The sequence below is a fragment of the Impatiens glandulifera genome, chromosome 1 (genome assembly GCF_907164915.1).
Source record: "Impatiens glandulifera chromosome 1, dImpGla2.1, whole genome shotgun sequence".
In the NCBI taxonomy this organism is placed as follows: Eukaryota; Viridiplantae; Streptophyta; class Magnoliopsida; order Ericales; family Balsaminaceae; genus Impatiens; species Impatiens glandulifera.
The window spans coordinates 130,335,350-130,407,438 of NC_061862.1; the positions used below are offsets into that span (position 1 = coordinate 130,335,350).

The window sequence follows — 72,089 nt, forward strand, 5'->3', positions numbered from 1 at the left end:
TATGTAAGGGCAATGAACAAACAAAGGAGAACAAGATCATGGTTTCCACTCAACAGTTCGACAGTTTCAAAATGCGTCCTAGAGAAATGATGAATGGATTTGACACAAGGTTCAACAAAGTTGTTTCCACTCTATCTATTCTTGGAAAAACTTATAGCAACAGAGAGATTGCTATCAAGTTCATGAGTGCTTTGCCAAGGGAATGGGACATAAAGACAATGGCTATGAGGGAATCCAAAGACCTCAACAAGATCTCGCTCTTCGATCTGTTTGTTGATCTCAAGGCTTATGAGTTCAAGTTGAACTCAAAGATTGAAGAAGATCAACCCTCATCCATCATAATTGCCAAAGCTTTTGTGACTGTTGAAGAGCATCGGCTGCTCCTGATGTGAAGACAGTTGTCCAGCAGCTCAATAGCGATGCTATGTCTCTCTTCGTAAAGAAGTTTGGCGACTTCGTGAAGAAGAGCAACTCTAACTCAAGCTCTTCAAACTCAAATGACAATAAGAAATCCAAAGCTAATGTTATGTGTTTTAACTGTGGTATTTTAGGTCATTACCAGTCGGAATGTCGGAAGCCGAAGCGTGATGAGAAGAAGAAGGACGAAGAAAAGGAGTTGAAGGCTTGTGTGGAAGGGGACGGAAAGAACAGACGAAACTATAATGACTTCTACTCTTCATCTAGCGATAGTGATGAAGACGAGGTTGCTTGCTTCATGGAAAGAGAAGAAGAAGAAACTCAGGAAACTGAGGAATTTGACTTCTCTTCTGAAAAATTTTCAAGGGAACAACTGGTAGCTGCACTAGATGACATGGTCATAGAGTACAGAAAACTAGCAGAATCCTTAAATGAAATAAAGTCTTCATCTAAAGTGTCTCAACCTGATTTGTCTCAAACTGTAGAATTAAAAACTCTTGAAAATGAAAAGATCGAGATCTCATCTGAGAATGAGATGCTCAATGAACATATTCAAACTTTTTCTTCTAAAAACAAAAGGTTAAACTATAATGTTAGTGCTTGGACAAGGTCTGGAGAAGCTGTCAATATCATATTAGTCTATTGAAGCCTGCTAGATCTAAATCCGGTTTAGAATTTGATAGCGATGACCCAAACCATACAAAAAGATAAACTCAGAAACTGACAAGCTTAAGCCAATAAGTTTTGTCAAAGGGAGTTTAACTGACATCGAACCTGATCCAATTCATTAAGAGTTAACTTTGAAAAATGAAATAACTTATGTTCCGCCGACTGTTAGTTGGATGAAAAATAAGTTAGATGCAGCCAGCAAGTCTGGCAATCTAAAACTTGACTCAAAATCAAGTAGTTTTAAAATAAAACCATCTTCAAAAGCTAAGGGTTTAGAGGCTAGCAATAAGGCGTCTGCTAAGTCAAAATCATATGCACTAATTACAACACAAAATGGGAAATTCATTAAAATAATTCAAATATGGATTCCTAAGGGACTAATTGATCGAGAACCCAATTGAATATGGGTACCAAAATTTGTAAATATTTTCTTGTGTAGGTGATACAGGAAAGCGGCAGGAAGGAAGCATGGAGTATACTCTTTTGAGTATATACTCTAGAAGATCAAGAATGGCTCTTGCCATTCCCAAGGACTAAGTGTTTTATGTTTTAAAAATACTTTTGGTCTTAAGGACCTCAAAACATTGATTTATTCATTTTGTACATGCATAAATTGAGAAGGAAAATTTATTGCGAAAATAAAGATGCACACAGACAAAATGCTTTAATCGGTCTATTAAACGAGGTCGTCTAAGAAGAAAAAGCATGTACTTAGACGTATTTTTACTTACACACTCTATGCATCTAAGTCAGCGTGTGTTGGTTAATAATATGCGCGGTTAGACGCTGACGTCTAATAGACCGTTAAATGTTTATGAGACAAGAGCAATTGGAAGCTCACGTCTAACAAAACACACGTCTAATACGTGTTGTTCATGCGTAATTAGACGTCAACATCTAATAGATGTTAGACGTATATAAGACACGTGATTAGACGCATGCGTCTAATAGAACCATGCGTCTAATAGATGTTTAGATCTCATAGATTGGAGAAGTAAGAAAAACGTATAACTACGTGTGTATTAGACCAATCAAGGACAGTTGTCCCACATGACGTGTCATCTAATTTTCCCGCTCAAACATAAAAACAGTCATCGTCAAATAACATGAAGACACGTGTCTTTCAAGTTAAAAGAGAATGAATTATATACCCCCAAAATTAATTATGACTCTTTGGAAAGGACGTCTAATATTAATTAATGAGTCCTACCCTTTAGAAAAGTGACGGTTAAGCCATGCGACTCTTGGAAATCTATTTAAGGACATATTGCATGAGATCGAAAAGTTTTTCTCTCAAATCTCTCAAGAACCCTAGATTTCTTCAAACCTATCTTTAAAAACTCTTGTTCATCTTGTGTCTATTCATCTTCTTTTCAAAATGGGCAACAAGAGAATCACCCTCGGACACTTTACTTTGTAGGTGGATTTTCCTTCTGTGTATACATTCGATCAACAGGAGGTGGTCGACATGTTCAGATCTCTGGAATACTCTGGTCTTGGGAAGTCCGGGAGTTCATTAAATCGACAACTATGGTTGGCGATTCTATCACAACAATGGTGAACAACGCGACTATTTCTTTTAACGAGGCGTCCTATGCGGAGTTCTTCGAACTTCCATCGGAGGGCCATACGTTCAACCTGAATCTCCCATCATAAATCACTACGGAAATGAAGACTGTTTTCTCAGACTACGGTTCCGAAATCAGATTAAATGGGAGTAAGAAGGTTCTTAAACCCCATTTTATCTTGTTAAATGATGTTGTTGCTAAAGCTCTTCAAGGAAGGGCGGGATCGTTTCATCTCTATAGTTAGGATCGTTTTGACTATATGACGGCTATTTCCAAGGGTATCTAGGTTAAATGGGCTTCAACGCTATTCTTGAACCTGTGTGCGACGATTGATCCCAAGAATAAGGAGAGTGTGAGCTTTGCTGCCCAACTTAGCCGTTTGCTGGAACACTTAGAGGTCCCCATGGGGGATTCCGAGCCGATTAACTCTTGCCGAGTGTTCAACGTCTTTATAGTCGCCAATACTCTCGTTCGAATGAAGAACTCCAAGGAGTCTCTATCTGGAGTGTCGAGCCAACAAACGGGTGGAAGATCCGTCACTCGTTCTAAACAACCTACGACTTCTATTCTTTTGACGGGAGCCAAAAGAACCAGAACCATGAACGAATCAGATGCTAGTTCTACTAGCCAGAAAAGTTCTTCGAAGAAGGACTCTGGAATAATTAATTCCATAGTAAAGTAAGGTCCATCCACACTTGCTGCTATTCTGATGTCTCCCATATCTCCTCCTGCGAGCCAGTTGAGAAAACCAGCAAAATCCTCCGTTTCAAGAGGAGAAAAATCAAAGGCGCCCAAGGTGTCTACATCTGTGAAAGCCTCGTCCATGGTAACCCCTACTCAATCTTAGGCCGAAGTGCCTAAGTTTAATGTTCCTGTGTTGGAACAAGTTATGTATGTTTCTGTTCCATCGATAGAACATGCTGCCGGGCCAACTGTTGAGCCAGTTGGTCCAATTATTGAAAATCTTGACAGGGTTCCATCTCTTGTTCGTCAACCCGATTCAGTAGTTGTTGAAGCTACAATGTTTATCGAAATAGAGCAGGGTGTTGTTCTTACCCCTTCTGCTGGTGCCGTATGCGATCAGGCTCTTTTTGTGCCAAATGAAGAGCCTCTTGTACCCAAACAAGTTCAAGAAGTGTCCAAAGTGACAGGAAAGATTGTCCAGTCTGAAGCTTCGTCTGGGCTCTTTGCAAAGCCCCTTACTCCTCATGAGGTAATGAGAGCCACCAGAAAAGTTGTTGGTATAACAATCGGAGAACTAAGGCCTGCTCCAAAACCCGTTGAGGTTATTAGAAAAGGCAAGGCGATTGCAACAAATTCGAATGAGGAGATTTCGGAGGCAATGTGAATTGTTAACTTAATGATGGATCAGGACGACACTAAAGCTGCTAAGAAGATCAAGATCTTCGATACTTGGGTTATGAACAGAATGTCTCATAGATATGATTAGGTCATCAAAGGAAAAGGTATAAGCGTGCAATGGTTGAAGCTGGTCAACATTGAAAAGAGAGTCCTAAAATGGGCTAAAACTTCAGAAGTCTATGAAGCTCTAAAGAGAAAGGAACCGGTTGAAGCCAATTTGAGAGGTCGGGCTCTTTTTCCGATCCTCCAAGCTAGAAAAGCCAACTTAAATCCTTTGGAAAGGAATGCTGAAGCAGAGGAGAAGGCTCTGAAGAGACTTGATGAAATCATGTAGGATTATATCTCTATCGTTCTTAGGTACGTTCATGAAGTAGACTGCTCAGGAGTAAGTCCTTTTGGAAACTCTTCAGATGAAGATGATCCGATGCAACTTTCTAATGATGTTGATTTAATTCTTCCGGAAGATGAGCAAGCCGTTGCTCATCTCATTGAACTGGGAAGCCTTTCTGTTGAAGAAAACGCCTTTTGGCTCAACCCAAAATTAAATAGACTAAGGAACCAATTCAACCCGATCCGATCATCGAAGAAGAAGAGATCAATATCGAACTAGTTCAAATGATTGCAACCCAAGAAGAAGAAGAGCTGGAATCCCCTGTTCTTTAATCAGAGGCATCTCCAGAAAAGGAGGCTGAAGCTAGTCAGCCCACTGAAGCACGTTCTGAGGGGGAACCCTCAAAAGACAAGGAATCTGATAAGAGTTCTTCCTCTAAGGGGGAACAAAACAATAATGATACGACTTCCGAAAGTTCTAAAGATTCTCCTCGACCAACTCCGATAATTACAGCCGCAAACATTCATGATGATGTTGTTGATCTTCCTCTTCACTCCGACGGTACGTCTGAACAGATTCACAAGGTGTGTGAAGATATTCTGGGTGATGAAGAAAAGTCTAAAAGTGCTTCTGAGAAGGATGAACCAGAGCAGTCCCTGCAGGTTCACACTCATATCAGTCCCATTCGGACCGCTCTTGCCGATTCTCAAGAAATTTCATCAAATGAAGGAACATCCGCGGGTGGTGTAAAGCTTCTGAAGTCTATAACAGAAATGATGAGCACCCTTCAGAGGACTGTTGTGGACTTGCAATCCAAAATGATGAAAATCGAAAAGAATCAGAAATCAAACAAGAAGGAATTTGCCTCCCTTGTTGAAACTCATAAAGAAATGGAGCAAACCATGAAGAGGAACATGTATGAGATTAACATCCTCAACAAAACCTACACCAAATTCGAGAAGAATCTTTTCAAACGACAGTCCGATATGTATGATTGCGAAAGGGAAATCACCATGGAACTTCATCAAGAAGTTATGGATGGAGTAAGTTTGCTTCAAATTCAAATGGTTGAGATACAGGGTCATATGAGTAGAGATGATGTTAAACGATTGGAACAAGCTGATTCCTTCGCAAGACAAATTTAGGCCGTTGAAGATGCTGAAGTTGTTGTCAATAAAGAAATGAATCTCATTTCCAATGAATATGGTAATGTTAAAAAGGGGGAAGGAAGTTCCAAGAGGAGGAGGAAGCTCTAGAGGCGGTGGTAGTAGTAGAGGTGGTATTTCAACCGGCGCCAGATCGAAGAGAAAACCAACTGATGAAAGAAGTTGCAGGCCAACCAAAATAGGTGGAGGTCGCAGCGGTGATCGTGGTGGTGGAAGCGGCGGAAAAGGTGGTCGTGGTGGCCGTCCTCTCCCTCCATTTCAAAACCTTCTAAGTGGTGAAGGATTCAACTATCCAATCGTGAAAAGGGAAGATCAATAATCTCTCCTCCTCTAAATATCTTATGTTGGTTTGTGAACTTTTTTTAAAAAAAAACTTGGTTTTTGAAATATTGGTTTCTGGAACCTATTTCTGTAGTTTGCGAACAAGTATAATTCTTTCTTTAATTGGATGGGTGTTTATCTAATTAAGTATGCAAAGTTTTAACATCATCATAAAAAAGGGGGAAAATGTTGGGTCAAATTATTTTAACTAAGGGTCAAACTATTCTGACTAACGTGTTTTGATGAAGAACTTGTGTAAAACTTATATAAAACGGAAACTAAGTCGTCTAATTGTTTTTGTGCAGGTGCATCAAAACATGCTAAGTTTATCTTAGCTTGAATCTTGTTCATTAGACGTATTAGTTATCAGACGTAGTTAGACGTACAGTCTAACAGATACATAGTTAGACGTGCAGTCTAACAGATACGTAAACAGACGTGCAGTCTAACAGACGTAGTTAGACGTGCAGTCTTACAAATACGTAGTCAGACGTGCAGTCTAACAGACGTAGTTAGACGTGCAGTCTAACAGATACGTAGTTAGACGTGCAGTCTAACAGATACGTAGTTAGACGTGCAGTCTAACAGACATAGTTAGACGTACAATCTAACCGATACGAAGTTAGACGTGCAGTCTAACAGGCGTAGTTAGACATGCAGTCTAACAGAAGTAGTTAGACGTGCAGTCTAATAGACGTAGTTGGATGTGCAGTCTAACGGATACGTAGTTGGACGTGCAGTCTAACAGATACGTAATTGGACGTGTAGTCTAACGGATACGTAGTTGGATGTACAGTCTAACAGATACGTAGTTAGACGAGCAGTCTAATAGACGTAGTTAGACGTACAGTCTAACAGACGTAGTTAGACGTGCAGTCTAACAGACGTAGTTAGACGTGCAGTCTAACAGATGAAAGTTAGACGTAGGGAGTCTAACTTCTTCAGATTAGTCTGAAGGGACACTTAGTTAGACGTGTCGTCTAACTCTATTAGACTTGGTGGTCTAATGGATCCTGCTATTAGACGGGGGCGTCTAACTTCATTAGACTTGGCAGTCTAATGAATCACGTCTAATGCTTCACTTCAGAAGTTGCTTGAAGTTAGCATTCGTCTACCCACGATCAACTAGCTGTACGCTACTCCTGCTCCACTAATCCTTGCAGATCAGTACGATAGCCAGTTGCATCCAATGAACTAATGCCACGTAAGCAAATATTCTTCCCACTACTTGTTTCTTCCAGGACAATTCTAGAAGAATATTCGATGCACTACCAGATTGGTACGACCACGATCTTTGTGCACAGTGTCTGTTGTACCCGTGTAATATGGAGGCTTTCCAATGGGTGTCTGCCACGTGTCACTGGAGAAGATTTGACCGTTCGTACCTGTTCTCTATTTAAATATCCTCAAGGACAATGGACGAAGAGATACAGACAAATACACGAACGAATAAACAAGTTAGCTAATCACAAAGTCTGTCGAACTTACAATCGATCTTACTAAGTGCTTTCTTGCTTACTGTGTTTTACATCAAGAGAGAGATAGAATCAAAGTATTGTCTAGCTGAGTGATATTTTTCAATATACTGTAAGTTGAACAGAGTCTGTTCTGTTCAACGGTGAGCTAACTTTGAAACTGTATTTGATTCTAAGAAAAGTATAGTGAATCCTTCTGGTAGTTGGAAGAAGGGGTGACGTAGTAGAGTTTTGCTCCAAACATCCATAAACATCTCTTTGTGTCATTTACATTCTGTTATCTCCTTCTTCATCGGTTCTTAGCTTCAAACCTGAGCAAATGTTTCCGCACTTGAATCGCTTCAAGAGTTTGCAAGGGTTTGTGAAGAATAGAAAGTGATATTAATCCCTAACAGGATTTCTATCAAACCGTTTTCCAAAAGTTGTCATCCATAGTTAGACCCCTCTATCTCTATTGGTGCCACCATCCTTTCACTTTCATATCTTTTCTGAAAATTATACGCAAGTCACTCCATGGTTTGACTAATAATCCATGTTGATAGTATTGAACCATTTTTAATTCATTCTATTTTTATTTTGTTTGAATTGAACTCTATTTCAACATGTGCAAATTTACTCTTTGTTGGTTTTAATTCTATTTGAACTTCTTTAGATTTGGTTAAGTTTAAATGGTTGTTATTCAACTAATTGATATGCATATTTTTTTATTTTTTTTAACGAGTGTTAAGTTTTATTTAATTTATTAGTAATATAAAATTATAATTTAGTATAAACTATTTTATAGGTATTAAATGGTTCGACTACATCCTATACGGTTAACATTTATTAATGTATAGAGGGAGTAGCAGAAATGTTTATAGATGCAGAAATAGAAGACATGTTGAAGACAACAACCAAACATATTTGGAGAGAGCCAACCATCGCACTTAAACAAAAAGGATTTTTATTGGTAGAAGATATCTTGTTTGACAATATGCGTTATCTTTGTCAAACCAACTTTTGTTTTAATAGAGCACCAAAGCAATACATTGATATTTTCATTGTGTATTAAAATTCATAGTTTTAATGGTTAGAGACCAAATTCTATCAGCGGATCAAACAGCTAATCATTCAAAATTAAGAAAAGACAAATACAAATATTATACAAATTATAAATTAAGTTTATAAATTAAAAACTAATTTTTTAGTTAGACTGGTTTTATACCAAAGTAACCAGAAATTATTATTCACAGTTTCTCAACAAAATTCAGACTGAGTTCCAACTTTAGATCCATATAAGTTTCCAAACAGGTCTTTTTGTAATGCTTGCTCATCAAATCCTAATAAACCTTTACTAATAAATGTGATATATTTAATACATTGGAGATCACAGTAAATAATATATAATCAATTAGTGGATCTCAATATAATATATAATTAATTCAATATATTGAGGATCTTAATATGATAATTTTGTATATATATATTTTATATCTTTGGAATGAGAAAGACAATGTATTGTATTCTTTCATGGTATCAGAGCTTAGGTTTTTTTTTTTCTGCTGCGCCCTAGCCTAACGGTCCATTTACTCTTGTACGTTCATCTTCTTTTCAATCACTTTTCTTTTCCGATGACGAGTAACAAACAAGGATTTCACCCAGCCCTTGCCGTTTCCAACATCAAGAATCATGTCTCTATTGCTCTTGAGTTGTAAAACGTTCAATACACGACATGGGCAGAGTTGTTCAAGATCCATGCTCGTTCTCATCGGGTCCTTCATCACATCATCTCGTCGGTCCCTGTTCTACCGCTGCCATCGACGGATGAAGAGAAAGATATGTGGCTAACTCTCGATGCCAATGTCCTTCAGTGGATCTATGCCACAATCTCACAACATCTTCTTCACACGATCTTGGAACCAGACTCTACAGCCGAGCAAGCCTAGACACGGCTATGTGGGATTTTTCAAGATAACCGTCATTCTCGTGCGGTTTCCCTCGAGCAAGAGTTTTCCACCACTATCATGGCAGATTTTCCTGGGGTCTCGGCTTATTGTCAAAGTCTCAAAGTCCTAGCCGATTAGTTGAAGGGCGTCGGTAGCCCGGTTTCGAACGACCGCCTCGTATTGCAGTTGGTCGCGGGCCTGGGATGAATGGGTCACAACGTATGTCATCGGGTGGATCTCGGCAGAAACTAAAGAAGAAGGGCTCTCGTAATGGGGGTCGATCAGGGCAGTCCCAGTACCAAGTCCAAACTCAGCCTCCTTCTCCCTAGCCGCAATAATGGGCTGGTCATTCAGGACCACCATCATTGCCTTGGTAGTGGCCATGGGTTTCTCCCCATGCCCGTATCCAACTGCTCAATGGAATAGACCTCTTTCCAGCTCTCGTCCGCCGACACCACAACAACAGTCGGGTCTCCGTGCCCCGCGTCCATAAGCATACATGGCTTAGTCTCCACCAACTCCGACAGATATTAAAGCGGCCATGTATACTCTTGGTATTACGTCTCCTAATCTGGCATGGTATATGGACACTGGTGCGACGTCCCACGTGACATCTCAACTAGGTACTCTCTCGTCTTATTTCAATTCAGGCATTAAACATGATATTCTTGTAGGAAATGGTAATACGATTCCGGTTTTAGGTATTGGGCATACCACTATTTCTTCTTTGAATCCTAAACTTACCTTGAATAATGTTCTACATGCTCTTTCTCTTGTTAAAAATCTAGTTTTTGTTCGTAAATTCACTACGGATAATTTTGTGTCGGTTGAGTTTGATCCTTTTGGGTTTTCTGTTAAGGATTTTCGGACGGGGACGCGTCTAATAAGATGTGACAGTTGGGGAGATCTATATCCAGTCACAAATGGGAGACAGGTGTCGTCTTCTGTTTTTACTACTTTGTCGTCATCTTTTTGGCATAATCGCCTAGGTCATCCTGGAAACTCTAGTTTTGAATCTCTTAGATTAAATAAATTAATTCATTATAATAAACAACGTGTTTCTCATATTTGTCCTTCGTGTTCATTAGGAAAACTTGTCCGTTTACCGTTTAAGGCTTCTACTTCGACTTCTTTATTACCGTTTGACATTATTCATAGTGATGTATGGACGTCTCCTGTGTTAAGTTCTATGGGCCATAAATATTATGTTTTGTTTTTTGATAATTTTTCGTCTTTTTTGTGGACTTTCCCTTTATCTCATAAATCTCAAGTGTTTAGTGCTTTCTTACAATTTCGGACACTCGTCAAAACCCAATTTGAGAGAGATATAAAATCTTTTCAATGTGATAATGGAAGGGAATTTGATAATCATTCGTTTTGGGAATTTGCGTCCACGCTTCTCATGTCACTTCGTCTCAGAACGGAAAAGTTGAGAGACAGTTTCGTACTATCAATAATATGATTCGTACGTTATTCACTCATACCAAGATACCGACCTCATTTTGGCATCATGCTCTCGAAATGGTCACATACCTCCTAAATATTCTTCCGCGTAAACACATGACATACGTTACTCCGTTACAACGTTTATACCGCAAAGATCCAACATATGACCATTTACGTGTGTTTGAGTGTTTGTGTTACCCTTTATTTCCATCCACGACGATTCATAAACTTTTTCCACATTCTACCCCATGTGTCTTTCTTGGATACCCATCGAATCACCGAGGCTATAAGTGTTTTGACATATCAACTGATAAAATCATTATTTGTCGCTACGTCATCTTTGATGAGTCTCGTTTTCTTTTTATTGAAATTCAGTCACATCATCTCTCGTATGATTTTCTCGATGATCCTCCATCACCATATGTGATTCATCATCAATCTAAATTTTCATCTCCACCTCCACCTACTCCCCCTCCAACTCCAACTCTAACTTTAACTCCAACTCCAACTCCAACTCTAACTCCAACTCCAACTCCAACTCCAACTCTAACTCTAACTTTAACTCCAACTCTAACTTTAACTCCAACTCCAACTCCAACTCCAACTCCAACTCCAACTCCAACTCCAACTCCAACTCCAACTCCAACTCCAACTCCAACTCCAACTCCAACTCCAACTCCAACTCCAACTCCAACTCCAACTCCAACTCCAACTCCAACTCCAACTCCAACTCCAACTCCAACTCCAACTCCAACTCCAACTCCAACTCCAACTCCAACTCCAACTCCAACTCCAACTCCAACTCCAACTCCAACTCCAACTCCAACTCCAACTCCCATTCATCCTCCCTCTTCTCTTCGACCGGACACTCGAAGTCAACAGGGGTGTTTCGGCCCAAACATATTCTCAACCTTTTTTCTGCTGATTCTAAATCTCATTTACCTCGTAACCCTATAGTTTCTTTATAGGATCCGAACTGGAAATTAGCCATGCAGGAAGAGTTTAATGCTTTAATTGATAATAAGACATGGGAGTTGGTTTTCCGTCCAAGTGATGTTAATATTATTCCTTCTTTATGGGTCTTTACTCATAAAGACTTTGCTGATGGTTCTTTTGAGAGGCATAAAGCCCGTCTTGTAGGTGATGGAAAAACTCAACAGGTTGGCGTTGATTGTGGAGAGACTTTCAGTCCTGTTTTTAAACCGACCACTATTCAGTTGGTCATTAGTCTTGCCCTATCGAAGAAATGGTCAATTCATCAACTTGATGTAAAGAATGCTTTTCTCCATGGTACTCTTGATGATGTTGTATACATGCATAAACCTATTGGGTTCAGAGATTCCTCATTTCCTCATCATGTTTGTTGTTTGAAGAAATCATTGTATGGGTTGAAACAGGCTCCTCGAGTTTGGAACAAACGCTTTACGGATTTTGTGTCCACACTTGGTTTTTCCCAGACTGTTTCAGATCACTCATTGTTTGTGTTTCGTCAAGGTGAGCACATGGCATACTTGTTATTGTATATTGCTGATATAATATTGACGGCATCATCTAACTCTCTCCGCCGATTCTTCATCTCTAGCTTGAGTGCAGAATTTTCTATGAAAGATTTGGGTCCCTTGCATTATTTTTTGGGCATTTCAGTAAGATCTCATGCAAATGGTATGTTCCTCTCTCAACGAAAGTATGCGTCTGAGATTATAGACCGTGCAGGTATGTCATCTTGTAAGCCATCAACTACGCCGGTTGATACCACACCGAAACTTGGTCTTCAATATCTTCTCCTATGTCAGATTCTTCTTTATACCGCAGCCTACATGGTGCTCTATAATATTTGACGGTTTCTCGTCCTGATATCACGTATGCGGTGCAGCAGGTTTGTCTTTTTATGCATGATCCCCGAGAGGTACACATGGCGGTTCTAAAGAGAATTATTCGGTATATTCAAGGAACTCTTGATTTTGGCTTTTGGCCTTCATTTGTCTCCATCCTCTATTACATCTCTCTTGGCTTACATTGATGCTGACTGGGGTGGGTGTCCGGATACACGTCGTTCGACATCTGGCTACTGTGTTTTCTTAGGAGATAATCTAATCTCTTGGTCGGCTAAGCGCCAAACCACTTTGTCCCGTTCTAGTACTGAGGTTAAGTACCGAGCGGTTGCGAATGTGGTTTCAGAAACTTGTTGGCTACGGAATTTACTCCTAGAACTTCATTGCTCGGTTCCCACCGCTACTCTTATTTACTGTGACAATATGAGTACGATCTACCTCTCTAATAATCTCGTTCAGCACCAACGGACCAAGCACATTGAGATGGGACATTCACTTTGTTCGTGAGAAGCTCTCTCGCGGTCAGGTTCAAGTTCTTCATGTCCCATCTCGCTTTCAACTTGTGGATATCTTCAATTACATCGTCCAATCTCAGCATACATCGTCCACCTGCTTCGATTGCGGGGGTGTAATAAATGTAATATATTTAATATATTGGAGATCACAGTAAATAATATATAATCAATTAGTGGATCTCAATATAATATATAATCAATTCAAAAAAAATGAAGAGAAAAAAGTTTAATTAAAAACAAAAATTCTAAGGATACGAATATCTTATATAATTTTATTGCCATCAAATGAAAATGAAAGACTTATAACATGTTATCGATACAGTTTATCCCACAAAATTATAAGCATCAAAAAGTTGCTTACCTATTAATTAGTTAAGAACTCAATTGCATGTTTGCTTTAGAGTTCAGAAGTACTGCCCAAACAAGTGAGTTGTAATTTTAATAATACAAAAATATCAGTGGCCAATTATTTTCCCAAATAACGTGCTTAATATTAATACAAATATTACTTTAACAGACATACAAAATTATTTAGAAAATAATAGAAAACAACCCATCTGTAAAAATTATCTAAATTGATGAATTTACCTGAAGTTTTAGGATCTATCAACATTAGAATATGTGGCTCACTCAATAATGTTTGAAGCTAATTGGTGAATGTTTTTGGGTAAATATTCCAGCAATTACATGTGGATCTTTTACTTTGCAAACATAATAAATGTCATTTGCTCATTTCTTGAGGGTTCTCAATAGCAACAATGACCCTAGTAGCCATTAAAATCTTCTCTTATGTTTTACCAAGGTTGATTATGCAAAACCTGAAAAGAAAGTGAATTTTTTTTATCGTTTGAATATAAATTCCAGCCTTATCCTAATTTCAATGTAGAAAACAAGTGTTTTCTATAAAAATTTCAAGTCTGAATCCTATTATTTATAAAATCTAACATACTCTATTAGATGAACATTGTGTCTACTTAGGAGATTAGCTTACTAGAGAAATTAAGTTGTTCATTCAGTACTTAAAATTGAAGTTCAAACATTTGTTTGTTATTACCTTTCAATTTCCAAAATTCCATGCAATATTGGGATCTCTATCTTGTTCATTTAAATTTGAATACGGTGTTTGTTACATGGGAAACCCCATAATTGAATTGGGCAAATATACTCGTTGTGGCGAATTAATGAACAAGATAAATAGAAAAATCTATTTGAGAGATAAATAATAGTTAAATATGTATGTCTTCGATTGGAATCATGATAACTTCGAGTAAGATCATTTAACATAATAAGCCTTTGCGACATAAAAGAGCACCAGATTGAGAAGTAAGTGTGGATATCAAAGAAGAGGACTTAGCCCCCAAGCTAGAGGCCCTAGCATAGCTGGCTGCAGCTCCGGCTCCTGATGGTGTAAAGAAAGCCCCATTCAACAAGAGGTCTCCTTCAGATCTCCAGTTCCATTTCTTCCACACATGCTTATCATGATCAATTCTCTTTGTCACCTGAAAATTTTCAAAACCAAAAGGATCTATATCATGTACATATATTCCTTCCTCTAATCATGATCAGTAATATTTAAAGTCAAATAACTTAACCTCTTTAGCATTAGGGTTCAAAGGAGCAAGAAAGCGGTTCCCTTGACTGTTGATAGTAGGTTGAGCGCTGCCACCAATGGCATACATTTTCCAATGGGTGTAGTCATTGTTCACCACATGAAAATATCCATGTCTACACCTATACATATGATTATTCCATACATTTATCAATGGAAGACCTAATTTAAGTAACATGTATTGGGAGATTAACAACATATCTTAGCCCATTAGAAGCTTGTTTGATGTGGGGTTTATTGGAATTAATCAAACTATTTGAAAATTATAACATTGTTTGATGAGAAATTTGATTATTGATGTGGGATTATATGGACTAATCATCATATTACTTGAAAATAGTATTGTTTAATAAGAAGTGAGGTATATATTCGGATCAAATGACATAAATAGAAAGAAAAAATGTGGGTATTTTGATAATTTAATTAATAATTGAATAGTTTTAAAGAATAATTGATTGGTGATGATATGTTGTATTAATTGGATTTAATCTAAAGGATGCAAATCAAACAAGTTGGTTACTCTTTTTTTGAAAATTTTGTATCACAATTCAAACAAGATTTTTGTATTTGATTTGAAAAGGAGTGGTTTACATGTTTGTATATATAATTGAATATATATTTTCTAGGCTTGTTCTTTATAGCTAGGTTTTTGGATTATTTAAAAAAATTCTTAATTAATGTTGCTTTTGAAAAATGGGTTTTTTCATACAAATATTTAAATATATAATGATAAATATTTAAAAGGAAAAAAAAGTTTATTATTTTAGTTAATAAAGTGGGGATGTAATGGATTGAAAATGGTGATGAATGATGTTCAATTATATTGACTTTTTTATATAAAATATCAAATAAAATATGGCCTAATTATATTATTTTTGTCAATATAATCCACATGAAAAAATAATAAGAAAAGCAACAAATAATTGTTTTTATTGTCTATATATTATACCTTGGCATTCTTTGGATAAGTCCTTCTCCAAAATGGTTATAAGCAATGGTCACCTGCATAATCTTGTCCCTCGTGTAGGAATCACTATGACCTAATAGTATCACCTGCTGACCATGAATTGAAATAAATTCATATTCATATAGAAAAACAACAATTCAATTAAACAACCGAAACTGTCGACCGACCTCATTATGGTGAGTAAAATAATTGTTAGAAATCGTAATGGCGGTTGATCCCATAATAGCATCGATAAGTCCATCAGCACAATTCGAGAGAGAATTGTGATCAATCCAAACATGACTCGACCCAAAAATAGATATCCCATCACCATCCGCCATCGTCCTCCACCCATAATGGCTAGGCGAGTTACGAACCATGGTGTTGCCAGTCGGTTTACAATCATGTATATGAAGACCATGAATTATAACATTTGTAATGTATTGAATGGTTATACAAGCTCCATTGGCAATATGAACATTGAATCCCCTTCCATCTATTGTCTTGAAACTATTCATTATTAATTCTTGCTTAAGATTAATAACCATGTCGCGTTTAAATATAATCCATAAGGGTTTATCTTGGATCACAGCATGGCGAAGTGTTCCGGGTATAGGGTTAACCGGATCATCATCTTCTGAGTTTGTGACAATATAGTATTTTCCATCGCGACCACCCACAGAGTTGCGACCGAACCCTATGGCACAATCAGATAGACGTTTGCGATGGCGTTCCCAGTTGGGATCGCATCTCCAACAATCATCGATTGGATTACCTGTCCCGCATGAGAAGAATCCAAGCTTCCTTCTTTCGGTGCTATTGTGAATCATCCTATTATAATGTTAAATATAAATCAATAGTCTAACAATGTAGTCTAGTTGGTAGAATGTCATTCATGAGTTAAATCGTTATTCTTATAGTCTAATAGAGAATGTAAAATAGAAGTTTAGGCAATTCACAATTTTATTTTATATTTCAATGTTTTTACAAAATTATTATATATGCATGAATTCATGTTAGTAATTTATAAGCCATTTAGTTTAAAATTTTAACTACATTTTTCACACATATTAAGTTATAATAAATTCTTTTTTTAATAGAATATTTAATTTCACAGTTAATCGATTTACATGAAACATCTTTAAGAAAAAGAGGAGTTCCTTGAGTAATTAATTGATGCATGTGACACATTCTGACACATTAACATTAATTGTATCCAAGCTTCGGCAAGCCAAAATAATCAATTATTAGAGCTTGTTTGATATTGGGTTATTTAGATTTTTTTTTAAAAACAAGTGTTGTTTTTATGAAAAATAGGTTATTTGGGGTTTAATATTGGATTGAATTCTATAATATTTTTTTATATTTAAATTTTTAATTTTATAAAAGTGAAGTAAGAGTATTTTATTATTTAGATTGATTAAATTATTTAAAAGAAATAAGATTTGATATTTTTTTTTTGGGTAAAAAACATTAAAAACAAGCTCTTAAGGGATAGAACAAGCTCTTGGGTAAAGGGTTATCATTATATATTATAAACCTTCAAATCCTTCTAAAAAAACTATTTTTTTTTAAAATCTCTACCAAACAGATCTTAATTTTTTTTTAAAGGAAATAGAAGATTGTAAATTAAAGAAATGAGGTTGATTTTTTTTGTAAATTATTTGAAAATATTAAAACAAAAAAAAAAAGGCTGAGGTGAATCTTAGGTGAAAGGCAAGTTGATTAAATGCAGACAAAGCACAGAAAGGTCGGTGGTAAGTCGTACGGTGGAAAATGGATCACATTCTGGTAAAACTAACTGTCGGCAAGTATAAATGCATGTATGATCGCAAATGTGGTGTGTTTTCTATTTCAATGTGTCGGTGGGAATTGGGATGTAGCTAGCATTTGCTAAGGGACATCAATCTAGCAAAAATTAATGTAGATATGGGCTGTTACTTTTTTTTCTTTTTTAAACTTTACTTTCACATATAATCTTTATAGCAATGAAAAAAATAAAACAAGTAGTTACAACAAAGAATTCTTAGTACAAAGAAACATATATCAGGTCGTAGATCAAACGATTGAATAAGAGAAGTGTGTTAATCTCATTTGAATATCTCACTTTATGTTTGTTGATTATACTTCTTGTATAATCGAAGAAAATGCTATGAATTTTTAGGATTTTTCATTGAAGTGATCGTCACCTCGAAAATCAGTGACCATTTGCAAATGAGATCCTTTGTTACGGGATCTATTGTTTTATTCACTTCACATATATGAACAAAACAATAAAAAAAATTAAATATTACTGTTTTGTCCTTCCCTATAAAATGAAAACTTTAAATCTCAACAAAAAAAAAAAAAAAAAAAAATCACATCAATGACTATTTTGATGGTATATTGAAGTTAGGAATGACTAGATTTTTTTTTTTTATCTTAGTTTGCCTTTTAGAGCTGCCACTAGGAGCAAGATATTTTATATATATAATTGAAATGAATGGTAAGGTAATTAATTGCCTTTTAATCAACCTTTTAATCCTTATATTTGTCTGTTCATTTTATCAATGATTTATTATAAAATTTAATTGTTAAGAATTATTAAAAACTTGGAAATGAGAGACTTTTAGTTATGATTTCTTAAATAGTTTTTTATTTTAAAATAAATTATTATAAATTTATAGGTCTATAGAGAATTGGCTAATAGTTAGTCACTCAACCTGAAATTCATTTTTAATTTAAATTATGTTTCTAAAAAAATATATTTATTCTTTAAAATATAAGATCATGATCATATAATAAATGTGGACCAACTCAATTTTTTTGTTATTGGTCATTTAAATAAATTTGGCATGTATAAGTTATTACAAAATTAATTATTTAGATAAGAAGATATTAAATTTTAAATATAATAAAATAATTTATATATATATATATATATATATATATATATATATATATATATATTCAATGATAATTAAAATATTGCGACTCATTATAAATAAATGAGTATAAGAATGAATCTTCTAAAATAAATTTAAACAAAACAAATGTCATAAATATTATCGAATAATTAAAATTATTTTTGTAATTTATAAGATGCTAACCTGTTAAATTTGGTTAAAGTTTTAAACTAATTAAATTTTTACTATTTTAAGTTATAAAATAATAGAATTCAACTTACAATTTTATAAGCTTACATATATTTTCAATTCTATAACTTTTTTAAAGAATGATAAATTTTTATTCATATATTCAAAATAGTATTATTTAAATTTAAATGAACTCGTGTAATTTAATAACTAATATTTATTAAATAAACTATACACATAATAATGATGTTTTTAACTTATATATAGATGAGATGACAAGTTTGTTGAATCCTTTTATTTTACTCATTTTTATATAAATTGATTTTATTTTAATTTTAAAATATTTATTTTAATATTAATTATTTATGAGTATTTTTTTTAAAAAAAATTCTCAATTTTATAAATTTAAATATTATTATATAGCCTCTCAATTGTCTTGATCATATTAGTACCTAATATTTATAGAGAACCCTATAATAAATTTATAAGATAACATAAAATAAATTGTTTAACATTAATTAACTAATCAATTCTTTAATTAAAATGTAAATGACCTTATTATATATTTTGATTAAAATAATCTAAATGATTTAGTTTCTCATCATATTATTATTTATGATAATATGATTTGTACACACACAACATTAAATTATTCATATATCAAACAAGCCCTAAATATATACGGAGAAGTACAATTTATCCCAAGTGAGGTGCAGCCCCATACCATGACCCATCACATGCATGTAATAATTGATGTTATAATTTTTTCTAATTTATGAGAATTCACAATTCACTTTTTATAATTAATTAAGATTAATAATATATATATATATATATATTATTTTTTCAATAAAAATATACTTTTCATTCAATTAATGTACATATGGTAGAGTGACTCACATGTCCACCATTGAAGTAACCATTTCTGGATCTTGAACTGCTTGCTCATTCTGGGATTTAGCTTTATCTTCTAACCTGTAATTCATTTATCAAAAGAAGATAAAAAAAATTCAGAGATTGAATTTCAACTGTGACAATTGTCCAAACACTAATCATGCATATCCAACTGTCATGAATGTTCGGCATGAAAAACAAACATGGGTAATATTGAAAGAAGTTTTTTTTACCGACCCATCTGCCATTGTTGAGTTCTTCGAGCTAACCAACTGAGATAGCATCAAAAGTAGAATGGTCGAGAATGCTGCAAAATATTGTGTCCTACATATCACCATTGTTGCTTCTCTATGAAACTCTTAGTGAGAGGGCATGAAAATGGAAGGATATTTGAAAGAGGAAGAAAAGTGTTTTTTTATAAGAGGAGCTAGGGAAGGATAAGGGGTGATAAGACTTTTTACCATTATTGAGAAGATTGAAAATGTAATTTTATTTAATTATTTTTTTATTATTTCAACCTCATGTGAGAGGGCACAGGATAAATGGGCACAAAAGATCCCATTTGTTCATTAAACCACAGTTGGGTTAGTTTGACTAGTTAAATTGGATGCGTGTTCAAACCTAATTAAATATCATTTTTACTTTTTTTTTTCTCATTAATCAAATCGTTTAACATTCAACACAATATTAAAATATATTTTATTTTAAATTATTTTTTATTTTATTAGTATATATATTAATACTTTTAAATCTTTTTATTAAAACAAATTCATTCATAATTTTTTAAATATCACAAATCATTACTTTTTAAATAACTCAAATTTTATAAAAAAAAAATCTGAATCCAAACAAGCCTATTAAAGTACTCCTTTTAGTTCCATTTTTTTTACCTTCACTAATTAACATTTGTCTCCTTCTCATTGTTTCCCTTTACTATTTAATATCCAAGTAGGCACAACTTTAGTCAAATATGTTTGCCTCTTTATAAAAATAAAAAAATATAACTTATTAATGAAAAATTCATTTTAGTAGTTGGTGTATGTTCCTAAAAATTTATTTACTTCGGTTGATGATCAAATGTCGATTTGATTTGTTCTGTTTTATGATCGGTTAAAAATTTAATATATACATATATGATAGTAAACTAAATCACTAACATTCCTCTATAGAGTTTGTTTCATGTTGAATTTTTTAGATTTTGTTTAAAATGTATTTGATAAAATAATATAAGTTATATGAGTTTTTAATTATTAAAATATTATTTTGAATTTAAAATTTGAATTTAATAAAAATAAAATAAAAATATGTTAGTTTATGAAATCAGTGATTTGATTATTAGCCTACTATAATAAAATAAAGAGAGAATTTATAAAAAAAAAAGGATAAAAATTCAAAAAAAAAAAACTCAAAAAAGATATATCTAATGAGGCAAAATAAAATTCTAATAAAAAACACACCTATTTTATTTTTTAACTGTATTTTATTTATTTTTAATTTTAAACCAATTTGATGGGCCTAGTTGGCTATCAAAGCACTACAGCCCAACTCCAAGGCCTGTACTAAATTTTTTAATGTGTAGAACTCTAGAATGGTGTTAGATGAAAACCTATATTTATTTCAATTTATAAATGTTTTCAGAAACAAAATTTAAGCTAGATATAGTCCATAGTTCACTTAAAATTTACATTAATTCACAAAACGAAAGTCCAGAAAAAAAATCATAAAGGGAGTGAAAACAAGAGCAGAAAATCTGCATCAAGAGTAAAAGAAGTTGATTATAGTAGATTTTGGATTTTTGCAACTTTTACAGCCTTCCTAGAAATCGTTTTGAGTCAATACTAAAATGTTTTTCATGATCCAAAATCTAATCTATCAGCTAGTTTAAAATTGAATATTGATATACCATCAAGTTAAGACACAAATTCAAGAGAAATTCTAAAGATAATGCAAATCAGGATTTTAATTTTGTTTGAGGAGATTCAACTTCGAAATGCTTTTACGAATCGGATTCAACTCAATTAAGACAACAAGCTTTAAATCACCAATCAATCCACTAACATGTTGCATTAGATTAGGTATGAATGGAGTAATCAAATGGATCTACATAGTCTTAGAACAAGTTGAATCAAAATAAGTAGCCACTGCATTTCTTGAAATCTCTTTTGTGTTCTTCAATCCATTCATTTTTAGATATGAATATACCATCATGAATTGACAATACAAAGCTCAAATATGTTCTTAGACCAGTCGATATCAGATTGAAGAATAAACAAACTGGTTTCTAAACATTGAGCACGAGTTGAAATCAATGTTAATCATAGTTCAGGTGTTACACTCTAGCTACCCACTGAGCATCTAAGCATTTGAAGGTTCTTTTGGATGTTATAGTTATTTTAAGCATTTGACTTTGGTTTGCAACATATTACATCTCAATTTATCTTGATAGCATGCAATTGATTCTATATATCTACAAGTGAATTCACACTTACATTTCATCAATTTATTTTGTTCTTTTTCTGAATTGACATTTCTTAGTTGAGCTACCAATCTATGTTAATCTTGTTTGTTTATAAGTTTTAAATAGTTAAAGCTAACTTTTAGATCTGTTTTCAAACAACAAAGTTTTAGACATAGGAGAATGGCTTATTAAAAAAATGACAAAATTGAACCAACAGAAACATTCAAGAAGCTCTCTTCATGGATTCTAAAACCATATGATAACATGTCCCTGTATATATATCTCTCTCTTCTCGATCTTCTCTTTCACATAAAGAAAGAAGTTTGCTAAACTTTTAAGGAACAAAATTGAATTTATTTGTGGGTATTGCAAAATTGTGAAAGTGAACAAGCTAAAGTCCAATTCATGATGATTCTTTCTCTCATAAGTGAAGAGAAAGATCAAGATTGTGTGAATCATCGTTTTCTTCCATTCTAGCAACATGCTGAGAAGCTCTCTGCCTCTGCCAATTGCCAAAATTCTGCATATCTTCATGATCATCAACAAACTGCTGTCCATGGAAACTACCCAAATGTCCTCCCTTATAGATGACAAGATTAGGCCCATATCCATTAGAGAATTGCTGGTCTGGGAAATTGGAGGAATGAGGATTGAAGTAAAGTGAAGGGTTAAAGAGATGATTTGGAGCAAAAACAAGAGGAGAAAGAGTAGGTGGTAGTTGTGGTGGTGGGAAGTGAGAAAAACAGTTACTCATTGCAGCATGTTCAGAAGCTCTTTTGGCTTTCCTAGCAGCAGTCCTCTCTTTCTTGTGGGCATTCTGATGACCTCCTAGAGCTTGTGAGCTATGGAACTTCCTAGAACAGAACAAACATGGAAAGGATTTTTCTTCTGAAATATTCTTTGAGAGAAGTTTTGATGATGGTGGTGAGGATGATGATGATGATACACCTTCCCTATCTTCATGCTCCATGATTTGTTGTATCAGAAAACACTAGAGAGATGAGTTATCTTTATAGAAAAGAAAAGAGTGTGGGTTGAGCAGAGGAAATAAGGAAAAAAGAGTCCAATTTAACAGGCTTTGAACTGGGCAGAACAAAGGTAAGGGGGGAGTTTGGAAGTTAATGTTCTTGTGTAAAAAAGAGTTGGAAAATGTGAAGAGGGTGGGGTGTCTGAATGTGTATAATTATTAAAAAGAGTGCAGGGGTTGCCTGCAAGAGGCTGTATGGGCTTGGGAACAGAAGAGATAAGAGAGAGAAGTGTAAATATAACCTTGCATGCAGGCATTGAAAGGAATTGGTGAAAAAAAGAAAACAATAGATTGGGAAATGGAATCTCTCTTTTTTTTAACTTGTTTTATCTTGGGTTATTTGTGTTTTCTATAGGTTAAATTATTATTTTTAAATTATATTTTTATTTAATAAAAAAACAAAAAATAATTATTTAGAATTTTAATTAATAAATAAATTGAATTACTAGTTGAAAATATGATATTTATAATTTAGAAAGCAACTTAAAATTTTATACTCATTTCTCTTAAATGTACTTACCATTTTTACTCACTTCTCTTCCATTTTACTCATGTAATTATTTGTCCGTTTATAAATCTATTTATCACCTTTGAAGGTGTAGAAAATAACTTCAAATTTATAATTTCAAAAATTGTAAATTTTAGAATTTTACTATTATTGAGGAAACTAATATATTTGAATCTAGACAAATATGATTAAACTAATAATAATAATATTTTAAATATATGAGAGTAGGATTTTACGATTTTATAGAAAAATATAAATTCATATTTTTAAATTTAAAAAGAAAGTTGTTATTTATACAAAGAAATGGATTTTAATTTGTAAATATAATTAATTTTTAGTGTGATTTGTTTATCATTATATATGAATAATAATAATAATAATAATAATAATAATATAATTAATATTTTTTTAAAATAATTATTTTTTATTTAAAATCAATTTTAGTGATTTTACAGGTTTATAACTAGCTTAATTATAAACTTTTGATTTTGATTGTCTTCGTTAGTATAATTAATAATATTTGTTTGATTAATTCTTAGCGGTATTTTGTATTTTATTATCAATATTTAGCTAGTTAAAATAAATGAACAAAACTAATAGAATGTTTCTAATAAAGATAAAGATAAGGATATATTTACTCATTTAAAACAGAGTTGATATATTTGTTTAATATCACGTGATGGTATTTTCATTTGACATTACTCAATTGGGCACTTTTTTTATTTGACAATCCTCAATTGAGCACTTAAGAGTTAGTTTGATATGTTTTTTTTTTTTTTTTTATAGATTTTATCAGTTTTTTGTAAAAAAATCTTTTTTATCACATTATTATTTCTAATCATAAAATAACTAATTTTATTAATTAAAATAATTATATTTTATTTTATTTTAATTAAATCTAAATTTTAAATAGAAATAAAATTTTAATAATTCTACCAATTAAAAATCCAAATAATTTATTTTATAAAACAATACTTTTTGGACAAAAACCCAAAAAATTCTCAAATAACCAAATATCAAAAAAAGATCACAACAATTGAGGGATCTAATTTAATTATAATCCAATTATCCCAAGAGATGAGAATCTGAAACTTCTAGGGTCTTAATAGTGAACTAATTTGGAGGTTGAGACGAAAGGAAACTTGATAAAGGTTATGTTTTAATATTTTATATATTGAGGTTTAGTTGAGAGAATTTGTGTCCAAATTTTGTGTGGGACAATTTTGAGATCTTAATGCATGTGAAGAATTGAACAAGTTGTTTGATTCATATATAGAGGGTTTTGAGTTAAGATTGATAGAATATTTGGGTTCCATTCTGATTTTTTTTTAATTTTTAATTTTTATTTTTAAGTTTGTTATTCTTTATTTAATATGTGACAATTCTCTTCACTTATTTATATTAGTTTTTTTACTCATTTTTTGTGATACATGTAATATTTACAATAAGGTAAATTATTTAGTAAAACTAACCATGACTTAAGAAAAATAAGAAAATGACTAGTTTTGGCAATACTAATATTGTCACATAAAAATAATTTATAATATCAGCAATTATACAAGATTTTAACTTGAAATAACAAATATCTAACAAAAAGTCACTATTTCTTAAATTTTGGTTATGAAATAATATATTGTTTTAAGATTTTTTTTTTCATTATTATTACATATTTAATTTAACGTCATAACGATTTTTATTATTTATTCAAAAAGTTAACATAACTTTAACTAAAATGTTTTTAGTTGAATCCGTGTCAATTTATTTTCTAAGCACGACTTTTGATATTTGACCTACATATCATAGCGTGTTACAATAAAAATGATAAAAATTCAAACGAAAGTCAAATAAAAGTTGTGACATGATGTTAATCTTAATAAATACGACACATGACATTAAAGAAAAGTTTAGAAATTAAAAACTAAGGAATAATCCCTTTATTATGTATCATACTTCTAGAGTTGTATTCTCTTTTTGAAACTTTGATCTTTCTATACATGCTTCTTTTTCTTAGTGCACCTAATAATTTCATCAATTATTTCTTTTTGTATGCAGATGAATCAAATATCTCATTGTCACAAGTTTCTTTCAATACCCCTTTTAAGGACTTTCCAGTGTTCCATCACCGATAGTTTTTAAAACTGCTCACACATTAAAATAATTTACTTGAAAATAAATAAAAAAAGGTACAAAAATGGGAATTTATCCTTATTATAGTGACAGGGTATTATATATGAAAATATTAGGTATGGGAGTAGGGCAAGCGGTTAGATAGATGAGTGTATGGAGAAAGAAATCTCGGTCCAATAAGAAGGAAGGAAGTGAAGAAAATGAAAATGTAAAACTTAAATGATGAGGGTTAATGTTGGTTCTATGAATGAACACTGATGACCAATACAGAAGGATTGGGTGAACCAAAAGCTAAAGACAGATAGTCCCCCAACCAAGTTCAGTCTCTCTCTCATAGTAGATAGTGATGGAGCTACACACTATTCTTACTTTGTATTCCCTGACAAATCTCCACCGCTTAAATAAAAGCCCATGAAAATTTTAAATTCATTTCTTAACTTCTCTCTATAAATATGGCTTAATTCTTAGACATATTATACTGCCTTTTGCTTACATTTGGCATACATCCAACGGTCTAATTCAAACATATCTATATGTAACTTTAAGAGATAGATATAAAAACATTCTAGATAAAAAGAGATGGTTACAAACATTCTTAGCTAGATGCCGCTTAGGATATGATGAAAACAAATTTCTTATTGTAAATTCATGACTTTAGTTTTGTTCTTTATTTAATTTTAATATACTTGAATTTTAAGTCAATGTTTAGAGTTTCTTCAAATAATGTATTAATAAATAAGTTTAATTTTAATTTTTATTAATTATAAAAGTTAATAATGTTAGTAAAATATATTTTTTTTAGTTTTGTTAGAATGAAAGTGAGTGAAATTTAGTATTACATTTCATTATATAAAATTTTATTTTTGATAATTTATTTTTATTAAAAAGATTATTTTATTTTAATATTTAAAAATAATAATAATATAACTACTTGGTTGTTAACCAATAATATTATAAATCACAATAAAAAAATATTTAAATACATGGGTTAAATAAATAAATTATTCATATATATATATATATATATATATATATATATATATATATATATATATATATTATAATGTTTTTTTTCAAATAACAATTTAACTATTTTCAGTATTTAATTATTATTAATTATTATTTTTTTGATGATTTTATAAGATATTTTATTATAAAAATTATAATAATATTTTAAATTAATTATTTAATCAATATTCAATTAATAAAATAAAATATTAATGTATTTAATAAGTTTTTTTCTTTTAATTAATGTTTTAAAATTATTAATTATTTTATAATATATTTTAATGTGTAAACACTAAAATTTTAATTAATTAATTTATAGATTTTAAAATAATTATTTTGAATAAATTTTAAGAAGTCATGAAAAATTAAAATAAATAATTTAAGATTTTCTATTCAAATAAATTATTTATTAAACTCAAAATAAATATATAAAAGAATAAAATAAATAAATAAAATAAATACTATATTTATTAAAAATATTTGATATATCTTATGAGTAAGAATAGGGACTAGAGCTAAAGATTTGTAAGCAGAAAAGAATGCACCTTATGGTTGAGGTGGGCTTAAGCCCACCCAGCTCATCCTATTTATTTATTTATATATATATATATCTATTTATCTATTGATATGAGCTCAGTAGTGGTCAAACCAAATAATATGTATGCATAAATCATACAGGCATCTTATAATTTACAAATTCTTTTTTATTTTTATTATTTTTTATTCATTTTTTCTTTTCTCAAAATATATATATCAACTTATTAAATTAAATATTTATATTTAAATTCTTAACTGTAGTAAAGTTAAGATTTTGAAGGTCTATTTGAAGAAAATACAAAGTTATTATTTGAGATATATTTTTTATTAAATTAAGATGAAATTTAAACTAAAGTGTATAAACAAATTATTTTTTTTATATAGATGATGTTTTAGGTGGTCATATATATTTTTATTTTTATAAAATCGATGTATATTTGAGACAAATAAGATTACTTTTATCTTATAATTTCTATTGTTATTAGTTATAAATACATAACCTACTTATTTATAAATTTAAAAGTGTTACAAGTTTTTGTTTTTATTTTTATCTTTTATTTTTATTTTAATACATGAGTTTGTCCTTTACAATTTTTCAAGTAAGGTATATCTTTAAGTATTATAAGAGTGTAAGTTTTATTTTACAAAATTTTAAGGAATGTTATATTAGTAAATTACCTACTCGTATATGACACTTTTAAATTCAATTATCTTAAATTACATTTTTTTTTATTTTTTAAAGTTAATTCCAAAACTTTTCTTCATTTTATTTTTCAAGCCCACTCTAAATATAATTCCTGGGTCCGTCCCTGTTTGTAAGCAAATGTGTAGCGAAGTGATATGGAATGGTGACTAAGCTTGATGACTAAACATAATTTCAAATGTTAATAAAGATAGAAAAGATAAAAATAATTTTTTTAATAAAGAGAAGAGAGATAAATTATTAATGAATAGGAGAGAGATAAATAAACATTTGAAATTATGTTTAGTCATCAAGCCTAGTCACCTTTCCACATCACTTCGCAACACATTCGCTGTAAATATTTCGCTCTCCCTATCATTACTCATTTACTCTATATTTTATAGGTTAAAAATGGAGTGAAAAAATCAATTTCAAACAAGCTTCAAGACTGGAAAAAGGCCGGAATTTGCTACAGCCGAAATCAAGAGATATCAGTGTAGTAGACCCACAGCCATCGGATGAGCGCCGATGCTTCCGCGCAGTAGGGGATCAGTAGACGGATGTCTCAAACATCGTTAACCTACTTATCGTTAATGAAGCGCTAACGGAATGCACATCATCCGTGCTCAGGCTTGAATCGACGATGTTTTGACCCATCCTCAGCGCTCAAATGCGAAAGAAGAAAACGACGTCGTTCTCGCCTTGTTTGTCTTCATCCTCACGACGACGAACTAGATAAGAACAATTCCATCTTTGATTTTTCAAAGATGAAACTGTGTCGTTTTCTCCCATTTGACCTAGTTCAAAAAGTGAAATAATCACCATACTCTAGTGATCATTTCTCCTACACCCCGATGCAACATCATTGTCTATACGGGTAATTAGTCGAAGATCAAACAAAAGACCATTGATGGTCTTTTGACTAAATCAATGCCACTTTGTCAATTAACCGACCTTGGGAGGCTATAATTAGCTTCCTTTGAAAAACCGAAGTCAATGGATCCACCCTCAAGCCCTCAATCGATCCCAAACAAAAATTCATTATTAAAGATCTATAAGCTTTTCTTAAATTTTAAAAACTTCGTGTAAGGTTGTAAAACTCAGATCCAGGCATTCATGAAGCTTATAAAAAAAAGTTAAGGAGTGTTTTCCAACTCACGGTAAGCTTTCAATCATATTGTAATTCGATTTACAAGTTTCAATTGAAATTTTTACGTTTCAGATCGACCATTTTTATATACTGCTTGATTATCTGATTTCTTGATTGGAAAACGATCCTATGATCATTCATAAGCTTTCTATCGAAACAAAACCGAATCAATCAATTTAAATCAAAAATACCCAAATTTGATTTTGAAAATTTTAAAAATCGGGTTTTAGTTCTTAGGTTATTACTCAAGAACAACTCATAAACCTTCTTAACATATTTCTAAGGATATTAGAAACATATTTAAGCCAATTCCAAGTCATCCTGATCATATTTGATAAAAAACTATTTTTTTTTATAAAAAATAAAATTTCAATTCTTAAATTGGTTAAAACGAATAGCTAGTGTTGTAACTCCCAGGATATTCCCTAGTCCGTAACTTAGCACATGTTTGGACGAGACATCTCAATGCGGGGATCACGGGGTAGCTCGAGGTTTGATGCGTTTCAATCTTGATTTGCGTGTCAAGCGTATTTTAAAAGGAAACATTATTTTAAAAGATTTTGAAAAATACCTGGGAGCTTTAGAAATTAATAATATAAAAATAATTAATTTTATTCAAATTTTAATAATCTGGTGACCAAATAATAATTTCGTTAAAACCCAATTTAAATTAATCAAACATAACTAATTTAAAAGATCATATATTTGAAAACATAGTCGTCAAATGATTTTAGAAAAATCAATTTAAGGTATGTGTATAAACCTACTTTATACCAGAATCTCTATAAGGGGTTCGAATTTTGGTTACGCTTGAGAAAGGGCTTTCACTCTATATCCTCTACGCTCATCAAAGGACAGTTTTATTGTATTATAAAAAAATTCCGACTATTATAAGAATTATTTTCTTTTAATTAGTAGTCTAGGGGTCCTAAACAATGATAGGTTTAGATTACGTAAATAATTGTACAAAATTATTTGAAATATGTACATGCGATTGCGCTGATATATTTCGAAATCAGCGCAATCGGAAATTTAAAAATAAACTCCAAACGTGTTCTTAGCCAAAATATTTGTTTAGGAAAAATCTCTAAAATATTTAAATATCACTTTCTAATTTTTTGGGATTATTTGAAAATGGATTGGGGTTCCAAAGTTACAAAAATAATTTTAGATTTTGAAAAGTGGAACCAAACAAGCCTTAAGATTGGAGTCTTAGGGTCTGGGTCTGATTTTGCCGATTTGGGCTCGGACGGGCTCGGTCAAGACCGGGGTGGTCTAGATAAAGGCTCAAGAGCGTGGGTCAAGGGACTGGAGGGCTTGGTTCTGGGTTCGTGAGGCTCAGTCTCAAACTCGGACTACTCAGTCGAGGAACTAGAGGGCTCGGTCCTAGGGTTCAAGAGGCTCGGTCTTAAACTCAGGTTGTTCGGTCTTAGGTCTGGGAGGTTCGATCCCATGTCTAGCTTTCTCGGTCGTGGACCTGGGAGGCTTGATCCCAGTCAAACCTCTCAGTCCGAAGTTAGAAACCTCGGTTGGATTCTTCGGTCCTTGATTAAGAACATCGGTCCGGACTCAAGAACATCGGTCATTGTTCTCGGTCCGGATCAAGGATTCTCGATCCCGATCCTACCGGACTCGGTCGTCGGGGAACGAGTGTTCTTGAATTGGTCAAGAATTGCATGTCTTGTATCTTTTGATATATATCATGTAATCATGATATGTAAGTTGCAATTAACTCATATGGTTGTTTAGATTAAAAACCCTAACCCTAATCACGATCAATCGATCTCTACAAAGATCAATTTCTAAAAATCATTTTTAGGTCAATAATTGGAATCTTTTGAATTAGGTCATTTCAAGGTCTGATTCTTGTTCCATTAACTTTGAAATGATGAATATAGTCAAACACAACCAAAATAAGAACATCATTCAAGCTTTGTAATAAATTTTGAAAACGAAATTCAATTTTTTTTTAATTTCAGTTTGATCAAACATGATCAGGATATTTTTTGAATGATCTGGAAATCATCATAACATGTTTACAAACATGTTTAAAAACTATTTGAATCAAAAATTCAATCTTAAAGCTCAAGAACATGAATTTCAAAACATCTAGAATTTCAATCCAATTTTTTCGTTTGTTTATTTAAGGTTGATTTGATTAAACATCTTTCAACAGAAAGTTCATATATCATATATGGAATGATTCTAAACAAAGAAATCACATAATTGAACCCTAGAACATATCAAACCGATCAAACTTGGAAAATCATATTTTTAATCAAAAATTGAAATACAAAGGTTTTGAATGCTTACAAACAGTTGGAGAATACTCCAAGGATGTGTTAGAAGCTATCCCAAAGCCTAGATCAAAGCTTTATCGCCTGAGATGATTTTCACAAAAATCAGTTTGGCTGGAATCTTTGATTCTTTGATTTGAACTGTGATATGTGATAATTGTTTGATAATTTGGTAGATGATCACCTAGGGACTTTTTATACTAGGTTAGGTCGGTTGTGGAGGATGAATTCAACTTCAATTTCTCCAATTGAATTTATATCCCTAAGTCTGATCTTATCTTTGGCAGCCTAGTTCTAGGCTAAGGTGGAGATTCTAAGTATAGGGATATTGATGGCGAACATAAGGCGAGCACATGCACGAAAAATGGGAGGATAAGGATGGTTGACGGATGAGCTAGAGCTTGTGGAAAAATCGTCGGCGATCAATCGCGTTTCTGGAGACCCCTGCATCGGCACATAAGATGTCTAAATTGACGTCGTTTTGATTTAATGAACGCGTCGTTAGGCATTCTGTTGTAGATTCGTCCGCGTCTGGGCGATCGGGCTAACGGGGTTAGAAGCATATTAGTCGATCCTATGTGGACCGGGCACGCATTCACTTAGCTACAATTGGCAAGCGTGGCTGATACCTAGGCACTGATTCGATGACCCTGAATCTTACTACAAAGTTTAAACATAATTTCTATCACACAGGATTATCAGTTTATATTTTTAATAAAATAGTTATTTGAAATCGAATTTTAATCCCTTTCTTGCATTTTTATTCACAAAAAAGTGCACAAAAAATATTTTTGGACACATAATAAAAATTATGTACATTATTTTTATTTTTGGGTATTTATTTAATTGTTTTAAGTCATAAATTAAATAATTTCAACCCCTTCTTGAGTTTAGTTTTGGTAAAATAAATACAATATTTTAACCTCAAATTATTTTTAGATTTTTATTTAATTTTATCACAATAATTAACCCTAATTTTATCTTTAATTTATATTTGAGTTATTTTAAATTTAAAAATTCAAAATATTATTTTAATATTATTATAAATTAATAATATTATTTATAAATTAGGGTATGTCAAATTTTTATGTTTACAAGTGTTAATGTTTTGCTTTAATTCAACCATATAAAACATAATGAATCTATTATCAAGATCCTTACATTTCACCGAACCTTAAAACTCAAAAACACATTTTTTTATTAAAATTGTTTGAGTTGGATGGAACATCATCCCGATCAAATGATACATCAGGATGATGTTATAAATGATCCATGGGACTAGGCGAAGCTCCCCATGCACTTAGATTAAAGGATCAAGGCATATTTTGATATTTTTGACGACCGACCGAGGCTCTAACCTGGGTTCGATTTCTGACCGAGGAAACTTAGCCTAAGTTTATCCCAAACATAGCCTAGGGTTAACCTTAGACTAAGGACAATATGAATCCTCCCCTGCACCCGATCAAGGAAATTTAGCCTAGTCTTAGCCTAGGTTTATCCCAGACCTAGACTGTAGTTAGCCTAGGACCGAGAACTCCTCACATCTCGACCATGGAATTTGTCACCCGAACGAGGGCTCCTGCAACTCGACAGAGAACCTCCCCCATCTGACCGAAGGCTCTCGTGCCCCAACCAAGAGACCTCGACTCATGATTAAGGGGTTTAGCCTAGGAGCGAAGATAACAACACCAATACCAAAAAGACTGGTCCTAGGACTTGTTTGGTTTAAATTTTAAATTTTTAAACTTATTTTTTTTAATTATGGAACCACAAACATTTTTATAAAAATCTGAAAAAATAAAAAACAATTTCAAAATATTTATAGAATATTTTCATAAAAAAATATTTTCATAGTTTAAAATGTTATTTTCATGTTTGGGATTTATATTTAGATCCTAATATCTTAAATTGTACTTTCCTCATTAATCATCGGCACCAATCTAATGTACTAGCATTTATATATTATTCTACAATTTTAAATGCAAGAAAATACTCTACATGTTTATGATTTGAAAAATAATTAGTTAAATAAAACATAACAAAACAAATTTTCAAAAGTTGAGAGCTTATAAAGTAGAGAGCGTTCATTAACGTGTATGGAGGATATAGTGCGAAAGCTTTTTATCGAGTATCACCAAACATTGAACCTAAAAAAAACTATAGTTAAAAATACGTTTGTAAACGTATAATTTTATTGAATTAAAAAAATCACTTGATGACTCTATTCTCAAATAAATAATCTTTTAAATTACTCATTCCTAATTAATTTAAAATACAGATTTTTTAAATCAAATTAGTATTTCTTATTTAAATCTAAAAGATTATTTAAATTTGATCAAAATTAACTATTGTCAGAATTAATTTCAAAATATCGAGACATATTTTTTTTTATTAAATAATGTTTTATTAAAAAAGATTCTCGACACACAAACCGATGTTGAAATTTCTTGAACCTCAATTATTCCGGAATAAGGGTTTTTCAGGGATTACAACCCTTTGGAGACTCTACTGGGAATTAAATTGTTTAACTCTCATATATATATATATATATATATATATATATATATATATAAGAAATACAATTGTGTACTAAAACTTTATCTGCCCAATTTATAAATTTTAAAATAATTATTTTTAAAAAATAAATTTAAGATAATTAAAATTAAGGCCAAATCATGATTAAATAATTAATTGGAATAATTATTATGGTAACTAGATTCTAATTATTTAAAATAAAGTTACAGGAAAATGAAATAAAATAATTTGAGATAAAAATTGTATTCGTTTATTTTAAATTAATTTTACAGACTAAAAAGAAATTAAAATAAATAATTTATGATAAATGTTGCATCCATTTTATCCCAAATTAATTATATATAAAATCCTAAAATATAAAAAATAGGCAAAATACATAATATGTCTATTAAAAATATTTTGTTTATTTTGTTGGTTAAAAATGGAACAAAAGGGAGTTGAAATAAACTAATTTCAACCAGCCCTAAGGTTAAAAAATGATTGTGATCTATTGCAACCAAAATTAAAAATACCCAGTGCAGCAAACCCCACAACCATTGAATGAGCGCTGTGATATCATCCAATGCCCAACAGTTAGTTGCGTCGCCCGCTGCAACGGAAGAGAAGTACTTCCTTCCGCGCAACATTGGATCAACTAACGCATGCCTCAACGACGTTAGCCCATATGCAAACAGAATGCCCAGCGTAGACGCGTCGCCCGCTGAAACGGAAGAGAAGTACTTCCTTCTGCGCAACATTGGATCAACTAACGCATGCCTCAACGACGTTAGCCCATATGCAAACAGAATGCCCAACGTAGACAGAATGTGGACAAAATGCCCAAGCGTCCGCACTTTGACTAGAAACGATGTCATTTCAAGGCTCCCTCAGCGCTCAAACGCAGAAGAAGCAAACAACGTTGTTTTCGACCCTAGTTTGTCTTCTTTCTCGTGACGAACAAAATAATAAATAAACGAAATATTTGATTTCTCAAAGATGAAACTCCGATGTTATTCCACCAAATCTAGTGATTCAAAATCTGAAATAATCACCCTAACATGATGATCATTTCACCTACAATTATAGGAGCAATCATGCCTTATAACGATCAACTAGATGAAGAACATAAAAAAGTCATTAATGACATTTTGTTTGAAATTCGATCCACTTGATTGATGAACCAACTTAAGGAGGTTATAAATAGCTCCCCTTAGGAAAACTGAAGGTAAGGATTAGAAGTCTAAACCTTTAATTTAGTTCATACGAAATCCGCCAATAAAATTTTCAAGCTTTTCTTGAAAATTTTGAAATTTTGTGTAAGGCCTCAAGGCTTAGTTCTAGTTAATCACAAAGCCTCTAAATGAGATTAGGAGTAATTTTTAATTCACTATAAGCTTTCATTCATGTTGTAATTCAACATGAATTCAAATTAAAATTTTTAACATTTCAGTTCGACCAGTTTTATATATTTCTTGATTGTTCAATTTCTCGATTGGAAAACGATCCTGAGAACATTTGTAAGCTTTCTGTCGAAATGAATTTGAATCAATCGATTGAAAAAAATACCCAATTTTTTTAAAATCGGGTTTCTATTTTTGAGCTATAACTCAAGAACAGTGACCCAAAAAGCTTCTTAACATGTTTATAGAGGTGTTAGGGGTAGTTTTAAAAATGATTCCTGGAAATCCCGATCATGTTTGATCAAAAATCATTTTTTTATAAAAATAAAAATTTCAGTTTTTATTTGGTTAAAATGAATCGTTAGTGTTTATATTTTGATTTTATTTGATCATAACATATATATAAGGAAGTTGTTGGTAAACTCCTTATACCCAATAAAACCTTTAAAATCAAAAACAATTTTTTTGCTAAAAAATTGTTTGAATTAAATGAGACATCATCCTAATCGAATGATGCATTAGGATGATGTTATAAATGATCCTTAGGACTAGACAAAGCACCCCATGCCCTTGGATTGAAGAATAAAGGCCTTAGTCAAAATAATCAAGCATGTAGTTTTATGTTCTTGACGTCCTACCGAAGGTTTTTCTTGGGTTTGATTTCTGACTGAGAAAATTTGACCTTTCCCTACACCAACCTGAGACACCATGTACCCGACCAAGAGATATTTAGCCCGGGCTTGATATTTGACCAAGAACTCCTCTACACCCGACCGAGGTTCTTCTGCACCCGATCGAGGAATCCTAACCTCAACTGAGGATACCTACACCTGACTGAGGAATCTCAACCTCGATCAAAAACTCCCCTACACCCGACCGAGGTATCTTAGCCTCGATTGAGGATCCTTCGCACCCGACCGAGGGGTTGTAGCCCTCGATCGATGGATCGACACTCCTAACTAAGTGGACCGGTCTTATGGTCTGTTTGTTTGAAATTATTAATTTAAAAATTGTTTTATTTAAATTAAAAGTCCCAAGCTATTTTCTAAAAATTTGAAAAAAAATAAAAAAAAAATCCAAATTTTTTTTTGAATATTTTCATACATTTTTTTGGGGAAAAATAACTTAGTGCTATTTCATTAAAAACTCAAAAGAGGGAAAACATACGAAAGTTTAAGACCAGATCTAGACAATTTCTAGATTTAACAATGAAACACTAATTGAATTACAGACAACAACAACAATTAATTAGCGCATATATCATTTTTACTTTAATTATACTTGTGACTTTCTCAAACGAAATATCTCGTATGTGGCAGAGCTTTCTATTTTTTTCATTCTTTTCGATTCCTCTATAGGATTGAATGAGTGCATTTCCATCTGAAGTTATATCTCCCCAAATATCTTCAGCAGTTCTACTTCTTCCACTTTGATTTTTTGAATTTCTTTTTTTCTAGATATTGTAGATTACTGCTCTAAAGTAGCATTTCAGCATGCTTACATAGAAGGATATTCCTTTTGCTTTATTATTTATTTACTCTTGGATTTTTTCCTATGATCTTGGAAATTTGATGATGTTCATGTTTGCAGTATACCTTCTCCACATTTGTATTACAAAAGAGCATTCCCCAACTAAATGGTTTATGATTTCCTCAACTCTCGAACATAGGACATAGTTGATATCAGGAATGTTTATGTATTTTCGAATTCTGTCTTTTGTTGTCAACCTTTTCCTGTATACCATCCAGAGAATAAATTTGTGACGAGGAATAATCTTTAGAGACCATACCACATTATGCCAATCTACCTCCTGTCCTCTTGTTCTAACCATTTCCCATGCCTTTCTTGTAATGAATTTCTCATTGCTCTATGTTTTCCAGCATATTTCATCATTTCTTTCATTAAGTTGTTTCTACCTCAATATGTATAGGATTCTATCACCTTTTGGAATACACCTCAGAAGTGAATCATATTTACCTTCATAAACGTGTCTAAATGAGTACTTGATGTATTCTCTTCTAACTCTGTTTCCTTACATTTCTTCTTTGAATATAATAGGAACATTATCCAGCCAAGGATCATGCCAGAATAGTACCCCTCTTCCATTTCCAATTGTGGTTTGCACCATTTAAAATGTATTTTTTCTTGTTTTAAGAATCTTCTACAATGACCATGTCATTCTTTCATTGATGCATCGTGTTCAGATACTCTACTCTTCTTTCATAAATCTTGTATGCACCCATTTGACCCACAGTGAGTCCGCTTTCTGCTCCAACTCCTATAAGCTCCTAATGGTGAGGGCTTTGTTCCATTCAACGCAACTTTTTATTCCTAGTCCATCTTTTTCTATGGGATTGCAAACATCCTCCCATTTGATTTTTTTGCCTCCTCTACCTTGTGTCCCCAGATGTGATCTCTCATGATTCTATCGAGTTCATCAATTACTTACTTTGGGATTACTATTTGTTGTGTCCACTATCCAATAATTCAAAATATGACTCTTTTAACGAGCTCGATTCTACCTGAATAAGACAGTTTTTTCGTAGCCCAACCCAAGACAAAATTTCTAACCTTTTTTACCAGTTGTCTGAAGTGATTATATCGGAGTTGTTTTGATGATAAGGATACTCCAAATTATTTCAGTGGTAGTTCACCTTCCTTGATTCCCATAATATTGAATATGTTTTCATAAAAAAATAATTTTATAAGAGCATGTTTGAATTTATTTTAAATATTGATGCCTTTTGATATTTTCTAAGTACTTTACTCAATAATCATCGACATCAATCGTAGGTGCCATCATTTAAATATTATTTTACAATTTTAAATGTAAGAAAAACATGTGCATGTTTAAGACTTGAAGAATAATTGGTTAAATAAAACCTAATAAAATCAAATTTTCAAAAGTCAAGATTTTTATAAAGTAAAAACCGTTTTTAAACAAGTACGGTGGATATAGTGTTAGACACCACTTTTTTACATACTCCAATTTAAATTAAATTATATATTTATATAATAGTCTTAAGCTATTTTTGAGAAATATATAAAAAAAAACAAAGCTTAAGCCATTTGACCCAAATCAAACCGGCTTAGGTCAAATGGCTGGACCTAAGAATTAAACAGGCCAAAGTTGAAGCCTAGAAGGCCAAACCCAATAGGGCCTCAAGCCTAACGCCAAAAGAAGCCCAGTTCGGATAAGCAATGAAGCCATAAGCCTTTTTGTGACATTAGAAATATATAATGGGCCTCCGTGTTTGGATAAAAGGGGAAGAGACTAGTCATTTCACCTAAAATCCCTCTCCCTTTCCTACCGTCCACATAACCTTAGAACCCCATTCTCCCTCTCTTGTTAACCTCTCATCCGACGACGAGGATGAAGCGACCACCCTCATGTTATCTCTTCCACAAAATGATAGCAGATTCACATCTCCAGTCTTATCCATGTCGATAAGGTCGATGATGATGCCTTATCCTCTTCTTCACTAGTCAAACCTTTAAAAGGCTAAAGAAGATAAGCTTAAACTAGGTTTTGACCATCCATTAAAGCTTTCAGCCGAAATGGCTGACTTCTGGAAGATCCCAAGGCGGTTCGTCTTCCTATAAAAGGACCTTTGGACGGAGAGAGAAAGAAAACTGAAAAAGAGAAGGATGGATAAGGAGGAACATAGGTAGAAGAAGAAAACCAAAAAAATGTACAAATTTGATCAAACCCTATCTCCAAGTACGATTTAAATTATTGAATTTCAATATTTTCCTTAATTAGTATTTATAAATAATGTGTGAAAATTAAAAATGTTAAAAATAAAGTTTAAAAAATTGGCCAAAATTTTAAAGTAAAAACCAAACCCTGAATCAAAAGAGAATCTCTAAAACGCGTTTAATTACGCAAAATATTTTCATAATTTAAAAAAAATAGGCGACGACTCTATAATCTAAAAAATTAATTCCTGATTTACTTAAATAATTTCTAAATCAAAATGGGGATTAAAAAGACTAAATTATTATTTTTTTAAATAATATAAATAAGAGAGCTAGGAAATTTCGAAGCGTTACAACATTTATGGCGACTCTGCAGGGGACATTTGAGTCTTAACTTGAAACAAATTTTTGGCCAATAAAAACAAAACATTTTAAAAATTGTTTTACACTTATCTAATGGTTTGATATTTCCCAGTTTATGTCAGTGTTAACCCCCTCCACTATCGGTAAATGATACTCTCTTATGATTCACCATAGCACAAAAATCATGATTACATTATCCACACTCATTGATTAACGTGCCCAAGCAACAAACCACGTCAAAAAGGCATATTATGTGACTACTATATTTATAAATACGTGTATTCATTATATTCAAAGTGAACACCTCTATGTACATGTTGACTTTCAAAACAAAAAATTATGGGCAATTTCCTATATCAAAAGAAGAATAGGAAAAGATGTGTTCACTCATTTAAGACAATGTGTTTGTACATCTATTACGTGCATGTTACATAAGGCATTAAAATTCTATAATCTCCATACCTCTAAAAATGGCTCTCTGAGAAAGTGATCCCAAAATCCTGTATAAGATGTACGTGTACAAACGTATTTTATACTGGAGTTTCATTTTAGTTCAAAGTTTGGTGATACACGAGAAAGAGTTTTCGTGCTTCATCCTCTGTACCCATCCGAAGACGGTCTCTACTTATAAAGTTGGTTTTTGAAAATCGATTGTATAATTTTTGAGTTTTAACCAATTATTCTTCTAGGCCAAGTCATGCTTTTAGGTTTAGCGTTATATCATGCATTTTGTTATAAAATTCATCGCTATTATAAATAAAATTCTTTCGATAAAAATGAAGGGGAAAAAAAGGATTAACCCTAAAATAAATAAAAATGTGTTAATAAAAATATTCGACAGGGGCAGAATTTCGTTAACTCTCCCTGATAGTACAAAATTATCATTACGAAATCTTGACTTGAGGAAACAATCAAGAAAAGAAAATCAACGGAATAAATGTTAACAAGGAATCTTGACTTCTGAAAAATGGTGAAGATTTGATTGACGTAAAAGAAGTCAATTTAAATTTTTGATTGGTAAAAAGAAGATAATGAATAAATTAACGTGAAGAGAGTTAAGAAATGAATCTTAACTCATTAAAAGATAGTCAATATTTGATTGACAAAAAAATGTTAATTATGAAATATCTTAACAAATCGAAACCATCAAAATTTGATTGACATAACAATCGTCAATTAGGAAATATCTTGACAAAACCGAAACCATCAAAATTTGATTAACATAACAATCGTCAATTAGAAATATCTTGACAAACCAAAACCATCAAGATTTGATTGACATAAAATCATCAATTAAAAAATATCTTGACAAACCAAAACTATCATGATTTGATTGACATTACAATAGTCTATTCAGAAATAATTTGACAAAAACCAAAACTATCAAAATTTGGTTGACACAACAATCGACAATTAGGAAATATCATGACAAAACTAAAACCATCAAGATTTGATTGACATAACAATCGTCAATTAAGAAATATCTTGACAAACCAAAATCTATCAAGATTTAATTGACAAAACAATCGTCAATTAAAAAATATCTTGATAAACTAAAAAACTGTCAAGAATTGATGGATGTTGTAAGCATGAAAATTTGACTTACCCTATTTTCAAATACTATTATTTTTTAATAATATTAAAATAATATTTGGATTTTTATGTTCAAAATAACTTAAAGAATGAATTAAAACATAATTAAGGAATAATTATTGTGATAATTAAACCCTAATTAAGAAAATTATTCAAAATTCCAAAAATAATTTGAGAATAAAATATTGTATTTATTTTACCTAAAGTAGACAAAAAAGAGGGTGAAATTATTTAATTGTGATTTAATCATGATTTATGTTTAATTCATGACTTAAGACAATTAAATAAAATACCAAATAATTCCCAAAAAAATAAAATATGATCATAATTATTATTATGATTCCATAAATATTTTTTGTGAAATTTTTGGTGAAAAAATGGATTTAAATGGATTAAAAATCGATTTTTAATAACTTTTTAAATAAAAATAAAATATGATAATCCTGTGTAGCTGAATTTTTTTTAATCTTTGCAGCAACATTCTGGATCATCAGATTAGCGCCCAGATCTCACCCAACATCTCAGAACGTGCCAGACCCCCGCTATAACAGATCAAGCGTGCACACGTCCGCACCCGATAAACTAACAGGATTGACCGCGGACGGAACCAAACGGAACTTGACGTTCCATCACTCAAAATGGCATTGTTTCCTTCGTTCTTCACTAGGACATAGGGCTTGGCGGAATCGATACCTCGTCGACGCGATTCTTCTAAAAGGGATAGTGCACACTATGGACAACCTTATCACTCCAAATTTCGGTTATGTGCTCCCCTCATTGAGGCCTACACGTCTCCCTTATCCTCCAGCCTTATTTTGCCCTGGATAAGGCTACTAGCTGTTGGGATAAGATCGTCGGAGGTCAAATTCTTCTTGAATTATCCCTCCTCGACCGACCTTAGGGCACTATAAATAGTCCCTTATGTTTTTTAAAGCAAATCATCAAACAATCATCCATCAATCACCAGATTTTATCACCTAAATCCAAGTCTTGAAGATTCCGGCAAACTAGTTTTTGTCAAAACCTATTCCCACGATCCAAGCCTCGATCCAGGCCCTTGAATAGTTGTCAACACACCCCAAAAGTTTTCTCCCACTGTTGGTATGCATCCATATCGTTTTTATCACAATTTGTGATTGAAAATTTTGATTTTTTTCAAATTTTATTGTTTAATCAGTTTGATCGTGTTCTTAAGCTTGATTATATAATTTCTTTGTTGAGAATCAATATATATCACGTATGAACTTTCTGTTGAAAGAGAATCGATCAAATCAACCTGAATCAAAAATTTTGAAATCAAATTTTGAAAACTGGTTTTTTAATATCTTTGCGTTCTTAGTTTAAATCGGTTTTTTGATTCAGATGGTTGTTATACATGTTTGTTAACATGTTTGAATGATTTCCAAGCAACTATAATCATGTTTTGATCATGTTTGATCAAACTGATATTTTAAAAATAAAGCTTGAAAACTAAATTTTTGAAATTTTGTGTTATTGTTTTTAATACGGATTTTTTGATCCAATTTGTGTCTATACATGTTTGTTAACATGTTAGGATGAATTCCAAGAAAATGTTTCATCACTTTGATTATGTTTGATCAATCTTGTTTTTGAATTTTTTTGGATTTTTATTCCATCTTCAAAAACTGTTTTAATGATGATATGATGTTCTTATTTTGGTTTAGATCAACTATATTCATCATTTTAAAACTAATGAAAAAAATTCAGACCTTGAAATGACCTAATTTAAAAGATCCCAATATTTGACCTGAACCACGGGGTTGCATATAGACGTAAAAACGTCAATTAAGAAAAATCTTGACTTTTCAAAAAATTATCAAAAATTAATTAACGTAAAAACGTTGATTAAAAAAGACAAATAAGATAATTAACGTAAACAATGTTAATTAAAAATGAAGAAGAAATTCACATCTCATGATAAAATATAAGATCAAAATCCTTACAAAATTAAAGGTTAGCTCAAAACTTGGATGGAGTAGAAGGTTACACTAAACCCTAATGGAGTAAACGGACGTCCTAAAAACTCGAAATGGAGTAAAAAGATACAAGAAACTCTAAAACGAGTGATAGGATATCGAAAACCCTAACATAGTAAAATTTTACCCCTTAATTCAAGTGAGAGATAAATCTTTTAAAATTATGATACATAAGCCTCACGTGAGGCTTGTCAGGTTTGATCTCTATCCTTTTAAAAATTTTAAAAATAAAATGAGTCCGTATAAATTGGAGTATGTAATAAAGTATCTATAAGTCAAACTTGGACATTCGTTTTCCAAACTCTGTTCAAGAGTGTCATTATGTAAATACTACTTTTTTACATACCCCAATTTAAATTAATATATATATATATATATATATATAATTTTAGGTTATTTTTGAGAAACATATATAAAAACAAACAAAACCTAAGTCATAACCAAATAGGCTTAAGTTAGGTTAGAAGTTGAAGCCCAACAGGTCAGACCTACCAGGCCCTCAAGCCCAATGCCAAAACAAGCGCAACTCGATTTGGGGTTAAAATTCAACAAGAAAAGAAGCCATAGGCCGCTTTATAATATCGAAAATAAATAACGAGCCTTCGCGCTTGAGTAAAAGGGGAAGAAACCCCTCATTTCCCATAAACCTAAAATCTCTCTCCCTCTCTTTCCGCACACATAATCCTAACATCCCCTTCTCCCTTTCTTGCTGACCTCCCATCTGGTTAGGATGAAGCGATCACCCTCATCTTATCTCTTCCACAAAACGACAACAGATCCACATCTCTAGCCTTATTCATGTCGATAAGGTCGATGATGATACTATATCATCTTCTTCACTAGTCATGCCTCTAGAAGGCTAGAGAAGATAAACTTTAGTCAGTATCTAACTAGCCATTAAATTTTTTAGCCGAAATGGTTGACTTCGGAAAGATCCAAAGGCGGTTTGTTTGCCTATAAAAGGACCTTCGGACTAAGAGAGAAAGAAGATGGAAAAAGAGAAGGAAGAACAAGGAGGAACAAAGGTAGAAGATGAAAAAAAAATTATAAATTTGATCAAATCCTATCTCTATGTATGATTGAAATTATGAAATTTCAATATTTTCCATAATTAGTATTTATAAATAATGCGTAAAAATTAAAATTGCAAAACAATAAAATTTTAAAAATGGGTCAAAAATTTAGAATATATACCGTAATTTTGACGGGCACAGAGGAGTAAGCGCGTGAGAGCCCTTTCTCGAGTGTATCTAAAATGCGTTTAATTATGTAAAACATTTTCCTAATTTTAGAAAAATAAGGTGGCGACTCTATAATCCAAAAAGTCAATTCTCAATATACTTAAAACATTTAAAATCACACAAACTGAGCAAAGAAATCACATATCGTTCGTTGTCGGGCGAACCATGCCATCTGTGCGATTTGTGCGATCCGTGTTCCGTGTGCATCGTGATTTTATCTCTCGGTCGGAAGGGTCGTCTTTTCGTAGAAATCTACTAAATCTACTCATCGATCTCTCAGTCAAGACTAAAGTACATCAGGAAATCAATTTCAAACCTATGTGTGATGTAAAGTTGTTAAAACCTTCGCTGACACGAATTCGTCCGTGTTGGTCACTTTAAATATGACTTTTGCAAATATCATAACTTCAGCAGTACGGGCAATTCCCTCTTTGTCAACAGTTAGTACAAGCCCAACCAACTCTCTTAATCGGGCAATAGGTAAATCCAACACATGCTCCCCTGATCCTAAGATAGAAAATTCGAATGCAACTAACCTCCACAGAGGCTCAGGAGAGAATCACACGAATATTCTCTTTGAAAATCATGGGTCTCCAAAGCCAGGAGGAAATGGTGGAAATCTGACTGACGTGAGCAAGAGCAATAATAAGGATTTTACAGTCAACACGCCAGGTATGTTTTCTACCAATCCCAATAACACTCATGAGATGAATGCAAATGATAATAGAACTGTTAGTGGAATACATACTGATAGCCTAGATTGTGATAGTCTAGGACATGCTCTAGGAAAAGATAGAGTAGTTCTGGAAAATAATCTAGAAAATAAAAATGCACAGGTCATTAACTCCGATTCCAATGGGAATCAAATTCAACTTGAGACTATTGAGATACCTGACTCGGACGAAGAAGTAGAGAAAGTAATCCAGAAAGAATTGGAAAGTGAAAGAATTAATGCAGAAAATCTGGGTGAAACAGGAAAAACGCAAAGAATGGCAGCGAAAGCATTGGGTAAAGAAACAAACCCGAGGAAATGGAGGGTTGATTTTAATGAAAGGGCCAATCTGAAAGGGCTTAGAAATCAGATAACGAAATTATTAATATTGGAAAAGAAAGGCCAAATCGTTTTAAGCAAAGAGAAAGGCCAACAGTACACAGAGCAGTTCAACCTATATTACCTACAAGACTGGAATCTCCTAAAAAAAGAGGAGTACGATACTATTGTGAGCTGGTCTGTTGAAACTTTGAAAGAGATATCTAAATGCCCCAAAACCAGAGTCTACTTCATCAAGAACAATTCAAATTGGAATGTAGACCAGGTCTGGAAGAAATCTGAAGAACAAAGCAAAACTCAAGGGAAGGATCAGAAAACAGGGCAAAACCAGAGTAACGAGACGAATGAACAACAGAAACAGAATGAAGAGCAGAAGAACAAAAGGGAAACAAAAGTTGACAATCCAGCTCAAGAGAGGGGAAAGATTTTCCTTGGAACATTTAAGCCAAAAGTTGAAATTATCGGTTCCCCGTTTGAATTCAAACTACCCCAAGAAGTTGAGAAAAACTGCGTAAAATCATCGAAGAATTTCATAGTGGGCAACTTCATCGGAAGAAACAAGGTGCCATTTCTAGTAACCAAAAAAACCCTAATGGAACAATTGGGGGAAAATAGTCTAGAAAAGGTAACATCAAACATTCATGACTTGTACTTTCTTAAATTCAAAGAAGGACCAGATCTCGAAAGTATTCTGATCAACGGGCACACATTTGTTGGAAAAAACTACATGAAACTCGAAAAATGGACAGAAGGTGTGAACCTCTTCTGCAAGCCCAAAGAAACTGCACAAATCTGGTTCCAATTGCGCAACATCCCTCCCCACATGTATAACCCTGAAGTATTAAGTCACTTTGCGAGCCTATTGGGGAGTCCACTCTACATGGACCCAACTACAGAAAAAGGAGAGCATATGACTTATGCTAGGATGTGCATTGAGATACACCCGAGATTAAATCTTCCATACTAGATGATGGTAACGGACAGAAAAGGTGAACCCACAATTATGAGAATCTCATATGAGTGGAGGCCGAATAGATGCTTTGATTGTAATACATTCGAACACGTCTGTTACAAGTGCCCAAAAATAATTGAAGAAGAAAGAAAAAATAAGATCGAGAAAGAGACAAAGACAAAGACAAAAAAGAAACAGAAAGAAGAACAAGAAGGTTGGAAAAGAAAAATGTTGAGAATGAAAGGCAGAAAGAGGTTACTAAAGAATTAGTATTGAGTAAACAGAAGGATCAAGATAAGGAAGGAAATTTAAAATATGGTTTTAAAGAACAGGAGAATGAAGATAGAGTGATAAGAGATTCAAAATCAAAGACTGAGAATGAAGAGGTAACAAAGAAACTTGAACTGGAAGCAAGAATCAATACCGAAGAGGTTGTGGAAAGAGAAAGCATTAGAGAAAGAAAGAAAGGGGAAGTGAGTAAAGGAAATGGGAAAGATAAAGAAGAGACAGCTGAATCGGTTGAAACTGTACAATCTCCAATTCAAAAGAAAGTTGACCATAGAAACACAAAAGTCTCAAAACAGCAAGGTAAGAAAATTAAGGAAAATACAATTCTTTATAGCCCTGCTATATGGGAAAAACAGAAAGGAAGAAAAATTAAAGGAAGGAGAAGTAAAGCTGGAACATCTTCTTTTCATTAATGAACTTAATGACATGGAATATTAGAGGGTTAAATGACCCTATAAAAAGAAGAGAGGTTAGAAGAATAGCATAAAGGAATGAAATCACAGTATTTGGAATTATTAAAACAAAAGTCAGACAAAGTCAAATAGAGAATGTTGCCCAGGGTTGCTTAAAGAAGAATGAGAATTTATTCATAACTCTATGGGGTTAAAAGTAGAATATGGTTAGGATGAGATAAAAGAAGGGTTGAAATCAAGAAATTTTTTGAAAGCAAGCAAGTTATTTTGACAAAGGTTATCAATCTATTGACAAGGGTAAAAATATTCTTTGCGGTAGTCTATACAAGCAACTCTTGGACGGAGAGGAAGACACTTTGGAATGATTTGAGAAAAGCATTACGGACGACGAACCGTGGATTATTATGGGAGATTTTAACGTTACAAGATTCAGAAATGAAAGAGAGCCTGAGACAAACATAACACAAGAAATGCAGGATTTCAATGAATGCATTCGAGACATAAGCTGCATTGAACCGTCTTCCTCAGGTAATTTATTTTCATGGTCAACTACAAGAGGGGTGGACAACATGAGAAAGAGCAGAATTGATAGAGGCCTAGTGAATGAAAAATGGGTGGAGTTTTACCCAAGAAGCCAAATCCAGGTTTTGTAAACAGGTATCTCTGATCACTGCCCTTTGAAATTCTTTTGGGAGAAGGAGAAAAAACAGAAAAGACCCTTTAAGTTCTTCAACTTCTGGATGAAAGATGAAGAATTTAATGAAATCCTTAATGAAACTTGGAACATCAGAATTAATGGAACAAAGATGTTCAGAGTTTGTGAGAAACTAAGATTACTGAAATGGAAGCTGAATAAGTTAGACCGGAAAAAATATAGTGGGATTTCTAAAAGAGTAGAGGAAGCCAAAACAAAACTGGAGGAAATACAAAGCAAGTCACTAAGAGTCTCAAATCTACCTTATAACAGAGAAAAGGAAAAAGAGGCTCTTACACGATTCAGAGACCTCTGTTCTAAAGAGGAAAGTTTTGCTAAGCAAAAATCTAGAGAAAATTGGCTTTCATTAAAATACAAGAATACTTTTTTCTTTTATAAAAAATGTTCATCAAGGAATTTCAGAAATCAGGTCCTAAGGCTCACAAACTCAAATGGAGATGTTTTACAGGGACAAAAGGCAGTTCATGAGGAAGCAATAAGTTTCTACAAAGAGCTGATTTGAACAGAAACGAGCACAATAATAGAGGACAGTCAAATATTGCTTCAACAGATTGTGCAAAGAAAAATCAGTGAAGAAAGTGGTAACCAATTGATTACAAGAGTCATTATGGAAGAAGTCAGAAAAGTTGTGTTTTCGATGAAAGGGGATAAAAGCCCAGGGCCAGATGGTTTCAACGCGAACTTCTTCAAAGAAAACTGGGAAATAGTATATAAAGATGTAAACGAAGTGGTTTTAGAATTCTTCCAAAATAAGAAAATGTTGAAGCAATGGAACGTCACAGTGTTGAATTTGATTCCTAAGAATTCAATTCTGGAAAAAATTCAGGACTTTCGTCCTATTTCATGCTGCAATGTTATTTACAAAATTATTTCAAAAATTATTTCGCAACGTTTGAAAACAATTATTGATAAGTTTGTAGGATTAGGGCAATCAGCATTTATTCCTTAGCGCTCTATTTCCCATAACATCCTACTCATGTAGAGCTTATTTAATGGATATGGCAAGAAAAACATATCGCCACGTGTGGCTTTCAAAATTGATATTAAAAAAACTTTTGACTCGATCAGATGGGGATCAATCCACGAATTCCTCATTGCTGCAGGTTTTCCAATTATTTTCATTGATTGGATTATGCAATGTGTTTCCACTCCTCACTTTGTTGTGAGCGTGAATGGTATTCATGGAGGCTTTTTCAAGGGTGAAAGGGGAGTAAGGCAAGGAGACCCTATATCTACTTACCTATTCGTCTTAATAATGGAAATTCTGGACTGCATTTTAAAAATTCTTTTGAGAAGTCATCATTTCAAATTTTACTTGTACTGCAAAGAAGAAGCAGTAACCCATATATGTTTTGTAGATGATCTATTTTTTGTGGCTTATGCGGATGTTGAATCTGTTAGTATAATCAAAGAAGCTCTAACAATCTTTTCGAGTATTACAGGTCTATACATCAATGAGGACAAAAGTCAGGCTTTCTATGGAGGGGTTAATGAAGAAAGGAAAGAAAACATATTCAATATTATGGGAATCAAGGAAGGTGAACTACCAGTGAAATACCTTAGAGTAGCCTGTCATCAAAACAACTCCGATACAATCACTTCAGACAACTAGTAGAAAAGGTTAGAAATTTTGTCTTGGGTTGGGCTACGAAAAAACTGTCTTATGCAGGTATAATCGAGCTCGTTAAAAGAGTCATCTTTGGAATTATTGACTACTAGGAACAACAGATAGTCATCCAAAAGAAAGTAATGGCTAAACTCGATAGAATCATGAGAGACTACATCTGGGGAACACAAGGCAGAGGAGGAAAAAAAGTCAAATGGGAGGATGTTTGCACTCCCATAGAAGAAGGCGGACTATGAATAAAAAGTTGTGTTGAATGAAACAAAGCCCTCACCATCAAGAGCTTATGGAGTTAGAGCAAAAAGCGGACTCCCTATGGGTCAAATGGGTGCATACAAGATTTATGAAAGAAGAGCAAAGTATCTGGACACGAAACATCAATGAAAGAATGGCATGGTCATTGAAGAAAATCCTAAAAACAAGAAAAGATGTCTTTCATATGGTGAAAACCACAATTGAAAATGGAAGAGGGGTACTATTTTGGCATGATCCTTGGCTGGATAATATTCTCATTATATTCAAAGAAAAAATGCAAGGAAACAGAGTTAGAAGAGAATACATCAAGTACTCATTTAGAGACGTCTATGAAGGTAAATGTGTTTCACTTTTGAGGCGTATTCCAGAAGGTGATAGAATCCTGAACCTAATGAGGCAGAAACAACTCAATGAAAGTAATGATGAAATATGCTGAAAAACAGAAAGCAATGAGAAGTTTATTACAGGAAAGGCATTGGAAATGGTTAGAACAAGAGGACAGGAGGTAGATTGACATAATGTGGTATGATCTCCAAAGATTATTCCTCGTCACCAATTTATTCTCTGGTTGGTATACATGAAAAGGTTGACAACAAAAGACATAATTCGAAAATACATAAACATTCTTGATATCAACTGTGTTCTATGTTCGGGTGTTGAGGAAAGCATAAACCATTTATTTGGGGAATGCTCTTTTGTAATACAAATCTAGAAGATGTATGCTGCAAACATGAACATTGTCAATTTTCTAAGAATATGGGAAGAAATCCAAGAGTGGATGAAGAGTAAAGCAAAAGGAAGATCCTTCTATGTAAGTATGTTGAAATGATACTTTGAGCAGTAATCTACAATATCTTGAAAGAAAAAATTCAAGAACTCACAGTGGAAGAAGTAGAACCGCTGAAGATATTTGGAGAGATATAACTTCAGATGGAAATGCACTCATTCAATTCTGGAGAGGAATCGAAAGGAATGAAGAGAATAGAAAGTTTTGCCAGATATGGGATATTTCGTTTGAGAAGGTCACAAGTAGAATAAAAGTAAAAACGCCGCAGGCTTTAATTGATTATTGTTATTGTCTGTAATTCAATTATTGTTTCATTGTCAAATTTAGAAATTGTCTAGATCTGATCTTAAACTTTTGTATTTTTTTTCCTCTTTTGGGTTTATTTATTGAAATGGCACTAAACTGTTTTCCAAAAAAAAAAATATTTAAAATATTTTCTAAATCAAAACCATGAATAAAAGATTAATTTTAAAAATAATAAAAATAAGAGAGTTGAGAGATTTCGAGACTTTACAAGTGCGAAGCCATTTTTCGAGTATCACCCAACATCAAACTTAAAAATCTCTGATCAAATATACGCTTATATATTGTATACGTTTTGTTGATTTCAAATTAAAAATTAATTGAGACTCTTTCATCAAATAAATAATATTTTTAATTAATTTAAAATACAAATTTCTTTTAATTAAATTGTGATTGGATTATTTTAAGTTTAAAGATTATTTAAAATTAATAATAAAATTAATTATTATTATAATTAATTTTAAAATATAAAAAAAAAAATTATAATTTTTTAAAAATAATGTTTTATTAAAAAGATTTTAACATACAAATCAATTTTGATATTTTCGAACCTCAAACTTTTCTATAAAAAGAGAGGACTGTAATCTTATTATGTATTATTAAGTTGTTATAATTAAGATCATTTAAATTTGTTACTATTTACTAATTAATTATTTAGAAAGGTAACGAAGTTAATATATATTATTATATGAGAATATAATTTAAATGTGTAAATATATATAATATAAATAATTAAATTTATAAGAAAAAATAATTGTAATAGTAATATTAAAATATATATAATCAAATATATAATAATAATTTAAATAGATATTAAAATATAAATAATCAAATTTATAAAAACTTATAATTTATATATATATATATATATATATATATATATAATATAAATGATTAAATTTAAAATGTATTTAATAAAGAGTTATAAGAATAAATAAAAAATTGAGTTTGAATATTAAATTAGTTTAGGCATAAATGAATTATTTTGGAAAATGAATTTGAATAGGAATTGACTCCTCATTATTTCCCTCAATTTACCGAAATGAATTCTCAAACTAACCACATTTGATATTAGTTTTTCAATATAATCAATTTTAATTAATTTATATATTAATATATTTATTTAAATTATTATTTTTATAAATTTAATTATTTATATTTAAATATATCAATTTAAATTATTCATTTTATAAATTCAATAATTTATATTTTAATATTAATATTTACATTATTATTTTAATAAATTTAAATTTTATATTTTAATATTACTATTTAAATAATTATTTTTAATTTAATTAATTATTAATATAATAATAAATATTCACTTCATCGTCTTTGTACATAAATACATAATTAATTAATAATAACTTAATAATACATAAAAATATTACAATCATTTATTTTCAAATTATTGACAATTTTGTTCCTTACCTCGTTTGTTATGTATGGTGTGTCATTCTTGACACCTCCCGCAAATAATGATTTTAATGAATTATTCATGTCAGTTCAAATACGTTAACTTGGATCTCGTTGATTTTATTTCTTTTTCAAATTTCACTATGAATAAATTACCTAATTTCTCCTCATCATATACTATTGGAACAAAATTTAGGAAGTTTTTAAAGTATATGATTAAAATAGATTTTCAGTCCAAGCCAAAATTTAAGAAGAGGCAGTTCCTAATGAAAATTTGAGAAGACGCAGTCCAAGCCAAAATTTAACACTTTTAATCTATTTTCATTAATAGTATAATAAATTAAATTTAGAGATATAATATAATAATTTAATAATTAAAAAAATATAAAATATTCAATTTAAAAGGGGCTAAACTAAAAATTGTTTGTAATTTAATAATAACTTTAATTTTTTTTTCCATAAAAATAAGATATTAATTATTAACCAAATATATATTACTTCACAAATTTATTCCATCTCTAAAAAAAAATATTAAAAAAATTCTTTTTCTAAAAATTTATAAAAATAATGAGTAAAAATAGAGAGCAAAATTTGGTATTATTTAGAGATGGCACCATTTAAAAGAGAGAAATTTCATTTTTTTAATAACACCTTTCATGACACCAAATTTACATTTTTTTATCATTACTTAAAATATAATATTAAAGTTACCTCTTATTAAAAAAAGATGACATGTCTATAAAATCTCACAAAATTAAAGATGTGTCCATATATTTTCAGATCAAATGGTGAATAGTCAGGTTTGGTACACCTGAAAATTTTGGGTTGTAATTTATCAACCATTCCCTAAAGATCAGGAACTCATTAAGCACATCTTCTATACCTTGAAACAAGAATTAAACAACTGAATTTGAATTTATATGAAACACAACAATAAATAGCAAATCATCCCAAAATTCAAAATAAATAATATACTTTCCCTTCCTTTTCCATGTAGAACAATAACTAAAATCTATTCCTCATCAAGTAGAGTAAATCTCGATTGGCTGCCTTTATCAGGTTTACTACCATCTTCTTCAACCATATCCATATCATTGTCTCTCTTCATGTCAGCCTGCTTAGAAACATCATCCCCTTCTGTATCTTCTTCCATTGCAGACATCAACTTTCTCTCTTTTTTCCTTCTTTTCTTCTCCGCTTTCTTAATCTTGTTATTAAACATCCCTTCCACATCATAAAGCTTCTCATTCTGCTTGCTTTTAACACTCTTTCTTATCTTGCTTTCACCATCATCTTCTTCGCCTGACACCATTTTTTCATCATCTCCATTTTCAGAAGCATCATCATCCATGTCATCCTTCTTGTTGGGCGGCTGTGTGTCATCCTGTAAGTGGAAGAATTATAATTCAGAATCTTGACGGAACAGAAATAGAAGCTTTTAGTCAAAATTACAGACCTTCATCAACAATTGGTTGTCAAAATTTAGAGGGCAGTTTGGAACTTCGACGACATGGTCTACATCGTTGACGGATCTTAAGCTTCCGATAAAAGAAGACTCGCCACTATAGACTTCATCGATCTGGAACTCCTTTCCTAGCTCCGTAACAATCTTTGCTTCTGATGGTTCTTCTTGGTTCCTAATTGGCGGCATTGTGTAGTAGGGGATTTTACCTAAATAAAGAAAATAATACAATAAAGCATTCGGAGAACTTGGTAGAACACTAGGAAAAAATAAGAACAGAAGTTGGTATAGCAAAAAAAAAACAGTTCTAGCTTATGTGCACCACGACTAATTCAATTCTACATTTGTTATGTTTGCCAAAAAGCACAATGATCAAGAAAATAACTGGTTTCATAATCTATGATCATGATCAGAAACAAAAAAAATTACACTACAATTTAATTTCTATATCAAATGAAACAACAAAAATATATAATAATTTGGATCATAATCCAAAAAATATCTTATACCAAATCAAAAAGTCACTTTCAATTTGAACTTTGGCAAATTTTGAACGGGATTGGGATTGTGAAGGAGATCATGAAAAAATATAAGTTTCCAAATAGGCTCTAAGTTAACTTAGTTGGCGATTGTGATTTTATTACTATACTAACTTCATTGATCGGTAGTTGTATTATGCATTTTTTACCTTCATTCCAGTCATGGAGGACAATCCTAGCAGCCACATCAACATCAGCAACACCACCCTTTTTCAGTTTTCCCCTTACAGCGGCCACTTTTTGCAGAAAGTCATCAACCGACTCAAAGCTTGGGAGTTTGTACAGAGCCACCAAGACTCTGCTTGGACAAAGCTTAAGAATTTCCTTAACTGCATGAAAAGTGATTGATAAGTACTTAAAAGCAAGAACAAAGTTGTTCTTAGTTTCTAACGCAATCATAATTTTTTTTTTGAGTGTTTTGAAAAGCTTGAATTTAACCACAGCCAACATATAGCAAGATAAAATGGAGATATAGCAAACAAAGAAAAAACAGTTATAGATAACACAGCTTATCACTTAATCTAAATAATTAAATTCTTGTTCAGATTAATTCAAATGATAATTCCCCATCCCCCTTTGTAACGCTTGATCGCTTCTTCTATTCTCTTCAATAAAAAGTTGACCTTTTTTAAAAAAAGAATTAAATTCATATGATAACTATTATTTATACTTAATTATTTAGATTCAGCTCATTAGTTAACTATGTTAAACTAAAAAGTCTAGCTTAATTCAGTAAGCTATGAAGGATTTAAGTCGATAATATAGTCAGAGCTATGTTGCACGGATACGGGTACGGGTATCGTATCAAATACGATACGGATACGGCGAAACGGCAAATTTTGAAAATATAGGATACGATACGTTTAGGATACGCATATTATTAAAAATTATTAAAATATATATATATAAAATAATAATTAAAAAATATTAATAGTTAGTTAATAACTTGATGTGAATCTTAAGTTTATCTTGTTTATCTAAGAAACACATAAGATAAGATAGACAAAGTAAGATAAGGGAAGTTTAAGTCAAGAGGAGTAAATGTTAGTTTAGAGTTAGTTTTGTTTTAAACATTTCAGTCCTCCTAAAATTTTTACTTTTTAAAAATTATCCATAACGTATCCAAAAACGTATCCAAGCCGTATCCAAACCGTATCGGATTGGTCAACTCCATAAAAAGTCAACGACACTTCTTTTGCCGTATCCGATACCCGTTTTGCCGTATCGTATCCGATACTCCGGAAAAAAAAAATTTGGAGTATCCGTGCTACATAGAGTCAGAGTGTCCAAAATCAACTTTAACCCTTGAAAAGCAATCAAATTACACCACTATTAGAGTAAAATAGTATTTAATGACTTTCCCCCTATATTAGTTTAAACATTTTATCAATTCAACTCACATATCAAATACTTAAAAATTTAGAGATTTTCGTTGAGTTTATTCAACATTTGATTGTTCAGACATTTTACTCTAGGATTCACAAACATTTTGCATAAGAACTATAACATGCTTGTACAACAAAAGTCAAAAGGGAGTACAACAAGAAAGATTACCAGGGCCTACTGGATCTTCCAATTTCTCAATCTTTTTACAGTTTCGAAGAGCAACAGATGCCTGGTTGCCTCCAGCTCTAAGCATTACAACACCAGGACAGTCAAGTAACTTGATATTCTTATCAAGATGAACTTCTTGCATTGATTTTGTCAGCCCTGGAGTAGCACCAACATTTACAACCTGACACCTCTTTAAACTGTTAATTAAGCTGCTTTTTCCAACATTTGGTAGACCAATGACACCCACAGTGATAGACTTCTTGATCTGTCAACAGAAGGAACACAATACAATAGGTCATTTGTGAGGAAGACAGAAAGGAAATACTGAAATAGAGATAATACATCTATCGTGCAAATAATATTGCCACTACGATCAAACATAATCGCTATAATGAGTCAATACATCTAGCTTAACCCTTGAACCAGTTAAGTAAGAATTTAGTATAGCAGTCAGTATGGCATATAAACATCAGTTCTCTATATTAGGCTATGTTTATTATTGTAATTGATCAAAAAAGAAGGTAATATTAAGAACAGCATTTTGGTGCATTCAGACAACACCATGACAGCAATTTGCATGTAGAGGAAACAAGAAACAAAATTATTGACCAATAGATAAAGATCTCTATACCTCGTGGCTTCTTGAGTAGTTTTTCAGCAATTTAATGAGTGTTTCAGCCCCAAGACAATCACTTGTCTGCAGGATATTGCTTGATTTTGAAGTTTTTGAGGTAGTTTTCCACCCTAAGTTCGACTTTTGTTCTTGTGTACTGCACTTGAAAGCTACTGCTGGTAATTCTTCTCTGAGATACTTCAGCCATTTTTCAACAGATTCCCTTGGAACAAGATCTAGATGCAAAATAATTATTGAAAAGTAAAGTTTTAGTGGAATCAATATAGTGGTCTAAAGTAGCTGCATTATAAATTTGCTGACACTAGTTATGGCACAATATTAAATGAAAGGTTTAGATAACTATTTTTTTATCACCAACTTGTTCGCACCTTAACCTCCGAAGAGGCTAGCACAGGAACTCACACTGCCATGACCCCATTAATTTAAGTGCTTTCGTAGGAAACTGACTAAGACCTACCTAGGATAGTAAACCTTTTTAGCACAAGTACCTTGCTATCTAACCTACCCAAGGTGAGTTGGATAACTATTGTAATAAACCTATTAGTTGATAATAAATAAAATTAGGGTCAAAGTAACATCATTTAGGCCAAGTTTGATTCGGTTTAAACTTCGCGACTACGAATGAGCGCCCAACAGTAGTGGGTCTGAAATTGTTGTTGCAACTAAGCTGAATCAAACATGCCTGTGGAAAAATATATCTCATTGTGGTGGGGCCCACACATTTACTCTTTCTTTCAACTATAGTGATTAAGCTAAAGTGATTATCAAACACACACAACCGTAGCGGTGCGAATAAGCTCTACCGCAACCAAATGCACCGGATCAATGAGCAAATAAACTGGACTAAAGAAGAAATAAGTTGGTCCAAATAAACTATATCAAACTAAGCCTTATATAAGTTATTTATTTGAGAGAAGTTGATTCTTGCCAAAAAAACTTGTGGAGTTTACTATTTTTTTCGGATCAGCAGGGCTGAGGCGTGACCAGTCTCAGTTATAGGAAAATCTGAGATTCTTCATAGTCAACAAAAAGATACTTCATTAAGCACACTAACTCAAAGTATATAGTAAATAACTAAGATGTTTCCCCCTTTCCATATTATAGTATGCAACTCCAACATTACAGCAACATCACAAAGTGCTTTATGGTCTATGCACTTCCACACATATGAAGGAGGGAGTTGTTACCTATCTTGTTGAGAAGTAACACAAGATGTTTTTCATAGCCTGACTTCATCACCATCCTTTCCATATCAACACAACGGGTACCAAGTGGATCTCTTGCATCTAGTACTTCCACGATAACATCTGATGCTTCAATAACTTTAACGAGCTCTTTATAGAAAGCTCTCTCCGAGTTATCTGCACAACAATTAAACTCTTTGGTGGAAAGTACATCGAGCACTACAAATTACTAAAATGACAGGAAAGATTAAAAAAGAAAAAAGAACAGAAGAATTGTGACACTTCCAGAATGTTTTCCTATGGTAAAGGTAATCATACCCCGAATTTTCCCAACTGTAGCTGTATCATCAGTATCTTTTCCTTCTTCATCCATTTTTGAGATGTCATCATCCTCAAGCATATTATGTTTTCTCTTTCTACCCTGTGCAATGTTCTTTATACATAGAAGAAAATATGTTACTAGATTGAAGAGACAAAATGCATCTGATCTGAAAATGAGAGTTCATAGAGAAGGACAAGGCATTAAACTTAAAGAATCCTGTTTATGCTCCACTCCACAATAACAAAATGCTCATAGCCTCATATATCATAGAACATCTAAATTCATTTTTTCTAAATTTCACTAGTGAAATAAGAAATATTAACCTAGAAACATACAGATAAATATCCAGTCATATTTGACCTCCTCAGAACAGCCTCAAAGATTTCTAAGGAGAGTATACTTTTAGATAAACCATCTAACATACCTAATCACCAAGCAGGTAGTTTAATATCTGTTACTTTGCTCTAGATTCAGGAGGCAGGCTAGACATTTGAAGATCATGTTTAGTCAACATGTTTGGAAAAATATGGAACATTGATGTAACTATTACAATTTTAGGGATGATGAACCTCTTCCTGAATAAAACTTTAACCAGACTAAAACAATGTATATAAATTTTTAACATATAATTACATTTGTGTATAAAATGCATACCATCTCTTTCCGGGCTGCTTTCTTCTTCTCCGCTTCCTCAATGATTCGAGCTTGTCGGGCCTCAAGGGCCTTAACATCCTTCTCCTTGAAAGGACCGTTATTTGGAATTTCAGGGTCATTCTCCCCCTTAGAATTGCGATGTATTCCAATCTTCTTAGCTTCTTTTGACTTCTTCTTATGGTGCTCTTTCATCTTCCTTACATTTTTGTGCTTCCTCTTCAGTGACACTCTTTTGTTCTTGGTTTCTGCACAATGTTGTCCATATCATCTATTTCTATCTTTACAAGAAAGAACCATACAATTAAGACAAACTTGATATATGTTTAGAAAATATCAACTTACTCCTGCTACTCATCACCATCTTTAACTCTTTGTTAAACTATAAGGAAGCTGAGACAAAGAGAAGTAGAGTAAAAATTAGAGAGAGAGAAAAAACTGAAGCTATTTGATTGTCGGCTCAAGTTCTATTCATTAGGACTTTTTTGGAAGATTAACTAGAAATCTTGACTATTTGAAACCCTACAGAGCATGTATTGTGGTACAACAGTAGCAATACATATATAATTCAGCCAATTTTCTAAGAGCTGCAAATTCAATAACTAAGCATTTCATCATGACATCAAGGTATCAGAATTCAACAAGAGTGTTAGAAAAACAAAATGATCAAGATTGAAAGGAGACAAATATTCTGGAGCTAATTGAAGACAATCATATCAGCTAATGATTGTTCCTATTAATTAGGGTTTCTTATCATGTTTAGCTGATTTTCAGAATGTTTGGTAATTAGGTTTACAGACTTATTATAAAACGATAGTTTATAAACAGATTTGGATTCATTCAGTGAAATACAATAAAAACAGTAAATCAAAATTCATTCTTTATAAAAAAAAAATCTCTCAAATCCCAAAATCATTATGAGAACTCCCTAATTAATAGGAATCAATCTTTATCTAAATTGATTGTATTCAATTAACTAAGGAATATCCAGCCCAATTCAATCTTGATCATTCTGCCTTCTCTAACACTAATCAACACAACATCAAGAGAACTGTAGTTATCTTTGACTAAAGTTTGAAGATTATAAAGGCATTGATATTTCAGCAGATTTTGTTCAACTACAACAATATTATACATGGGTTCTTTTCCTGCAGGAATTAAACAAAATATCACAGACCCATCATCAAACCAACAATATTTCAATTTTAACAGCAAGCACTAACAAGAATCAGCAAATATACATTCAACGCGGTATCTTCTCCTATGAATAGACAACCTCAACACATTAACATAGACTGAGAGAGAGTGACGATGATTTACATGTGTTACTACGAGATTACAGTAGCAAGATATGGGCAGTTGCTCTGCAGAAGAGACGGAAGCAGATGGAGAGATGTTCAGAACTGGTGAGCCGCAAGGGAGTTCGAATTATTAGGGCATATCGAACTCTAGTGGCAAATTTGTAAATAACAAATCTGACGGGCCTTCATTCTTAACCTTTTCTTTGTTTAGAGAAAAATGTGCCAAATGTTTATACTTTTTTTTATATTTTTTTTTAGTTAAAAGGTAAAAAAAAAAAATCGAAAAACCTATAACTGAACTAATCGATAGTTTCATTTTATCAGTTCTAATAGTTTCTAGTTAACTTGTTTTTTACCGGTTAAAACGGTAAAATTATTTTTCTAACGATTTAATCAATAAATCAGTAATAATTTAATTATATATATTTATATTAGTTATTTTTATAAATATTAGATATATTATAAATAATATTTTATAATATATAAATATATATTTCCCTCAAAAAAATATAAATATATATTGGTTATTTTTAAATTTTAAATTATGATTTGTATAGAATTATTTTTTAAAAATCTAATTTATATGCTTATTAGTTTAAAAATGAAAACTTTTAAAATATATATTCTTACAATAATATAATATATTATAGTATATTTAATATTTCTATAAAATATTGTTATAATATATTATATTATTACAAGAGAGATAAAAAAAATAAAAAACAACATAAAAGTACGGCACAAATAAGGATTTAAAAAATATTATTTAATAAGTTTAATATTAATTTAAAAAATTAAATTATCAGTTCACGGTTAAATTGGTTAACCGACAGTAACGAGTAGAAGAAAAGCGGTCAAACTGATACCAATAATAGACGATTAATCGATTTGCAAAATAAGAGGTAAAATTGAACTTAACCGAAACCGTGCGGTTAACCGAATGGTTGAACACCCTAGTTAAAAAGTAAGTTTATTTTTTCATTCAATTATTTTATATCCCCATAATAATTTTTAGTTTAAAATTAAATTCATAATAACTAATATATTATTTATAAATTTATAAAATAATATATATATATATATATATTATATACTTAATTAAAATATGCATAATTTATATCATTAAAATTTATATTTTGAATTTCGAGTAATATAAATGTGTTTTACTTACCTAGAATTTTTAATCTAGAAAATATATATTTAATAATCGACGTTTTCAAATGTACTTGAGCATAATTTACTATTTTAATTTTTCATCCCCTATTTTTTTGGATTTGAGAGAAAGATAAACATTGAAATTATGATCAATGAGTAAAAATCTAATTTTTAAAATGGTCGATATTTTAGGCGTACAAAAACCAACGACACTGTTGAGGTGCTTAACTTGAAACAAACTTTTGGTCTATTAAAATACATGACTTATACAATAAAAAATTAAAAAACCCTTTATGAGAGGGCATAAAACTGAAATTACTTGTTAACTTGCATTGGTTTTACATATTGGGCATAATAATATAGTGTGTGTTACGCGACGCCACCTATACACTTATTGTTTATGTGCTATAATGTGTCAAAGATGATTGGTGATGTAATTTAAATGAGTAATGTTGCGAGAGGTTGAACTAGAACACCCAGGATCAATCTTTGCTTGTGAATATCCCATCCGGGATGGGTTGATATGAGTGGTGTGGTGAAATTCTTAATTGAGAAGTTACCTCCTTATAACGACGACTTTTCTTACCTTGTCGATGGGCAAACTCCCTCTTACCCTTGGAAGATTTATACATAGCATCCTTGATATTATCCAAACACTTGTTGCTAATGCAATAAAACCTCATTGTAAGCATGGATGTGCCTACTATATCTATGTAATATGTGTACCATTTAAAGATGAGATAAGCATCCACGAGTAAACTCTAGCTTTTAAAAACGAAAAACAACAGAACATTTGATTGTCTTATAGGTTCATTCACCATTACTTTTGTCATGAAGGTCGTGAGCAACAAAAGAGAGTAAAACTCCTATTCTATCAAAGGAGCAACCCGTAAGAATGTTAAGAACTCGACTAAGAACATTGACCTTCGTGCATGGATGTTTACAATAGACAAATTCGATGCAAGCGAGAGAGGCTTAAGGCTGAGAAGACAAGGAGGTCAACAACTCCCGATACGACATCAAATTACTTTCGTGTATATCCTTGTAAAATATTAGATATAATCTTCATTTCTTACCATTTGTCAACATTGAGAGTGTTGTAAGGTGATAAAGAGGTGTGAATGCTTGTAATGTTTTACCTTGTTCTATAATCCCACATTAAATATATCTATCTTTTCAAATAAAAACGACGAGTTGAAAAATGAGAGTCTATTTTCTTAAGAAACACGTATGTAGACACTTAAATTTTACTTTTTCCAATTTTATTAAAATAAATTCCAAGTTGTAACACAAAAAATCATGTACGTCTCGACTCCTGCATTAGGTCCCATTGGTTCCTATATAGCTTAGCACATGTCTCGTAGACACGTGGCAATATGAGGAGAGGGTCCAGAGTCTTTGCTTGAGGTTTTACGATTTCAAACTTGGTTTGCGTACCAGACATCTTTTAAAATAAAACATTAATTTTAAAAGATTTTGATAAATACTTGGTTGGAGTTAAAATTAATTATGTAAAAATAATTAATTTTAGTAATATGAGGACGTGTTATAATCAAATGAGAATTTGATTTAAAACCCAATTTTGAATTAAATAAACATAATTAATTTAACGGTCAATTTATTTGAATACAAAGTCGCCAAATAATTTTAGAAAAATTAATAAAATATACGTATACAAACGTATTTAATACTAGAGTTTCTATAATGGGTTCGTTATTTGGTTACACTCGGGAAATAGCTTTGGCACTATGTCCTCTACGCCAGTCAATTGACAGTTTTATTTTTAAAAATACTGGCTATTAAAAGATTTATTTATAATATTTATTCCATTTGATTAGTAGTCTGGGGTCCTAAACAAATATATGTTTAGATTGCGTAAATTATTTAAACGGGCATACCTACGACTATGTTGATATTAAGTTAAACAAAACCTGAAAAATATCAGAAAAAGCATTAGAATTTAAAAATAAATTCAAACGGAGCCTTAGCCAAAATATTTATTTGGAAAACATCCCGAAAATATTTAGAAATCATTTTCTAACCTTTCGGGATTATTCAAAAATGGATTTGGGCTCCAAAATTACAAAAATAATTTTGGAATTTGAAAAGTAGAACCAAATAGGCTTTAGGACCGGAGTCTTAAGGTTTGGGTTCAGTTTTGGCCGATCTAAGCTTAAACGGGTTCAGTCTAGACCGGGGTGGTCTAGATCAAGGCTCGGGACCATAGGTCCATGGACTTAGAAGGCTCGGTTCCTAGGTTCGGGAGGCTCAATCCCGAACTTGGACTGTTCGGTCCTAGACCTAGGAGGCTCGGTCCTAGGTCAAGTTTACCAATCTAGGCCCTCGGTCCTAAGGTTAGGTAGTTCTCGGTCCTATGTTAGAAAAATTGGTCCTAGGCTAGAGGGAGTGCTCAGTCCTAGGTTGAGAAATTCAGTCAGATTCTACTATTCCATTTCAATGCCTAATTTTTGTTCTATTAGCTTTGAAATGATGAATGTAGTTGAACACAACCAAAACAAGAACACCATTCAAGCTTTATAATAGTTTTTAAGATGGAATTAAAATTCAAAATTTTCAAAAATATAGTTCGATCAAACATGATCGGGATGATGTTATAATCATCTGGAATTCATCCTAACATGTTTACAAAAAATGTTTAGAAGCTATTTGAATAAAAAAATTCAAGATTAAAGCTCAATAACATGAATTTCAAAAAATTCATATTTTCAATTCAAATTTTTGTTTTTTTAGTTCTAGGTTGATTTGATCAAAACTCTTTCAACAGGAAGTTCATACAACATTTAGGGAGTGATTTTAAACAAAGAAAACACATAATTAAACCCTAGAACAGATCAAACCGATCAAACATGGAAAAATCCAACTTTCAATCACAAATTGAAATACAACGGTCCTGGAAGCTTCCCAACAGCCGAAGAACACTCCTAAGAGTTGTTGGAAGCTTTTCCAAAGCCTAGATCAAAGTTGTGATCACTATAGAAGCTTTTTAAAAAAATCTTTTTTTGGCCAGATTTTAATTTCTTTGATTCAAGTTATAATATTCGTTAATTGTTTGATGGATTGATAGAGGATCACCTAAGGACTATTTATAGTAGATTTAGGTCGGTTGAGGCGATCAAATTCAACTTCTATTCGTTGATTTGAAGTTCTATCCTTAATCTTATCATATTCATGGTAGCCTAGTTCTAGGCTAAGGTGGCCATCCTATGTATAGGGTTATTGAAGACGAAGATAAGGCGATCACGTGAGTGGAAAAATCAGAGGATAAGATCAACTGACGAAGGAGATAATCTTTCTGAAATATCGTCGTAGTTCTTTACGGCCTACTATAGCTCGCGAAGAAGACGATCAAAATGACACCATTTTGATTTATCCAAAATGCGCTATTGGTGTTCCGTGGTGTTCCGTCAACGTCTGGGCGGCGGGGCTAATAGGTGTCAACGTCCCGTTAGTTATTTCTGCGTGGACCGGGTGCACGCGTGCTCCGTTATAGTGGGGAAGAATGGATGATTTCTGGGCGCTGGATAAAAATCCAGCGTTGATCCAATGGTTCTGAATCCTGCTGCATCAATTAAACATAATTTCAACTACACATGACATGATTATCAGTTTTATTTTTTATTAAAGGTTTTTTTAAATCGAATTTTAATCCCTTTTTGCGTTTTTCTTTACCAAAAATTCCGCAAATATGTTTATTATTTTTATTTTTGGGTATTTATTTAATTGTTTTAAATCATAAATTACACATAATTTATGTTTAAATCCCAATTAAATAATTTCAACCCCTTCTTGGGTTTAATTTGGGTAAAATAAATACAATATTTTAACCTCAAATTATTTTTTGATTTTCAAATAATTTTCCTAATTAGGATTTAATTACCAAAATAATTAACCCTAATTTGATTTTTAATTCTATTTTGGGTTATTTTGAATTTAAAAATTCAAAATATTATATTAAAATTATAAATTGAAGGTATGTCAAATTTCCATACTAACACAAGACAATAAACATATTTTAAAATTTCTAAGAGGGATCATTGCACGAATTTTAAATAAATAATTATTTTGGAGACGACTCGTATTGATGAGACTCCAAAAATAACTAATTCTTGACTATAAAACTCAAAATATAAAAAATAAATTAATAAGTTAGTAAATAGGTTAAATCTATCTTAATTTAATTTTTTTATAGGTATTTAGAAAATAATAAAAAAAATGTCATAGAGCTAGTCGAAAAACATAGAGTCGCAGATAGAGCTAGGTGTACAGACGCGGTTGGATGGTGTAGCTAGGTGTGAGCCACAGTCAAAGAGACTTGAACCTTAGTACATAATCTTGGCTCAAGACCAGGCAATGTCAGTCAACTAAGCCTGCGTGTAGTAAACGAGCAAGGGACTAGACCCAGGTGTGGATCCCATACCCAAGCCTATGAGGAACACCAAGCCAGTGACCGGTCCATGCACGGACGCCCATGAGTGGCCAGGGCCATGTTGGAGGCGGCCTAGATTGCCATGCATGTTCTCATCCCGTTCTCCCGTCTTCTTCGCGAACAGTAACAACCACAAGTTATTTTTTCTTTTGGTTTCGGGAATCGACAATATTTTCCTTGATACTTGACCAAATTGATCCACAAAAGAAGCTACATGACTAGAGAAATTAAAAGAATTTAATAAAATCAGCAATTCAAATTGAAAGAAGAGCCAATTAAATTTCATTTGGCAAACTAGTAGTCACCTAGAGCTATTTTATTTTTAAATTGAAGCGGGTTGAAATTTAGCCATGTCCTCTTTCTAGTAGCATATTAATAACATTTAGAGTAACTTTGCTCATGGGATAGTGACCGAGAGCTCTCATTTCCCGACTTACTATTGTTATTCATAAAAATCTTCAAATTGGTCTTCTTGACAACTAGACATTTTCATTTTCTTTGTAATTGATAGGAGTTGTTCTTTGGGTAAGCATTATAATGACTCCTCACTCCATCATTCATATTATATAAACCCAATTGAATACATCTTTATTTTTTTTTATATTTTTGAGTTTCTACTTAGTTGTTGTGTTTATCGTTTCAAATTGATTGCATAATATATTTAGAGAAATGATTGAGAGGGGGAATTTGAAAGAAAGAATGAGAAAAAGAATGACGTGGTGCAATCTGATTGACTAAAAAAATAAAATCTCTCTCCTCTTTTTCTTCTCACATTTTTCCCTTCCCAAATTCTTTCCCCCATCACTCCTATTATATTTATGAGAAATAATAGAGGGAGCAAATTTGGGAGAGAGAATGAGAGATGAAATGACATGACATGACATCATTAGTTGAAAAAGGAAAAAGTATGAAAAGAGAGAAATATATAGATTTTTAATTTTAATTTTTTTACGTCACTTCATCTCCCATTCTCTCTCTATCACTTATCTTATATTTATATTGATGATATAAGAATTTTCATTAGTCCAAAATCATGTCATTCACCCTTAAGTAAAAACTCTAAAATTTGAAGAAAAAACTTGCTTTGATTGCAATGTGTTCTTGGGCCCTTATTTGAGGAGGAGAGCTCAAGAACAATCCACATGTTATATATAATTGAATTTGAATGATTGTAGCCCTTAAAAATGAAGTTTTGAAAAATCTCCAAAGACAATGATTTTATGTGAGGTACACCCTCACCCTCGAGTTCGTTGATTTTTCTTTAAATTTTGATGTTATGGATTATAGTTGGTTGCTTGATTTATATTCTAATAATATTAGTGAATATTTTTTTTTTGCAATTAGATTTTGTTTTAGGCATATATTATGTTTTATGCACTTTGTTGTTTTTAGTATTTGTTAGATTAAGTTAAATAAAAAAAGAGAAAATTAATTAAGAAAGAAAGAAATAATTAATTAATTTAAGAGCAAATTACCAAACTTACCTTTAGATCTGTAGTTCTTGTTTTCAACAGTCTGACAAGCCAACCCAAACAACGAATGAACAACTGCCACGTACGCTATTATCATTCAAATTGCCCTCGTTGTACCTTTCTAGTACAACACGATCTTAGAGAATATTCGGCACAATATTAGTCTGGTACGGCCACAATCACAACGATAATATCTCTACTATATTGTCTCGTACTTTTGGCGATCGTCCAGCAGTTAGGACACATGTCCAAGTAGAAAATTCAATCGTTGATGTACTTCAAGTATAAATAGCTACCCAAGAACAACGGACGAATCTCTCGATTTCTCGAACACTTGGTCACTCTCGCTTGCTTGCTATCTAAATCCGAATCTCTCTCACTCTAAAGCTCAAGTGCGAATTTAATTAAGATACTTAGAAGACTTCAAAACAAAAAATCTTTAAGTGTTATAAAAATTAGAAGTGACCGGGGAATCGAGTTCACCAACAAACGACTGTCTACCTACCTTGAGGAATTTGGTATTAGACACGAGTTGTCTAGTGCCAGAACTCCACAACAAAATGGTGTTGCTTAAAGGAGGAACATGATACTAAAGGAAGCAGCGAGATTCATTGTAGTTAAATCAGTGTCTCTCAATGATTTTGGGCAGAGGCCATTAATACAGCATGTTATACTCAAAACAGGTCAATGATTAACAAACTTTTTAATAAAACACTTTACAAAATATTTTATGGAAGAGCTCCTAAAGTTTCATATTTTCGAATGTAAGTGTTTTATTCACAACAATGAGAAAAATCATTTGGCCGCGTTTGATGCTAAGGTAGATGCTGAAATCATGTTAGGATATTCTTCACTTAGTAAAGCTTATAGAGTTTATAATAATCGAGCTCTAACTGTTGAAGAATCTTATCATATAGTTTTGATGAATCTGTTGAAAGCAATTCTGATGAAATCATTGAAGTTGCTAATAGATTAGAAGCGAACAGTCTCCAATCTGATAGAGATGATGAAACTCCGATCAACAAGATATACTCATTTGATTAGACGGCTGATCTGGTTGATATTCAACTAGACATCCAAACTACAACTAACAGTCCGGACGTCACAGAGTCATCTGGCAAGACGTCTGATCCTTTAGGATCAAGATTCAAATGGAACAGAAATCATTCACCCAAATTAATAATTTATAATCCTAATGCTCCTATTAGGACCAGACACTAATTATTGGATGAAATTGCAAACTTCGCTTTTATTTCTCAAATTGAGCCAAAGAAGATCGATGAAGCATTGCTTGATCCAGATTGGATCAATGCCATGCAAGAGGAGTTGAATCAATTTGAAAGAAATAAAGTGTGACATCTGACTCCAAGATCGACTAATCAATCGGTTATTGAAACCAGATGAGTTTTTCAAAATAAGCTTAATGAAGAAGGCTTGGTTGTGAGAAATAAAGCTCGATTGGTAGCTCAAGGCTAAAACTAGGAGGAAAGAATTGACTTTGAGGAGTCATTCGCCCCTGTTGCTAGACTTGAAGAAAATCAAAATCTTCCTAGCTTATGCATCTTTCAAGAACTTTAAAGTTTATCAAATGGATGTGAAAAATACATTTTTAAATGGAATTTTAAATAAGGATGTATATGTTGAACACCCATTTGGCTTTCAAGATCACACCTTCCTAATCATGTTTTTAAATTTGACAAAGTTTTATATGGTCATAAGCAAGCTCCTAGAGCTTAGTATGACAATTTAATAAAGTTTTTATTTGATCATGATTTCATCATTGGCACAGTAGATAAAACTTTGCTTAGATTTGTTAAAAATTCTTATATATTGCTTGTTCAAATATATGTTGATGATATCATATTTGGGTCAACTAACCCCAAACTATGTGAGAAATTCTCTAAGTTGATGCAGGAAAATTTTGAGATGAGTATGATGAGAGAATTGACATTTTTCCTTGGTCTTCAAGTTTGCCAATTTGAAGATGACATATTCATCCACCAGGACAAGTACACCAGGGAGATGCTAAAGAAGTTCGGAATGGAAAGCTACTCAGCTGCCTTTACTCCAATGAATTCTTCTAGCAAGCTCGATAAGGATGAAGATGGTCAGAGTGTCGATATCACTACATATAGAGGAATCATCGGTTCCTTGCTCTACCTAACAGCCAGCCAGCCAGCCTATTTGTTGTCGGCGTCTATAGAAGATTTCAGGTTAACCCTAAACAATCTCATTATATTGCTGCTAAGCGTATTTTGAAGTATTTAAAGGGAACTCAAAATGTGGGACTGTGATATCCGAATGATTCCAGTTTCAATTTAATTAACTATTCTGATGTAGATTATGCAAGTTGCAAGATCAATCAAAAAAGTACCAATGGAACTTGTCAGTTCCTAGGTAATCTCTTGGTTCAAGAAGAAGTAGACGTTCATCGCCATGTCTACAGTAGAGACCGAGTACCTTGGTGTAGGCAGTTGCTACTCTTAGCTCTTATGGGTTTAACAACAGATGAGGGACTACGGCATCCAGGCGGACGAGTCACCGATTTTCTGCGACAACACCAGTGCAATATGGATCACATACAACCCGGTGTTGCACTTTTGGAAAAAGTATATTGACATCCGACACCACTTCATCCAGAGCATTTCAGTTAGAAGCATATTCGGCTGGAATAAGTTCTAATAGATCAGCAGTGGCAGACGTGTTCACGAAGCCACTCCTAGAGACTAAGTTTTCCTTTTTAGAAATGTTCTGGGTCTTATAGACCTAAATTAATTTGATTAAATATGCAAAAATTGAGGGGGAACTTTGTTGATTAAAGTGACTAAATAGACGTGTTAAGACGTATGTCTCAAATCGGACTGATCAATCAGTCGTCTAAAGATACCATGTATCGGACGAGTTGTGCTTAAGCAATTTGCAGTTCAAGCGTGGTTAGACGTCTAAATGTGAGGCAAACGTCTACTGATGCGTCTGTAGATGTGCATAAGCAGACGCCGTCTAAATAGACATATGCTGATGCGTTTATAGACGTGCATAAGTAGATGCCGTCTAAATATACGTCTATTGATATGTCTAAAGACGTGCATAAGTAGACGTCGTCCGAACAGACGTCTACCTAGCTTAAACATAAGGCATGCGGATAGCATAGACGACGTCTATCTATGTGCGTCTTTAGACGCCTCATCTTCGGACGAGTGAGACGGCTGTCTAATGCCTCATGAGATGTCTATGTATATTTCTCATCCAAAAATTGAACAGTCATATTTCTAAATATCGAATAACATGAAGACATGTGTCTATTAATGTTAAAAAATACTACTAATATATCTAACGGTTAATTACTACACGTCTCTTAAATTAATGATAGTTTTATATAAATTTAAATGACGGTATTTAATGATGACTCTTGAAAACTGTTTTTTTAAATAACACCGTTTAATGAAGGTTTTGGGGGAAACGTCTTAACTTAAGTAATATCCTTTAATGATGACGTCTTGGAAACGTTTTAAAATTAAGTGATGAATTATTTTAATAATAACTTTTGGACACGTGACTGTTCGATTCTATTTAAGGGTGCTTTGCACGCCAAAATATCTCACGCTATACTTGAGATTTTTCTAAAAAACCCTAGAATCTTTTGTGCTCTGCCTTCTCTCTAAAGAAAACCTAATCTTCTTCGTCTATATTGTTTCTCTTCAAACCCTAAGATGGCTAAGAAGATTGTTTCATTGTCTCAAAATATTCTGCAGGTAGATTTTGAATAAGTCTACGAGTATGAACAGTCGGAGATCGTTACAATGTTCAAAACCTTAGAGGCGTTTGTCCTTAGAAGGTTCCTCGGCGGTCATTTCATTCTCTACGAAAAGGAAGTCTGTGAGTTCTTCAGTTTCGTAAAGGTCGTTGATGATTCGATTGAGGCGACGATGAAGGGAGTCAAGTTTTCTATCTCCAAAACCTCATTTGCTGAGTTCTTTAAACTTCCATCGGAGGGTCACATGTTCGACGTCGTGATTCCGGTAGAGATTATTTTTGAGATGCAAACCATATTTTCGGACATCGACGGTTCGATAAATATCAATGGGAAGAAGAAGCTTTTTAAAGTATTCTTTCTGTCTTCTGATCAACATCGTGGAAAAATTGATTCAAGGGAGAGCAAGGTCCTTCGACACATACACTCAAGACCGTTTCAAGTATATTGTGGCCATAACCAGAGGGATGCTGGTAAAACTGGGCATCTATTATTTTCTTCACTATTGCCAGATGGTTTCTCAATTGAGCAAGCAGAGTGTGGGCTTTTTAGTCCAACTCAGCTAGCTCTTGGAACATCTGCAAATTTCGGTAGACAGGGACGCATCTGTTAACCCATGTAGAATAATGACGGACTCCACCATGAAGAACTTCTTGATGCGTATGAAAATCGTAAAAAAATCGAAGTCTGAATCATCGAATCAATAGACGAGTGGTCAATAGATCACTCAATCCAAGCGCCCTACGACTTCTAGTCGTAGAACTCCTGCGAAGAGGGCTAGGACTTCTATCATGGAGCTGCCGCCAGTTCCAACAACTAGAAGAGGGCACCCATTAAAGAAACTGTAGAAGTTGACTTAGTTCCTAAAAGGGCGAGAACCAAGGAAACCCTTATCGTTGCTATTCCTCTATCCTCGGCCTCTCCATCGCCATTAGCCAAGGTTCTAGCCAGTCAACGTGAGAAACTATTGGAGGCGTCTTCCCTTATTGCTGGTCAAACGAAGAATTTGGCAACTGATCAGACGGATGCTCGTCCAACTGATTAGACGGAGGCATCTATAGTTGTTCAGACAACCTCCAAGGTAACTCCATTTATACCCTTGGCCGAAGTGTCCATAGTTGAAGTTCCCAAAGTGGAACATATTGTTGGACCAACTGTTGAGACAATTAGTGAACACGATGAGAAGAATCAGGGGGAAGACACAATTGTCTTCCTCTCTGAACTAGTGACGACCGATGCTGCTAGTAATATTGTTGATGTTGTTTTTGCTGAAGTAGAGCAAGAGGCGATGCCCTCGTCTACTACTACTGATATTACTAAAGAAGCACCCGTTCAGACGGATGATGTATCAGCTGGCGTCACTCTAGAGAATGTTTTTACAAAGAACATCTCTCATTTTTCCATGCTTAGAGCAGCTCGAGGGGCTCTAGGTATTTTGTTTAGAGAACCGACTCTAGATCCCAAACCTGTCGAAGTCGTAGTAAAGGGAGAAGGTGTTGCTGAAGAAACACCAGAAAAATTATCTGAGGTCAATCAGATGATAGAACTCATAATGGAGGACATCGAGTAGAAGGCGACTGAGAAGATTGACACATTCAATAAGTGGATGTGCAACAGGCTCCACGCGAAATATACTAACATAATAACCAGCAAAAACATCGC

The 72,089-nt window shown here is 32.5% G+C and overlaps 3 protein-coding genes across 3 annotated transcripts; all 3 read right to left on the reverse strand.

Annotated features, from left to right (window-relative positions):
- Positions 1–14,132: 14,132 nt before the first annotated feature.
- On the reverse strand, positions 14,133–19,929 carry LOC124931465 (probable pectate lyase 8). Its single transcript, XM_047471935.1, has 6 exons — positions 19,788–19,929; positions 19,557–19,631; positions 15,771–16,413; positions 15,586–15,689; positions 14,620–14,758; positions 14,133–14,526 (listed from the first exon to the last, which is right to left on the reverse strand). Exons 1-6 carry the CDS (start codon positions 19,886–19,888, stop codon positions 14,305–14,307), a joined length of 1,284 nt encoding a protein of 427 aa, XP_047327891.1. The 5' UTR covers positions 19,889–19,929; the 3' UTR covers positions 14,133–14,304.
- A 2,297-nt stretch (positions 19,930–22,226) lies between these two features.
- LOC124931473 (zinc finger protein 3-like) lies at positions 22,227–23,369 on the reverse strand. Its single transcript, XM_047471947.1, has one exon. It carries the CDS (start codon positions 22,976–22,978, stop codon positions 22,430–22,432), a length of 549 nt encoding a protein of 182 aa, XP_047327903.1. The 5' UTR covers positions 22,979–23,369; the 3' UTR covers positions 22,227–22,429.
- Positions 23,370–52,816: 29,447 nt separating this feature from the next.
- Positions 52,817–58,739, reverse strand: LOC124919778 (guanine nucleotide-binding protein-like NSN1). Its single transcript, XM_047460111.1, has 9 exons — positions 58,647–58,739; positions 58,305–58,549; positions 57,647–57,761; positions 57,332–57,505; positions 56,142–56,359; positions 55,511–55,775; positions 54,106–54,285; positions 53,412–53,626; positions 52,817–53,339 (listed from the first exon to the last, which is right to left on the reverse strand). Exons 1-9 carry the CDS (start codon positions 58,663–58,665, stop codon positions 52,968–52,970), a joined length of 1,803 nt encoding a protein of 600 aa, XP_047316067.1. The 5' UTR covers positions 58,666–58,739; the 3' UTR covers positions 52,817–52,967.
- Positions 58,740–72,089: the final 13,350 nt, after the last annotated feature.

What these genes read in the sequence shown, in the direction of transcription:
- LOC124931465 (XM_047471935.1), bottom strand. Translation starts at nt 19,888, where the DNA reads ATGGTGATATGTAGGACACAATATTTTGCAGCATTCTCGACCATTCTA. An exon ending in AACTCAACAATGGCAGATGG is followed by an intron (nt 19,632 to 19,787) that starts GTCGGTAAAAAA and finishes AATGAATTACAG; the next exon opens with GTTAGAAGATAAAGCTAAAT. An exon ending in CTTATCCAAAGAATGCCAAG is followed by an intron (nt 14,759 to 15,585) that starts GTATAATATATA and finishes TCATATGTATAG; the next exon opens with GTGTAGACATGGATATTTTC.
- LOC124931473 (XM_047471947.1), bottom strand. Translation starts at nt 22,978, where the DNA reads ATGGAGCATGAAGATAGGGAAGGTGTATCATCATCATCATCCTCACCA.
- LOC124919778 (XM_047460111.1), bottom strand. An exon ending in GGAAGATCCAGTAGGCCCTG is followed by an intron (nt 54,286 to 55,510) that starts GTAATCTTTCTT and finishes CTTTTCATGCAG; the next exon opens with TTAAGGAAATTCTTAAGCTT. An exon ending in CCTCCATGACTGGAATGAAG is followed by an intron (nt 53,627 to 54,105) that starts GTAAAAAATGCA and finishes TTCTTTATTTAG; the next exon opens with GTAAAATCCCCTACTACACA.